Genomic DNA, 72,089 nt, shown 5'->3' on the forward strand with positions numbered 1-72,089 from the left:
TTGAATTTGGTATTCTGGCCAACTTCAAAAGATAATTATTTGGATTGGTATATATGTAAGATATCTTATCATATCAAAATGAGTGTGTATGTGTAACAAGTATGAATGCAAATTAAAGAGTAAAGGCTACACACAGTATAAGGAAAAGAAGAGTCTCATCTATCACAACAAGGTGATCATTTCTACATCAAAGGAATCTCAATTAGAAAATTGAGTTATAGAGAGAGACTAGCCATTGGTTCATCCTAACAAGTGCATTAGTCAAATCCTCTAACAAGGTGGACTTAATAGTCTTGTGCTAAATCTCCTAATTGAGTGCATACTTCAATGTATTGTATAAATCCTTTTACAAGGTGGACCTTACAATCCTTATTGTTCCTAATAGGGCAGATCACCACAAGTGATCATTTGTAGGCCTTAATCAACCATCTTTATACTATAGTACTAAAGCTTGTGGGTATCATCTCCATCCCAATTTTACTTTCTATTTGGAAGGTTTATGGGTTACCAAATATTGTGTCAACTATTATGGATGTTTTATTGTTTTCAGTCTTTCATCCATGCAACTAGATCAGAATAGTTAATTGGTGAATTAAACTTAAAGTTTTATTGGTTCCTGATTCATCCCCCCCCGCCTTAGTCACCTAGCCCACCATACATTTCCAACAATTGGTATCAAAGCATTTGGTTTCCACATCATAATTGTAGAAGCTTGAGAAAAGATAAGAGGCAATAGAAGTGTAAATACTGGAGAAAGCTATTCAAAATGAAAAGTTGGATCTACAAATGGTCATGGAACAATTCAAGAAAATGAAGGAGCAACTCTCTCAATCCTTAAAAATAAGAAAAGACCTAGAATGACAATCTCTACATAGAAGAAATAATTGAAGACATTTACCAAGACAGAAGTTCAAATGAAGCTAATACAGTAATCAAATACCTACTTGAGAAGAATCTTACTCTACATAAAGAAGTTGGAAAGTTGAAAAGAGAATAAGAAATTCAGTCAATCAGAATGTTTGAAGACATGAAACAAAAGGAAATAGAAAATGAAAAGAAAATATTGCTAACTAAAAAGATAAAAGAAAAGGACAATAAAATTCATCACTTATCTCTTTAGCAAGAAGAGTTAATAAATCAACTCAATTGTGAAAATCAAGAGCTTATCAACTTGAGGACAAAAAATGCAAGATTGCAGAATGATCTCAGCATAGAAAGGCAAACCAATGAAAGGATGATGAAATATCAAGAAAGAATGAATCAATTGAATGAGAAAACTCAATTTAGACACAAAGGCAAAGCATGATTAGGCTACATAGATGAAGGTGAATCATCTCAACAAGGAGCTCATAAGAACAAAAGACCTACTTGTAATCATTATGGAAAGGTAGGGCATACATCAAACAAGTGTTGGAGCAATGGTAAAACAAAATTCAATGGAAAATGTTATAGTTATAATAAGAAAGGTCATAGAACAAGTGAATGCATAGAGAAAACCAAGTTTGAAGGAAAATGTTTCAATTGCAACAAATAAGGGTGCAAATCTTCAAAATGCAAGACCAAGAAATGGAATCTAGCAGAATAGATTGTGAAAGCTATCTTTGGTTGGGATTATACCACATGGTGCAGATGTCACTTATGTCGTAAGCATGGACATATTGCAGAAAATTGCATAAGAAATCACATGAGGAAGAGATACCCTACAAAAAGATGTTTTGTATGCACAGAACTTGGACATCTAACTAGTAACTATATGAACAGAGCTAAAGTTGAAGATGAAAAGAAAGCAAAGGCTAACAATATCATAAGTCAAATGAGTCAGCAATGGATAAATAAATCTCTAGAGAATGCAAGTCAAAGTCCTAAAAATGTTGACACCCAAGTCAATGAGTTTGGTGATTCAACCATTTCAAACTGATTAGCCATACAGATCACTGGAACTATATCAATTCCAGTCTACAAGCAAGAAGATCCAAATCAACATTTCACATGCATTGGGATCACCAAGTTGATGACCTTACCGAGAAAAGTTGGGTTACAAAACCTTACCGAGAAAAATTGGTTTGCTAGGCTAATCAAGCTTGGAGATAGATGATGTATACCAAGTTTGAGACATATTTGAGCTTATGCTTACCGAGTTGAAGATTGAAGGTATTTGTCGAGTTGAAGACTTACCCGAGCATGTTATGTCTTTTGAGTTTAATTGGGTGTCACTGAGCTATCCTGTGTACGATGCATTAATGGCAACTTAAAATAGATTTTTGGTTAAAAAGAAGAATTGAAATGCTTATTTTTCACCATGAATTTTAGAGCGAATAAAGTAGAGCATTTGAGAACCTCGAGTGATTTAGTGCAAATTTGTTAAAGTTTATTCCTCCATCACCAAGCAATATGGCATCTTCATCCAACATTAAGGTTAAGAAGGGTTCTAAGATGCTAATAAGAAATGTTGCACCTATAGATCTGAAGTTCAAATTTTGTCTAACGATCGTAGAAGAATTGGACCTAGTTGATGTACATTCACAAATTCCACCTAAGGTACTCTTGATACATGATATTAGATCATTTTATGATTGTTCGATTCAAGAATTGGGAACTTTGGAGATAAATCAAGCATATGAAGCATTGTGTGTGGACAAAAACCTAAAACCTGAGCATAAAAAACTAGAAACAAAGGGTTTAACCCACATTTTGCATATGCTGAGGGATTTCCAAATTAAGTGGATTAGGTTTATGCTTAGTTGTATTCATGAAATGCAATTTTGGCTTAACCAACCCATCTAGATCACAAAGAAAATGATTCATAGGGTTAGTGAGTTTCCCATGCTAGATAGACCTAGAACAACAAGAAACCTAGGTTAAGTTGAGCTAGTGAAGAATACTTTTGCCGAGTGGGATGGTAGAGGAATGAAGCTTAATGGTGTTATAGACATGGAGATCAAGTTTAGAATTCATGTGATTGCTCACAATATTTATAGTTCTAGGCAACTGAACAATGTCCCATGTGAAATTGTGGACTTAGCATTCAAGGTGGTCAAGAACAATCTATCCTTTGACCTCACCGAGTTGCAGTTGAGCCAATTAAGAAAGAGCATGGAGAGCATCCAAGCATCCAAGACTAATCCGTGTAAGTTTGGATGACTTCTTGTATGTTTATTCTTTTATGTTTAGAAGTTTTTCCCTTCACAAGGTATTGTAGTATGGAAGAAAGACATACCTATTTTATCTCAGATTAATGATTTTATAGCTGAAATGGGAGAAAATTTTAAGGTCATCATTGATGCATATTTTGAGACCTTTAAGGAAAGGATGTAGAGTAGGTTCAGAATACCTAAACAATTAGTTGATGATTATGAACAAGACTTATGTTTCCTTGTGGACCATGACAAGGTATATATACAAGAAATTAGACCTAGAGTTGCATGGGTAAAACCTCTTGGTTATAAAGTAAACATTGATGATGTTAAGGATATCATAGAGGCTCTTGTCAGTGAGCCTATGGACCCTAAAGAACCATATTTTAGAACTTATGAAGAGGCAAAAAAAGATTCCTCAAGCCTTGAAGAAAGGAAGGAAGAAGGTTAAAAAGCTTCAGAAGGAAAATGTGAAATTTGGTTCCCCTCTCTTGCTCACAGAAGGGAAGGGAGATGACATTGAAGAAGAAGGGGTAGAGGAACATGAAGATGAAGAAGAGGAAGAAACATAGGAACCTCCAAAGAAAGAGGGAAAAGTAATCATAACAAAAAGAGCTATAAGGTCCTCACCTGCCTTCTTCACCAGAAGACCCACAAAGTCAAGGAAGAAGCTCAAACTTCAAGATGAAGAAGAGCAATAGATAACTTTCAAAAGGTCTACCCCAAGCTTTGAAGATGTAACGCCCCACCAAGGGATCCAAAAGAATTAACCTAAAGTTTCACTAAGTTTGCTAAACATTTTTTTTTTTTTTTTAAAGTAAGAAAGTATGACATACACATCAAACAAATAGTAGCGGAAGCAATAACATGTAATCATCGACAAACATACATTGCAAGTTACATTTCTTAAAGATCCCAAGACGTTGAGTCACGTTTAAATTTAATTAATTCTAAGTCTAACAACTATCACATACATATAAAAGAATAATCAGAAACTCCAATGTCCATAATATACATTTGTTCCGAATGCTCCTTGGCAAATTAATTCGGAATGCTCAATCATCCACTGTACATGTCACAGGGTATGAAAGGCTTAAAAGAATATACATATGTAAAGATCAAGATACAACATCCTCAAATCCATGATACAAAGTATAGTAAAAATATATGAAACTATTCACCATACATGATACATCCATACATCCATAATGATAAAACATCTATCATAAAATCTAACCATCCATCATACTAATCCAAGAACATAGTGTAGGTAAATGCCAATCACGAAATCTCCAACCACGGTGACCACGGAACGGATCTCAATGGTAAGAGTAAAAGCACTACCACCCGACCGTGTGGAACCTAAATGGTCCACTCCCACCGCGCTGAGGAGATAGTCTGAAGTCCCAAATAGGATAAAAAAAACCTATAATCAAAATTACTCTCTAAGTCTAGGAAATCCTATAAGTATGCTAACTTAAGGGTTCCTAAAAAGATCGACATCTAAATCCCAGAGGTACCACAAGACACGTAGGAAACCTAATATGCAAGCGGGAAAGTGTCATCGCAAAAGTCACATAGAAGTTACCCGAGCAATCCCTTAGGAATCCCGGGTCCCTACTGATCCTGCGGCCACTAGTATCCTCTCGTACTGACGAGGCATACTATGGAATGCAAGGTCGTAACCAAGCATCCTCTCTACCCCATCCTAGTCTATACTAGCACTCATGGCATGGGAGAGAACATACAATTATCTTGTTAGGTTTATTTTCTCTCATTTAGTGTAAATGTTTTCACTTATTAAAAATGACTTACAATGGGTTTCTCAAGGCAGCCTCTTAGGGCTCCGACCCCCATTGCAAGCCACTTCCCGACTCTACACATAGATAACCTACCCTAGCTCATGAACTCGTAAATCAAAGAATCATAATAAAACCATCTCAGTCCTATACGAGCAACTGAAAAACATCATAAAAAGATAATCCACAAATTATATCAGTTCTTCATGAGCAACAGATAACATCAAATAGTAATCATGTAATCACGACAGTTCTCTATCAGCAACTGAAGGCATCAATGATAAGTCACAAAATCCAATGGTTCTCTAATGAGCAATCCAGAAAGTAATACAAGTATAACTGATCAAGACTCAGAAATGGTTATCAAATATAACTGATCGAGACTCAAAAATGGTTAAGTTAGGTATTCTCAATTACATACACCTCAGCTTCACACAAGGAAACTGGAAAGCAATAACAAACAGTAAACACAATCATGTCATAGAGCACTTCATCACATTACCATGGTCAGGTTAAGAAAGATCGAGACCAAATCATCATGACATCACATTCACAACCCCGAGCCTCTGGTAACAACCTGAACTGGTCAACGCTAAACCAACCCCAAAAAAAATTCAAAGTACAAAGACAACATCAAAGTCTCAGAGATTGGATCTGAAAGTATATTATTTAAGTTAAGGTAAGGTTTATGTTTTAGTTTAATGTCGAATTCAAGTAACAAAGTTTTCACAACTACCCTTTTACGAATAACTCATTTCTATAATAACTTTCATTAAATCAATATCCAAATTTATAATTTAGTCAAATAAAATTCATTATTAATTAACTTAATTAAACTAATTTTAATTAAATTAATCAATATTCATTTGATCTAATTACTTATTTTAATCTAACTAATAATTGTTAATTTATTAATATTTAAGCAAAATTATTAATAAATTAAAATTTACAACTATATCTATGCATTTAATATTTATTTATTAAATGTTAAAAAAGTTTAATCTATTATAAAATTGAATATATTATAATTTTATTATTTAAAAATTTTAAATAAATAAAATTTGTTTTAGTAATTTTAAAAATTAAAAAAAATAAATATATATATATATAAAAAAATGAAAACCAAGTTTTTTATTTGCTTAACATACACGTTTATAGCCTGTCGGCTTTGGCCGCAGGCCTGCGGTCACAGGGCCTGCGGCGGCAGGTACTTTGTACCTGCCATCGCAGTACTTGCGACGCAAGTACTGTCGGCCTCCGACAGTGGGGGGCGGGTACGGGATGATTCCCTCCCCCCCCACTATAATATAATTATAATAATTTTTTTTATATATATATATTTTTTTAGAATTTCAAATATAATAAAATAAATCCAATTTTTTTTTTTTTTTTTTTTAAATAGTTTTTGTTTAATTTTCAATGAAACAATTTTTTTTTTTTAAAAGGATATATATATATATTTATTTTTATATCTAGAACTTTCAATTACATAAAAACAAAACCCTTATTAAATTAAATCTTAATTTCTAAATCAAGAAAACAATGGTTCTAATTAATTCATCCAGTCTCCATGGATACAGAAATTATTGACAAACAATTAATAAATTCACAATATTGAAAGCTTAAAACTTTCATCATAGAGAATTCAGATCTATAAACCCCAGACACGAAGAAGGCAGGAAGGGATAATTGCATATTTAATGGATAATCAAAAAACACAAGACCCTACCTGATCCTGATGCTATTATGCAATCTCCAGGAACTGTATGCGAATTCGCTCCTCTCAATAACCTTCCCCTCCAAGACTTTCTTTGTATCAGCCTTCTGAAATTTGCTTCCAAAAATTGTCTTCCAAAAATTCCCGTCCAAATTCGTCTCCCTCAAAAAAAAACCCCCCAAAGTTGTGATAAGCAATTTCTCCTCAATTCGGGGCACTAATTGTGCGGTTACCCGAGAAGACTCTTTGCACAACTCAGTTAACTCCAATTTCACTTTTATTATCTTTTCTTATTCTTTTGCATTCAACTTTCATGCACATTAAGTTGAATTATTAAATAACTTTATTTTAAAATTTCACTTGACTTCCATTCTTAATTAATTTATTACTTTAAATCTTATGTGCACTTTTAAGAAATTAAAATAACATTATTAATTTTTATGATTTAATCTTTTAATTTAATTCTTATATTTAACTCATGTTTAGATCATGCGATCTAGAATTCTTAATAAATTAATATCTTTCAACTTTTTAATTTATTTTAGAACTTAATTGATAACATATTTAATTAATTTAAATAACAATAATATTTAGCATTTATTTAAAAATGAACTCCAAATATATATTATTATTAAATTAAATAAATATTATCCTGTTCTAAATATATCTTGAACTTTAATTTCCAACTTTAATTCTTTTATTTAATTAATTAATTAATTAATTAAATATAAAGATATCATAATAATTTCTTATTAAATTAAATCATTAATTAGTCTTTTTAATTAGACTTAATTTATAGAAAATACACCAAGGACTCATAAAGCAACATACGAAAACCCAACATAGAAAAATACATACCAAATCAAACAAAAGGGTTATAATCACGAAATTACATCATTTGATGCATTCGAAGGGCACTTAACTCAGATACTTGTCCTAATTATCAATTAGGACAATTGGCTAAAGGGTTTAGGATTTGGACTTAAGAGTTTATCTCCCCTCTCTTACCATTGAGACAGTGCGATAGGGTACGCTCATCCTGACAATTCAGGGAAGTTGATACCCGGTACCTGCAACCTGCATAAAATCCACGCATGTACAAACACAATATTCTAAGCTAAACAGGCAATGGCAGGAAGTGGTGCATCGTGTAGATCCCGACTAGCAGGTGACTACGACTCCCTTCCTTAACCATATCAGAAACACCATACATAAATAAAACAACATGCACACCATACACATGCAGTATGGGGTAAGTATCCATAAGAGGCACATGAAATAATAAGCCATCTAACTAATCATCATCAATAACTAAAACCATTGAATAATCATCATACATGCACGAAATATAGAGTACCAAGTAATCTCATCATATAATAAACTGAGTGTAAACATCCTCTGATAATCTCTAAAATAATAATACTACTCATCAAACATAAATTGGCCTAAAAGAGTTTGGCAATCATATCATAAATGTAAACTAGGGGCAGGCACTACATCCACCCCCCCTAGACTTAGGCTTACTCCTGGAAGCCTATAAACAAATAGGGATATAAATCCCGAAATCTAGATGCATCCTCCCATGTAGCTGAAGAGTCATCAGTAGGGTCCCATTGGACCCTTACCTGCTCTATGGTCCGACCCCTGAGGGTCAACTCCCGCTGCTCCAGAATATGTATTGGCTCCAAAGCCAGCTGCCCGTCCTCTACCTATAATGCATTCCAATCAAGAATATGTACAACATCAGGAATATACTGTCTAAGTACTGAAACATGGAAAACATCGTGAATGCGAGCAAGGCTGGCCGGTAAAGCAAGACGATAGGCAACTGGACCAATCCTCTCAAGAATATCGAATGGTCCCACAAAGCGAGGTGCTAGCTTCGAGCCCTTTCCATAACGGATCGGACTCTTTCGCGGACACACTCTCAAGAAAACCTTCTCTCCCACAACAAACTGCTTATCTGACCTATGAGCATCAACATACTTCTTCTGCCTATCCTGTGCCATTGTCAAGTGCTCTCGGATATGCACCACCTATTGCTCCATGTCACGAAGCATCTCTGGGCCCAACAGGATGCGATCCTCAAGGCTATCCCAACTCAAAGGTGTACGACAAGGGCGTCCATATAAGGCTTGGAAAGGTGCCATGCCAATAGAACTGTGATACCCGTTGTTGTAAGCAAACTCCACTAGGTAGAGATAGTCCTCCTAATGAGTCTGCCTATCCATCACGTACATCCTCAACATATCTTCGAGAACTTGATTCACTCTCTCTGTCTGCCCATCTGTCTCTAGGTGATATGCTGAACTGAAGTTCAACTGCGCTCCAAGATCATGCTGTAGTGATGTCCAAAATGCAAAAGTGAAAACATGATCCCTATCCGAAATGATCTTTCGGGGAATACCATGTAGTCTCACAATATCACGCATGAAGACATTAGCTACTGAAGCTGCAGTGTAGGAAGACCTGATTGGTGCAAAATGTGCCACCTTGGTCAACCGATCAACGGTGACCATGATAGCATCATGACGATGAAGAGTCATAGGTAATCCTACTATGAAATCCATAGAGATGATGTCCCACTTCCATGAAGGAACGAGATTCGGTTTGCAAAAGTCCTGCCGGATGCTGGTGTTCTACCTTGACTCTCTAACACTCAAGACATCTAGCCACAAAATCAGCAATGTCGCGCTTCATCCCAGACCAATAGAATAAACGTCGCAAATCTGCATGCATCTTCTTGACACCTGGATGTGCCAAGTAAGGTGCACGATGGGCCTCTGATAGGATCAATATGCGAAGTTCATCTAGTAGCAGCACATAGATCCTTCCTGAAAGTCTCAAAAGGCCATCTGACTCTAGGACATAGCCTGAAAACTTACCCTCCAAGGGTCTCCCTGAATTGATTTCACTGCACACCTCCAGATACCATGAATCAGTGGGGAGTGCCTGAAGTATCTGACATCTCAAATCGACACTAAGAGTCATAGATGATATCACATGTTTCCTGCGACTCAAAGCATCAGCCACAACATTCTCCTTCCCCTGGATATACTTCACCTCAAAGTCATACTCGCACAAAAACTCCATCCAACGCCTTTGCCTAGCATTCAGATTAGGCTGCGTGAATATGTACTGAAGACTACGATGATCGCTATGTAGTTCAAATCTGTGTCCCAACAAGAAATGTCTCCATCTCACTAAGGTATGAACTACTGCTGCTAACTCAAGGTCATGTGTAGGATAATTCAACTCATGATCCTTGAGTTTGCGTGACTCATATGCAATCACTCGACCATTCTGCATTAGAACTGCTCCAATACCCTCAAGGGAAGCATCTGTACACACCATGAAATCACCTTCTGGATCAGGTACTGCTAAGATCGGTGCACTGGTCAGAAGCTCTTTGAGTTTCTGAAATGCTTCTACACATTTTTCTGTCCAAAGAAACTTCTTTCCTTTCCTCTGAAGGGAGGTAATAGGGTGTGCTATTCTAGAGAAGTTTTGAACAAATCTGCGATAATACCCAGCTAGACCCATGAAACTACGAATCTCCGACACAGTAGTGGGTGCAGGCCAATCTACTATTGCCTAGATCTTCACAGGGTCTACAGAGATACCTTCGCCTGAAATAACATGTCCCAAATACTGTATCTCTGATTGAAAGAAATCACACTTTGCTGCATTGGCATAAAGTTGATTATCTCTCAAGCACTGCAAAACTAAACTCAAATGTTCCTCATGTTCCTTTTGGGACCTAGAATATATCAGAATATCATCGAGGAACACAAGAACAAATCTATCAAGATAGGAACGGAACACCCCATTCATTAAGCACATGAAAACTGATGGAGCGTTCGTCAGCCCAAAGGGTACCACTGTGAACTCATAATGCTCGTAGCGAGTTCGGAAGGCGGTCTTATGAATATCAGCCTCCTTGATGCAAAGTTGATGGTATCCTGACTTAAGATCAATCTTAGAGAACACTGTAGCTCCCTTGATTTGATCAAATAAATCATCAATCCTTGGTAAAGGATACCTGTTCTTTATTGTCACCTTATTTAGCTGTCTGTAATCAATGCAAAGGCGCAAAGAACCATCCTTCTTCTTCACAAAGAGCACTGGAGCTCCCCATGGTGATACACTAGGTCGAATACTACCCTTGGCCAAAAGTTCCTCTAACTGCAAACGCAACTCACTTAGCTCTTGAGTGGTCATACGGTAAGGAGCTCTAGAGATAGGTTCCGCTCCCGGAGTGAGCTCGATGCTAAAATCAATGTCTCTCTTCGGAGGCATGCCTGGAATCTCACTCAAAAAGACATCAACATACTCCTGTAAAATAGGGTGATCTAGGGTCTTCCTCGTAGAGTCTTCCTCATCAAGCTCATTTACCGTAACGGCAAATACCTAACACCCCTTACGAAAGCTTCGCTTAAGTTGCATAGTAGAGATCATCCGTAGGGATATAGGCCTCTGTATCCCCACAATCTCAACATCCTTCCCTTGGTCATCCTGACACATAATGGTCTTCTTTCTGCAGTCTATACTAGCCCTATGAGAGCCAAGCCAATCCATACCTAAGACCACATCGTAGGAGCCAAGAGGAATAACTCGAAAATCGACTGAAGTCTCAAACCCTCCTATGCTAAGTCCACACTTATGAACTACAGAATCTGTGGAAACTTTAGCGCCTGAGGCTAGTTCCACTTGCCAACCATGATCTTGCTTAACCGACTCCAGCTTACACTTGTCAACTAGAGATGGAGAAATGAAAGAATCTGTAGCACCTGAATCAAATAATACAGAGAGAGGTGTACCTCGGATAGCTCTTGTAGTCTCAACTACTGTCCCCTGATGGTCTGCCTGACGGTGATCCACCGCTGCAAATACTCTATGAGATCCACCTGTATTTTCGACTGTAGGCTCAGATGCCACAGGCCTGGGTCCTGAATACTGAGATGCTCGCTGTGGGCAGTATGCTGCAATATGACCAATCTGTCCACATGAATAACATCCCGTGCCTCTGCCAGATCCTCTCCCTATAGGTGGTGCATTCGACCGCTGGTGGCTACCCCTGCTAGCAAAAGACTGGTTGCTCTGTGCAGGCTGAGATTGCTGATTCTGTCTATTACGTTGAGCATTGCGATTGATCCTAGAGTTGGATCCACCGCCACCACTCTGTGCCTGAGGGTAAAATCCCTTATGCTGTTGAGGCTGCTGCTGAGAATGCTGCTGAGAATACTGATTCCTCCTAGGGAAGGGAGGCTTCCTGATTCCACCAGAATTGTGGTTGCCCTTAGATCCTGCTATAGTAGGCGCTCCCACAAATCCTCCTTGCCCAAAGTTGACACTCTGCTCTACCAGGATAGCTCGATGTACCGCATCCTTGAGGGTCTTAGGCTCAAATACCTTAACACCCCCAATAAAACGGTTGTTCAAGCCTCGAATGAAATGTTGTGCCAACTATGCTGGGTTGTCACTGAATCCCGAAAAAAGGCATGAGCTCATAGAACTTGCGCTCATACTCTACAACAGTCATAGTGAACTGTCTCAGGTTATGGAACTCATCTGCTCTATGCTGCTTCCATTCCTCTGGTAGGAATCGCTCATGAAAACTCTCCAAGAAAATCTCCCAAGTGACACTACCCATGTCAATGCCCAACTTCTTCTCCTCAATAGTCCACCAGGTGGCTCCAAATAACTCTAGATTGGTAATGGCAAACCTCACTTTGACATTACTGTCAAAGTCCTGCATAGCAAAAATCCTGTCAAGGGCAATAAGCCACTGCTTAGCTACATACCCAGAACCTTGCCCATTAAAGGGCTTGATCTTGGACCTCTGAAGATCCTTCATCTGAGAAGATACTATGAATCTATGTCGATCCCTCTGAGGACTCCTAGATCCGCGTCTATGCTCATGTCCAACCTGGTGTGCTCTATCCTGCTCAAGAACAGGAGGTAAGCGATCAATAAGGGTTCACATCATTTGCCTCAGATCAACCTCCTCAGAGTCGGCATGTCCCTCTTCGTGGTTCTCTTCCTGATGCTCACTGACATGCTCTTCCCTATTCTCTTCCTGAATGGGGCTCTCATGGATAGACTCATGAGCACTAACATCTCTGCCTCGTCCACGGCCTCTGCCACGGCCAAGGCTACGGCCCCTAACGGAAGATCTCGTCCCAGATACCATCCTACAATAATATCCAAGACACAAGATGCTAAAATAACCATGAAACATACTACTGAAATACATAGATAAAAGACACATGTTTTGCAAACAAGATATTTTCAGTTTTCAGTTTACCTATAATTTTAGTTTAAGTATAATTTCAGTTTTGAAGTTTTGAGTGTTAAAGTATGAATAAAATAGGTAACTAATAGTTTATATACTGTTTCAGTTCAACTAGCTTCAAGTTTTAGTTTAAGGTTTGCATTTTTATTCAACTAGTTAACACTAGTGGCGTTCCAATATACCCAGAGCTCCCAATGTAGAAACTACGCTCTGATACCAGATGTAACGCCCCGCCAAGGGATCCAAAAGAATTAACCTAAAGTTTCACTAAGTTTGCTAAACATTTTTTTTTTTTTTTAAAGTAAGAAAGTATGACATACACATCAAACAAATAGTAGCGGAAGCAATAACATGTAATCATCGACAAACATACATTGCAAGTTACATTTCTTAAAGATCCCAAGACGTTGAGTCACGTTTAAATTTAATTAATTCTAAGTCTAACAACTATCACATACATATAAAAGAATAATCAGAAACTCCAATGTCCATAATATACATTTGTTCCGAATGCTCCTTGGCAAATTAATTCGGAATGCTCAATCATCCACTGTACATGTCACAGGGTATGAAAGGCTTAAAAGAATATACATATGTAAAGATCAAGATACAACATCCTCAAATCCATGATACAAAGTATAGTAAAAATATATGAAACTATTCACCATACATGATACATCCATACATCCATAATGATAAAACATCTATCATAAAATCTAACCATCCATCATACTAATCCAAGAACATAGTGTAGGTAAATGCCAATCACGAAATCTCCAACCACGGTGACCACGGAACGGATCTCAATGGTAAGAGTAAAAGCACTACCACCCGACCGTGTGGAACCTAAATGGTCCACTCCCACCGCGCTGAGGAGATAGTCTCAAGTCCCAAATAGGATAAAAAAAACCTATAATCAAAATTACTCTCTAAGTCCAGGAAATCCTATAAGTATGCTAACTTAAGGGTTCCTAAAAAGATCGACATCTAAATCCCAGAGGTACCACAAGACACGTAGGAAACCTAATATGCAAGCGGGAAAGTGTCATCGCAAAAGTCACGTAGAAGTTACCCAAGCAATCCCTTAGGAATCTCGGGTCCCTACTGATCCTGCGGCCACTAGTATCCTCTCGTACTGACGAGGCATACTATGGAATGCAAGGTCATAACCAAGTGTCCTCTCTACCCCATCCTAGTCTGTACTAGCACTCATGGCATGGGAGAGAACATACAATTATCTTGTTAGGTTCATTTTCTCTCATTTAGTGTAAATGTTTTCACTTATTAAAAACGACTTACAATGGGTTTCTCAAGGCAGCCTCTTAGGGCTCCGACCCCCATTGCAAGCCACTTCCCGACTCTACACATAGATAACCTACCCTAGCTCATGAACTCGTAAATCAAAGAATCATAATAAAACCATCTCAGTCCTATACGAGCAACTGAAAAACATCATAAAAAGATAATCCACAAATTATATCAGTTCTTCATGAGCAACAGATAACATCAAATAGTAATCATGTAATCACGACAGTTCTCTATCAGCAACTGAAGGCATCAATGATAAGTCACAAAATCCAATGGTTCTCTAATGAGCAATCCAGAAAGTAATACAAGTATAGCTGATCGAGACTCAGAAATGGTTATCAAATATAACTGATCGAGACTCAAAAATGGTTAAGTTAGGTATTCTCAATTACATACACCTCAGCTTCACACAAGGAAACTGGAAAGCAATAACAAACAATAAACACAATCATGTCATAGAGCACTTCATCACATTACCATGGTCAGGTTAAGAAAGATCGAGACCAAATCATCATGACATCACATTCACAACCCCGAGCCTCTGGTAACAACCTGAACTGGTCAACGCTAAACCAACCCCAAAAAAAATTCAAAGTACAAAGAAAACATCAAAGTCTCAGAAATTGGATCTGAAAGTATATTATTTAAGTTAAGGTAAGGTTTATGTTTTAGTTTAATGTCGAATTCAAGTAACAAAGTTTTCACAACTACCCTTTTACGAATAACTCATTTCTATAATAACTTTCATTAAATCAATATCCAAATTTATAATTTAGTCAAATAAAATTCATTATTAATTAACTTAATTAAACTAATTTTAATTAAATTAATCAATATTCATTTGATCTAATTACTTATTTTAATCTAACTAATAATTGTTAATTTATTAATATTTAAGCAAAATTATTAATAAATTAAAATTTACAACTATATCTATGCATTTAATATTTATTTATTAAATGTTAAAAAAGTTTAATCTATTATAAATTTGAATATATTATAATTTTATTATTTAAAAATTTTAAATAAATAAAATTTGTTTTAGTAATTTTAAAAATTAAAATAAATAAAAAAATATATAAAAAAAAATGAAAACCAAGTTTTTTATTTGCTTAACATACACGTTTATAGCCCGTCGGCTTTGGCCGCAGGCCTGTGGTCGCAGGGCCTGCGGCGGCAGGTACTCTGTACCTGCCGTCGCAGTACCTGCGATGCAGGTACTGTCGGCCTCCGACAGTGGGGGGCGAGTACGGGATGATTCCCTCCCCCCCCCCACTATAATATAATTATAATAATTTTTTTTTTATATATATATTTTTTAGAATTTCAAATATAATAAAATAAATCCAATTTTTTTTTTTTTTTTTTTTAAATAGTTTTTGTTTAATTTTCAATGAAACAATTTTTTTTTTTTTTTAAAGGATATATATATATATATATATATCTAGAACTTTCAATTACATAAAAACAAAACCCTTATTAAATTAAATCTTAATTTCTAAATCAAGAAAACAATGGTTCTAATTAATTCATCCAGTCTCCATGGATACAGAAATTATTGACGAACAATTAATAAATTCACAATATTGAAAGCTTAAAACTTTCATCATAGAGAATTCAGATCTACAAACCCCAGACACGAAGAAGGCAGGAAGGGATAATTGCATATTTAATGGATAATCAAAAAACACAAGACCCTACCTGATCCTGATGCTATTATGCAATCTCCAGGAACTGTATGCGAATTCGCTCCTCTCAATAACCTTCCCCTCCAAGACTTTCTTCGTATCAGCCTTCTGAAATTTGCTTCCAAAAATTCCCGTCCAAATTCGTCTCCCTCAAAAAAGAACCCCCCAAAGTTGTGATAAGCAATTTCTCCTCAATTCGGGGCACTAATTGTGCGTTTACCCGAGAAGACTCTTTGCACAACTCAGTTAACTCCAATTTCACTTTTATTATCTTTTCTTATTCTTTTGCATTCAACTTTCATGCACATTAAGTTAAATTATTAAATAACTTTATTTTAAAATTTCACTTGACTTCCATTCTTAATTAATTTATTACTTTAAATCTTATGTGCACTTTTAAGAAATTAAAATAACATTATTATTTTTTATGATTTAATCTTTTAATTTAATTCTTATATTTAACTCATGTTTAGATCATGCGATCTAGAATTCTTAATAAATTAATATCTTTCAACTTTTTAATTTATTTTAGAACTTAATTGATAACATATTTAATTAATTTAAATAACAATAATATTTAGCATTTATTTAAAAATGAACTCCAAATATATATTATTATTAAATTAAATAAATATTATCCTGTTCTAAATATATCTTGAACTTTAATTTCCAACTTTAATTCTTTTATTTAATTAATTAATTAATTAATTAAATATAAAGATATCATAATAATTTCTTATTAAATTAAATCATTAATTAGTCTTTTTAATTAGACTTAATTTATAGAAAATACACCAAGGACTCATAAAGCAACATACGAAAACCCAACATAGAAAAATACATACCAAATCAAACAAAAGGGTTATAATCACGAAATTACATCATTTGATGCATTCGAAGGGCACTTAACTCAGATACTTGTCCTAATTATCAATTAGGACAATTGGCTAAAGGGTTTAGGATTTGGACTTAAGAGTTTATCTCCCCTCTCTTACCATTGAGACAGTGCGATAGGGTACGCTCATCTTGACAATTCAGGGAAGTCGATACCCGGTACCTGCAACCTGCATAAAATCCACGCATGTACAAACACAATATTCTAAGCTAAACAGGCAATGGCAGGAAGTGGTGCATCGTGTAGATCCCGACTAGCAGGTGACTACGACTCCCTTCCTTAACCATATTAGAAACACCATACATAAATAAAACAACACGCACACCATACACATGCAGTATGGGGTAAGTATCCATAAGAGGCACATGAAATAATAAGCCATCTAACTAATCATCATCGATAACTAAAACCATTGAATAATCATCATACATGCACGAAATATAGAGTACCAAGTAATCTCATCATATAATAAACTGAGTGTAAACATCCTCTGATAATATCTAAAATAATAATACTACTCATCAAACATAAATTGGCCTAAAAGAGTTTGGCAATCATATCATAAATGTAGCTCGAAAAATGTAAACTAGGGGCAAGCACTACAGAAGAAATATTAAGAAGAATTATATAAGGAGGAGGTATGACATATTTCAAATCTCTTAAGTATAAAACAAGAAGCAAGGAAGAGCAAAAATAGATAGAAGAAGCCTTAGTCGCAAAATAGCTAAATGGAAATACTATTCGAGTGAATTAACTAATCAAGTTCTAGATATTATACTTAAGGAAGTTGCACCTAGTTGGGAAAATGCAATAAATGTTGCCAATGATATCAGGGAACAAACCTTAAGGAAGGTAATGCTAGAACTATTAGATAAGGAAATGAAGGAAGCATTGACAAAACATGAAAAAAAGCTTACTCCTAAGTTTAATGCATTCCTGATCTTGTCAAATGATATTAAATTTGTTGTACAATCCAATACAAATAAATGGAAAAACATTTATGGATTGCATGAGACAAAGCTCACTGAGGAAGTTATGCAAGTCGATGATGTTAATGATGATGAAGAGGAACAAGATGATAAAATAGTTAGTGAGGATCTACTTGAGATTCATGATATTCAAGATTTTGATCCTGAGAAGATTGTAGTAGAGGTAATGGCCTCCCTCCCTAACTCTCTGAGCAAAGCCTTAGTGATATCTAGCTCAGAGAAGGTTGCAATCGAGTCACAGACAATTGAACCAATAATTGCTTAACCTAGCACTCAATTGGTTGTTGGAGCTATCTTACCAAGTATAGTGATGCTCGTAATGTCACCACTACTTTATCTACTAAGAAACAGGCTCCACTCTTCATAGCTCCAAACTTGACCAAGTCACAGAAAGGTATTGTAAGTACTCCTGCTATTGTTGTTTCTCAAATCAATAATGTTGTTTTAGTTACAAGTGATTCCACAATAAGTGTAATGGCAGTTGAAGCTAAGCCTTAACTAAACATTGAGGATTCAAGAAAAGGTAAGGAAATCATTCCTCCACCTAATCTAAAGGCAAATGGTAAAGAAGTAGAAGTTTCTCATGAGGAAATCAATCTAGAAGAGGACATAGTAATTCTAGATTGGGATCTTTCTAATCTCACTCCTAATCAGATGTATACTCTTGGAGAACTTTGGAAGAAAAGACAAAAAAAGTTGAGAGAATAGAAGAAGAAAAGAAATCAAGTGCTAGAGGATATCAAAGGTATATTTATTGATGCACTTGGTATTGAAATTGATGATAAGAAGCCTACTTTGGATCAACTTCTTGACACAGTGCACAAGTTCAATGAAGATTTGAATGGACAAGGGAAGCTACTGCAGAGGGAAGAAAGAAAATTTGATAACAAGGTTTTGGAAAAGGTGGCACAAAAAATTGCCATAGATCAAGTGGAATTGTCCACTATTCTTGATTTAGAGAATACTATAAATAGTGTTGCTTCCCTATTTGTAAAGTTGAGTGATACTACTAATTTTACCAAGGAAGTAAAGGACAAGTTGTCAAAGATTGATATTAATCTAAGGGAAAGTGCAAACTAGTTGTCACTTGACCCTAGCACCAAATCAACATGTTTTGCAAAGATCACACATGTGACAAACTTGTAGACATAGTTACTAAGGGAAGAAGCAAGAATCAGGGCTACACTAGCAGAGATACAGAGTATGATAATTCAAAACATGGATATAATGCATAAACACATTGTTCATGCAAAGACATTAATCCATGACAATAACTTTTCTATTGCTGATCATATGATGGAATTGTCTATTGAAGTACATATAGCTTTGCATACTTCAAAAGTTTTGCAAGAAAATTGGGACAAAACAATGTCTCTAGTTTCGAAGGTACATAGTAATTTCCTCTTACATTTTGGTGTCACCTTGTAGTTGGGGGAATATATCTATAAGAGGGAATATAGAATATAACATGTGTATATAAGGAAGAATACAAAAAGGGGGAAATACAATTATGTACATCAGAGCTACAAAATTAATTTTGAAATATCAATAACAGAGTCAGTGTCAGCCGAGTATCAACACAACAGTCAAAACTGAGTTACAGACCCAAGTACTTGTGTTTTTGTCACTAATGCCAAAGGGGGAGATTGTTGACCTTATGGTCAAATCATCTATCAATTAGTGCCAAAACACTTGATCATTTGGTTTGTCATATTGCTACAAAGCTTCATAGTGTTAACCAAGCTATTGTAGTGTTAACCGAGTCTCACAGTGTAAACTGAGCTGTTGCAGTATCAACAAAGCAGAAAGTAAGTGTTAATTGAGTAGAACAGAAAGATTGTGTAAATCGAGCTAGCTGTGTTAACCAAGTAGAAAAAATGTATTGTTGATCAAGCTTCAGTGTCAACCAAGATCTACAGTGTCAACCGAGTTCTATAGTGCTCCTGAGTCATCAGTGTTAACTGAGTTCATGTCTACTCCTGAGTGATCGATGTGGACCGAGCATGAGTGTCAATTGAGTGCCAGAATTTGCCGAGTTCACTATGTTGCCGAGTATTAGAATATCACTTGAGTTACAACATTGAGCTGACTTAGTGAAGATTGTTGAATTCAGTATTGTAGCCGACTTCATAAGGTAATTATTTGGATCGGTATATATGTAAGATATCTTGTTATATCAAAATGAGAGTGTAATTGTAACAATTATGAATGTGAATTGAAGAGTAAAGGCTACAAGCAATATAAGGAAAGGTAGAGTTTCATCTATCACAACAAGGTGATCATTTCTACATCAAAGGAATCTCAATCAACAAACTGAGTTACAAAGAAGAGATCAACCACTGGTTCATCCTAATAGGTGCATCAGTCAAATCCTCTAACAAACTAGACTTAATAGTCTTATGCTAAATCTTCTAACTGAGTGCATACTTCATTGTATAATATAAATCCTTTTACAAGGTGGACCTAACAATCCTTATTGCTCCTAACAGGGCAGATCACTAGAAGTGATCATTTGTAAGCCTTAACTGACCAGCTTTATATTGCAGTATTAGAGGTTGTGGGTATCATCCCCACCCCAATTTTACTTTCTATTTGGAAGGTTTCTGGGTTACCAAATATTGTGTCAACTATTATGAATGTTTTATTGCTTTCAGTCTTTCATGCATGTAACTAGATCAAAATAGTTAATTGGTGAATTAAAGTTATTGCTAGTTTATGTTACTGAAAGTTAACCATAGAGACCGAGCTAATGGATGTTCAGATCTGAAGAAGTTCAAGTGTTTGTTTGTTCAATTGGTACATTTGGACCTTGGATAAATGATTCACTCCTGCCCCTACCCCCCTTTCAATTATTCTAAATATTCTAGTAGGAACATCTTTTTTCTATTGCATTTATTAGTACGATGTTGGCCTTTACAGTTGCTGCAACTTCCTTCCATGAAATTGATTATATTGACATGGTTACTTATAATTTTATTGAAATGGAAAATGATGCATTCAAGCTGTTGTGATCAAGTAAGAAAGCTTTACAGTTTGCAAAGTTCGCTTTCAGGTTTGCATTTTTCTATGTCTAACTATATCTCCATGCAAATATCTGTATGCAAATAATGTGTGAAAGACATTTGGTGAAACATGGAAGACATGATAGATACGTATATCATTTTGAATATGCTACTTGTCCAACTCATCAACAAACTTATTTTATGTGGATTTTTTCAACCAAAAATATAAAATACGACCTAGAAAAATGAAAACAACCAATAATAAAAAAGAAAGTGAAAAAAAAATCCAGTTTAATAGAAACATTTATTAAGAGCATAGGATAAAATAAAAGATGCAAAATTTTTAAGGAACAAAGTAATGTAAAAATTCTACTAAAAACTAAAGTCTCTTGCCTTACAACAGGTACTAATAATGAAACATTGTTACTAATTAAGTCAAATATCTAGTTTCATATAATTATAAAGATTGTTAACATAGTTAAAATTTTTATTAAACATTATTTTAATTAAGCTAAATTTCTAATTTAAAATTATGAATAAAAAAATATTTTCATCGCTAATTATTTATTACTACACTTAAAAAGGGCAAACAACACTTACCAAATTATTACACCAACAAATAAATTATAACCATAGCATTGTTGCTTGATTTTTTAAAATTCTATATGATGATTGACTAAATAAACAAAATAAATCTCTTCCAATAAATGCATTGGTATTTTTACCTTGAATAAGAATTAGTGAAAATATATTTAAAAAAGATATACTTCAACTTTTTTAACGTAATGAATATTTTCTTATATATCTTTCATATCTTATCTTTCTATTATAAAAATTGCATAAATCAACCACAATGATCTAATTTCCATAGTATATGATATTATATTTTTTAATTTCCATAGTCTAATTTCATTAAAAAAAAATGGGACAAGAGTTTTATCATCAGCATTTTTAGACTCTCTAATTTTACATTCTAAAGATGAGATCATATGATAATGAAAAATTTCAAATAATTAAATTTAGAAATAAAAAGTCTAATCCCATAAATGACTTCCTAATCTTAAAATTCTTATTATTTTATGTATGAAGAATATTTCAATTTTACACTCTTAAATTATAAAACTAGATGCAAATTATATCCTTCGTGACATATACGAGAACATGCAAATTATATCCTTCGTGACATATACGAGAACATTTAGTGCGACTTGGCCACTTCTATGAAAGCTATACAACATTTGAATGCGTCTTACAATACTTACGTTTTCAATCACAATCCCACATTCGTGCACGACAAAGTTTCATTCCATGCCTCACAAAATAACGTGTGTTATTTTGTGAGGATCAATCGCTTGCTAATTTAGACGGTTCTATAAATTTCCATATCAAACAAAAGAAAATAAAGGCAGAATGTGATATCAATCTACCTCCGCGGATAAGGATTTGACTCTAAGCAAACACTTGGTCAGCTTTTCTTATAAACATTAAAGCTTTATATTTATATTTAGTAAATATAATCAAAATTACAAAGGATTCGACCAAAAACATAATATATTTTTAAAAAAAATAAAAAATTGCAACTAAGAGATAAAGATCTATAATAAAATTAAGAAGAAAAGTTGTTTGTCAAATTTAAAATTTAAATTTTGGGATTTGAAAAATCAATTATAATATATTTTATTAAAATAAACAATTATAATTTAAAAATAATTTTAGATCTGGGAAAGGTTGTTTGTCAAGTTTAAATTTTGCTTTTTTAATATAATTGATAGATGTCTTAATATTTTTCTAGATCATTATATGTACTAAAATCAATTTCTATAGAATAAATAAACAAACAAACAAATAAATAAACATAAAGTTATAAATAGAAAAGTTAATTTCGCTAATAATTTTGTTTTCTGAAATTGAATTTTTTTCAAAAAAAAGTTGTTAGTTTGATTGTGTTTGAGTGGAAAATTGTAAATCCTTCCCGTTATTTATTTACGGTTAGTTTTTATGTCACTCCACTTTTAACTCTGGTTTTGATATTTATTAGTGGTTGCACTTTTAACTATTGTTTTTTCTTTTTGTATTTATTTATAAAATTTATTACTCATGATCACAAATTAGCTCATTTGCGATCTATTTATTTGACTTTTGATTTTTTAAATTGATTTTTTATGAAGGTTTCATTTTGATTTTAGTTTTTAAATTATTTTAGTTTATTATTTATATTAGTTTAGTTCTTTAAATATTATTTTTTAGTTTCTATAATTTATTTAGTCAATAGAATATTTGTTAGAGACGTTGCTATTTTTTTAAATTTTTTTTTTTTTGCAATATTTGATAAATTGATTTAAATAAATAATATTTATTAATCTATTTAAAAGATTTTAGTAAATATTATGTTATTTAAATTAAAAATTATTAAAAATTTAATTTGTTAACATAAGATTATATTTTAAATCTTCACTTTTAACTATTTTTTTTCCCTATTCATTTAAAAAATAATTACTTTGATCTTCACATTAACTCATGTTGTATCTGTATTTATTTAACTTATGATTTTTAAAATTGATTTAGGTTTTAGTTTTTAAATTATTTTAATTAATTTTTTTAATATTAGTTTAGATTTTTTAAAAATATTTTTTCTTAGTTTCTATAATTTCTTTAGTCAAATATAATTTTTGTTAGAGACGACATTATTTTTTCATATTTTCTTTTAAATTTCTCTTATTAATTTTTCATAATAGATTTTTTGCTAGATTTTTTCCATATTTGATAAATTCAATTTAAATAAATAATATTTATTAATCTATTTAAAATATTTTAGTAAATATTATTTTATTTAAATTAAAAATTATTAATAATCTAATGCACATAAGATTATATCTTAAAAAATATTATATAATCGAGTACCTATTAACTTATTGTTGCAAGCACAAAAGCATACAACTGCTAGTCCTTAGTCAATTCTTTCAATTGTTAGGTTGAAGAGGTTCCTAAATTCCCTTTAATTGTCAATTCTTACCTTGTGTTCTTATGCACTACTTGATAAAAGACTTTGGAAATAAACAATGTGCATATTGCCAAAAACACCATGATCTCCCTCTCATTCAATTAATGTGTTCCCATAAGATATTTTAATTACACAAAAGGATAATTGGAAATAAGCTCAAAAAATTATGGATATGCATCTATATGGATGGATAAGGATTGTAAACCCTATATTTTTAGGAATTTTTGTTGTTAAATATAATCAAAATAATTTTTAACAAACTATTTTATAATTAATATTTTTAAAGATAAACATTCTAAATTCATTTTCTCCTAGAAAAGAATTTAAAAAAAAAAAATTTAAATAGAAATGTACGAGTGGAAGACTGAAATTCAAGCTAGTGTAACAAGGTGGTCACCGATTCTAAGTAAAATAGGTGTCTCAAATTCATATTTTCTTACATAGATCCAATAAAGGAACAATTTTCCATATTAAAGAAGCATTTGAATTTCTCACCTAATACTCTCCAATAAAAAAACAGAAATAATGAACAATGAGGTTGCAGAGAGTCTGCCAAACTTTATGAGTGAATCACATGCAGATGGATCGGCCAGAAGCATCCCACGTGTAATCATCGTCTGACTCACATGTAATGCCCCTTTACATTATATATTTTCATGTGAGATTGGTCACTGCCCGCTGCCCGCTGCCCCATGCCCCTTCGACCAAAAACAATGTATTTAAGTCTCCTCTTTGTTTTGCTACATTACATTAATTTTCGAGGCTCACGTTTTCTCTGTAAATGTAAGCGCTCTTCGGGCAGAGTGTACAATGCAAGCGTGCGGACCGTCGCGGTGATGTGACCGTTACAGGGATGTACATACGATAATTACATGTCTTTGTAAATACGGTTATTATGCCTGTCTGGATACGGTTGCGTATGTATAGATACGGTAGACGTACGATGCTGACAGCAAGAGGCTGGCGACAGATCACCAGTGACACTTAACAGCTGTGTACAGCTGGCAGAATCGGATTGATTGGATGAAGCGCCGAAATCGCTAGCGGTCACATGAGGACGCGACTTTATAACCGCGCACAATTATGTTTTAACAACCTTATTAACGGCGTTTAGGTCAACAGACGGCGCGGGTTGTTATATTGAACGGCGGTCTCGTTTAAATCGTAGCGGTTTTGTGTGGAGTGCTTTTTCTTTTGTTGGGAGATAGGGGGGGCCCGAACGGGAGATGGAAAACCGCTCTGGTTTCGGAAATCTCTGAGAAGGTGGTGGTCCGATTTCATGGTTTGCGGGTGATGAACGCAAGGCGGTAGTTGAAGTTGCGTTGTTGTTTTTGATAATTTTTTTTTGTTTTGGTTGCGTATTGTTTTCGGATTTGGATCGGTTGAAGGTTAGTGCGATGTTTGCATCAGAGGAAAGTGGTATTTTGCGTGCGCAGAACGGCTGGTGGAGCATTTTTACGGAGGATGTAGTGTATCGGGGTGCGTGGAGGATGATCTTTGCGCAGGGGGCGCGTCGGCGGTTCGAGCCTCGGGAACAGCGGGTTTAGCTTTGCTTTGAATTGGCGTGGTCGTTCTGGAGGTGGGAATTGATGGCGAAGATTTTGGGCGGAACGCTTCGGAGGAACAAGCCTTGCGTTTTTGGTGAAGGTTTGAGTAAGCAGAGGTTTTTCAGGCATGGGAGGACTGAGAGAGGGCAGGCGCAGTGGATGTGTTACAGGTATATGGGATTGAGTGCCTGGATATTTCTGTCGCTTTATGTTTGCAGCTCTTTGTTTACCTTTGATTGGAAGCCCGGGAAAGTTCGAGGATTTGGCGATGAGATTCGGAGGTCGGTGGTTCGAAGCCGGGGGCTCGCGTCTCGTGTTGTGGCGGAAGAGAGCTTCAGCCCTGGCCGCCTCAACAAAAATGTCTTCTCTGATGCGTCTGGTAAGGATTGTCTGTTTATTTAAGGGATTTTTGATGCAATCTTTATATCATTTTCGAAAAGGTTTTGTTTCGTTTTTTAAAAATTTGTGTATTGCTTTTCCAAGCTTGTACTGTTTTTTTTTGTCTCAATTTTTTGTTCGATGTGATGGTATTTTGGTGTAGGATTGTCGAGCGATGTGAAGATTTATGTGTACAATCTTCCTGCAAAGTATAATGAGGACTGGCTTGTGAACAGCCGGTGCAGCAGCCATTTATTTGCCGCTGAGGTTGCCATACATCGTGCTTTGTTGGAAAGCTCTGTGCGGGTTTTCGATCCCGAAGAAGCTGATTTTTTCTTTGTTCCAGTCTATGTTTCCTGCAATTTTAGCACCAGTAATGGATTCCCGTCTCTAGGGCACGCCCGCCCCTTGCTTTCTTCTGCGGTGGAATATATTTCCAGTATTATGCCTTACTGGAATCGCAGTGGAGGGGCTGATCATGTCTTTGCAGCCACTCACGACTATGGAGCTTGCTTTCATGCAATGGTTAGTTTGGAGCTCCATTCAAAGTTTTTCTTTACCCCTGTTCTGAAGTTCAGAAGATTGGGGTTATTCTGCTTGAAAATTTTCAGAAAGCATGATTTATTCAGTGTTTGGTGATGATTAAAGTTCTGGTTTGTGATACGCAGGAGGATGTTGCTATCAGTGATGGAATACCCTCATTTTTGCAGAGGTCAATAATCTTGCAGACATTTGGAGTAAAAGGCAAACATCCATGCCAGGATGTAGAACACATACAGATTCCCCCCTATGTTTCTCCTAAATCCATTCAAGCTACTCTCGGCTCTGTATCTCCTCAGAATCACAAGCGCGATATTTGGGTATTCTTTAGAGGAAAAATGGAGATTCATCCTAAAAATATCAGCGGCCGCATATACAGCAAGTAAGATTTTCTTCCACTCTTTTCGATTTTTGATTTCCCAGATCTTCATATTTAGTAAGAGTTGGTTATAATCATCCTCACCCGATTTCTGATTTCCTAAATCAATCCTTCGCCCTGGAGAATGGATTACCCGGTTTAATTCGTTTATTTTTCAGCATAATTACTTTTAAATAAAGACACGGGGATGAGTTACATGAGTTGGGCTGCCACATAAAACGTACAATGGAGATGACTTCGTTTTCACTGCGACAGTGTCATTTGACATTAATTTGGGTGGTGATGGTTTTCTTCATGGGACAACTTTTCGGGGATCCATGTGAAAAAGCTATACAAATTTGTCGTCTACAGATTTGATGGGAGGCTTAATTTGGGCAACAGTATCTTGCTTAAAGAGATTATTTTTGTTATTTTTATCTCGTACAATCAAATTCCCCTGCTTCCTCTTCCATGCAATCCTCAAATCTACGTTCCAGTAAACCCTTAAAAAATGGTATAGTTACCCTAATGTTCCAATTTCTCAAACTAAAAATCTACTAAACTCATCGAGTTAGTTAGTATTCAGATAATTGTGGGACAATGATAATTAGGGCATTTTGTTGTATGTAGTATCGGATCACATGTGCAAAATTTAGGGACTGTTTATTTAGGAAGGTTTGTAATATAGAATCAATTGTGGAAATTTCATGTCATTATTTAGAAAATGATAATGATAATTAGATACTTTGTTGTAATATTAGATCAATTGTACAAATTTCTTTACACAATGGAATGTCAATTTCAAATGACTTTAGTTGAGAAGATGATGAAATACCATACAAATATAACATGGGAACATATGCTCTGCTTTGTGCATTGAATTTGAAATGACATATTCATGGCAGTCAGATTGATTTTAAGGCTGTGTATAAATATATATCGAAAGAAAGCCGTTGGCCTGTACGTGCACTAAAAGCATTGATAAAAGAGTGGCCTTTACAGGCGGAATGAATTAATAAACAATTCGGTGGTAGTATCGAAAACGATATTGATTGATATTGGATTTTCTGTTTTGCAGGGGAGTGAGAACAGCAATATGGCAGAAGTTCGGGCACAAGAGGAAGTTCCACATAAAGCGCAAGAGGTTCCAAGACTACCAATCCGAAATAGTGCGGTCCGTGTTCTGCCTGTGTCCGTTGGGGTGGGCCCCGTGGAGTCCACGTATAGTGGAATCAGTTGCCTTGGGTTGTGTCCCCGTCATCATCGCGGACAACATCTCCCTCCCTTACGCTGACGTGGTTCCGTGGCACAACATTTCTCTCACCGTTCCGGAGCGTGACGTGGCAAAGCTGAGTAGGATTCTCGACAGGGTCGCCGCCACTAATCTGACAACCATACAGGGAAACCTCTGGAAAGAGGCCAATAGCAGGGCTCTGCTCTTCACAGAACCCGTCCGGCAAGGCGACGCCACGTGGCAGATACTCGAGGCATTGACACGTAAGCTCGACAGGTCGCACAGGAACCGTACATGGGCAGATGACTGATTAGTGACCGACATGTCAGCAGGGCCGTATCATTAGTCATTTATTTAATTTTTTTGAGTGCTTCAACAGCGGGGCCAGAGCCGAATATGATGTGTACAACTAGAGAGTACAGCCATTCATATTACCTGCTGTTGTTGGTCAGACAATAATTCAGTATAGTCCGCGCCGTATTCAAATGGCAACAAACACGTGGCGGGCGGCGATAGGTTTGCCAGTCGGCTAGCCGACAGTGTGGCCGATAAATATAATTGTTTATTGATTTGCGTGGGTACCATTTTGGAATTTTTCTCGGCGGCCTGTATTGACCAACAGGCGTGTCACATGCTTACGAGCAGAAGGCCACGCTGGACACCTGCCGGTGGTCCCCACTATCAGGCCACGTTAAATATCTATATATACATTGTAAAGCTGACCGGGATTTTTATGTAAAGGCGAACGATTTTGCTGTACTGAGAATGGAGACCGTTTTCCGTTTTGTCAGCCCGTGTCATTCCCGTTTTCCGTTCTCCGTTTTACGAGTGAGCCCGTGAAAAATACGGGAAAAAAACTTGCGACTTACGAATGCCTTGATAATATAGGTTTGATTTGTCGTAACATTAAAGTGAGCGTTTTTAGACCAACGACATAAACCGTGGGACCCACGTTGATCACATCACAGCCCTTCGATTTTTTTGCGGCCCCAGAGATAAGCCCGCTGGTTAAGCTTTCATAGAATTGTGGAATTTTTCGGTTCCCCCGTAATTTTCATTGTTAGACGCAAAAGCCTTGGAATCATTGCCAAAGTCAATCAAAAGATAATTTTTATGCAATGTGGTCAATTATTTTAAAATTATATTTTGAAGAGATTTCATTTAATAACGAGGAGGAATGATTAGCTCTTGTCATCTAGGAGCGCTGCTTTTCATGGCAAAGTATAAATTCCAAGGTCCAATTATTTGGAAATCAGGGTACAATTATTTAGAAATTAGGACGCAACATTAAGGAATTGTAGCAATTATATGGATGTTTTTGGACCACTATATTATTTTGTATTTTATATTTAAATTTCTTTTTGTGAAAGAGGCGGTTCCATAGTTTATGAAGAGGTAAGCAAGGAATCTAAATCTAAATCTACTTGTTTGCCTCTTTTGAATAATCTTTTTAAATTTATAACATGGCCTTGTCTTATCAAATGACTTTAGCACTACTACTTTTCAATCTATCATAAAGCAATTCAGACATTTTTAAAATATATGATAAAAGGAAGAATACAAATCTAATTCTCGAAAATAAAGTCGGTATTCAATGCCCCACTTAGTTGTCTTTCTTTTTTTTGACTAATAAATGAGTTTTTACGAAGGAAAGAATATTCCCCAAAGGCCTTTTTGAAGTCGACCGGCCAATTGTAGCCCTAACAAGTGTGTTATGCATCTATCAAATGCTTGAGGGTGATTATGTCATTGCAATAACACATCACCTCCGCTAGTGACTTCACCACTGTAAAGTCAAATACAGATTTGAGTTGTCTCACCACAGGAGTAATCCACACAAACACTTGTCTGGCTTATATTGAATTGAATTGTCTATATGGGTTAGTATGATGGTGAAGTCTTAAATCTATACACGTATTTGAAAAGTGGTGTGTTTAATCTGATTATAAGATTGTTTACCGAACCGTTTTGTCCCTTCTCATATGTATATGACAAGTGGTATGTGTTTTATATTATAAGATTATTTTTAAAATCATTTGGTATCTTTTACTTCGTGGAAAACTAATATCAATCATACTCTATTTCATGATTCAATCCATTTCTCATTTCTAGATATTTGGATCTATTAAAACCATAAGCCTTACAACAACATACATTCGATCTAGGGGGCACAATGAGTGGGGTTAAGCAATTTGTCTTTAGTGTCCACTTCCAATTATTTTCAAACTTGTTAAATTTAGATTTTGTAATTATGAACATCTTAATTAAGCCTTACAACAACATTCGATATAAAGAGTACAATGAACCTCTTCACAAAGACTCAACTTCCAATTATGATCTAACTACACAAATTGTTGTTAAATTAAAGATTTTTGTAACTATGAACAACATAAGTCTTACAACATTCAATATAGAGCATACAATTAGTGGGGTTCAAAAATTTGCATTTTTTTAAGTGCCTATTCTATCACACTCAACTTCCAATTATGTCCTAGCTACACAAATTGTTTTTTTATTAGAATAATTTTATGAAAATGTTGAGGTGAGTACGTATTTGTTGGGGAAGGAAAAAATTGTTTGTGTTAGTTTTAAAGCCACTGCCATTAATATTCAATGTTTTTCCCACAAGCTATATTATGCTCATTTTTAATCCTCATTCTTTTGTCATTGGCATTGTTGGAGTGTTCTAGACCATCTCTAAGTTGTCTTCATTGTCAAAAAATAGTTTGTTGGCTCATAATAGTGTTCACATTTTTTCAAACAATAATAAATCTTATAATTTCTTAATAGGAAATGACATTAATTGATTTCATAGTTTTTCAGCTTAGAAATAGTGTTCACATTTTTCAAACAAATTATAAATCTTATAAACAATTTCATGATAGGAAATGGTTTTGACTTCATAATCATGTTACTCTTGTTCTTGAATCATACTTTCCCATTGCAAAGGTTTTTGATCCTTAAAATTTCAAAAACTTATAATGTGAAAAAATTCTCACGTTCTTTAGAATACTATTATTTCTTAATCATGTTACTCTTGTTCTTGAATCATACTTTCCCATTGCAAAGGTTTTTGATCCTTAAAATTTCAAAAACTTATAATTTGAAAAAATTCTCACGTTCTTTAGAATACTATTATTTCTTACTCAAAAGATGTCCCTCAAGCCTAATAAACAATGTTTCTTGACCAACTCATCCTCCTCTCTTTCATCCTAAGTATTATCAATCACTATCAATTGTTAACAAAGTTGATGCAACTTAAGTTGCACATAATTGTGCTATTCTATTAGATCATAATTCAAGGAGTTATTTTATAACTAGTGTAATGCCTTTCCAAGGAACCCTAAGAACAAAGGGTTAAATTTGTATTGAACAACTTTTTTATGTAAAGATGTAAGTCAAATATGCAAGTGTATCAAATAAACATATACATAAGTATGGTACAACATTCAAGAGTATAATGATCACACACCACCAGAAGACTTAACAATAAATTGTAAAGGTTTCCAAGACCCCTAAAACATGGACACAAATGAAATAGGCATGTTCAAGCCATTATGTGAGAGTTAAAACTTCATCCATGAGCCCCTTAGATCATGTCTAGACCATCAACAATGATCACTAATCGAGGTGACTGCTAGATCCTTGTGGCAAGTCATGCAAGAAGCCCAAAAACATGCAACGAGGGTAACATTGTGAAGTTTTACACTATTGCCCCATTGAAAATGGGGACCTTCTTTCCCAACTTGCTCTTGCACAATTGATGTTGAGATGATGAGAAAGATCAATAAAGCTCATTATGTTCAAAGCCCAAGTTTGGAGAGGCTTGATGGGGTTTAACGCCTGCTAATGAAAGAGGTGGCTATTGTCAAGGCAATCAATGAAGAATCCTCCAGGGACCTAGTGAATTCCACCCTAACTTGAGGATTTTATCTTCTCATTACCTAATCTTCACTTTAATTGACAATCCTCACTCCTCTAAACTTGCTTTGACTACAATCAAGAGTTAAGTCTACATCAAATAGAAAAACTCAAGGAGCAATAGAGAATGATCTCAGTTTGAGCCTGGAAGAATGGGCAACACTCTTGCACCTTGATGGATTCTTCTCTAAGGATAAGACAAATCTTGAGCTTTTGAATGTTTCCACCACAACAAGGGGATGATCAACAATAAAGTTAGATGGAGAGTAGTGAGTCATCAAATCTAAGTTGAAATGATTACTTTGTGGAGGGCAGGTTCCATCCCTTCACAAGGATTCATCCTCCTTCCAAAAAATATTGTCCCCTACCTAGCATCATAATCTTTGTACTTGGTTGATTTTGGCATTGATGAGATAAAGAAGCGATTATAGAGTTGGAAAAATGATCAAAAGTTGTAAATGGAGGCAATTTGAAGTGGGTTAAAGAAATCATCTTTTGAGAGGGTCAAATTATGACCCTCCTAGAGAGAAATTTGTCCTTTGGTGGGGTAAATTTTTGACCTAAAAAGAAGCAATATAATGATCAAGAATCGAGATTAACAAATACAACTACGAGGAGTTGATGTGAAGTACAATTTAAAGTTGACAGAGGTAATGAAGTATTTTTATGACAATTGAAATTATCTTTTGACAAGGCTAGATATTTTGATCTTGCCAAAAGATTTTATCCTCCCTTATGAGATTTTCTACTCCATAACAGTGGTGATTTTATTTAAATTTCCAAATAAAACTTTGCATTCGAGTGCAAGTTAGCCTTAGGGCTTGAAAACCAAATATATAAACTAATCTTTTATTGGTTATGAAGAGACCAAGTCATCCTTTATAGGCTAGCATGCCCTTCAATCATTCTAACTTGTATATAAAAAAGATTCATGTTATTTTATTTTTATATCAAACATAAAATTATTTGTTCTATATTTTTTAGTAGTAGAAAATCCCTAGGAGAAATGAGTTTTATTGAAAGGTGGCAAAAAAATTCTTCACCCAAGGCAACAAGTTCCTTCAAATCAATGTTGCAACACTTTTCATTCAATTCAACACTTTACAACTTAAACATTCACAAACCTTAATGCATAAAAATAAAACATACATCAAAGAGAACTCATACCTAGGGAGAACCTCAGTGAGGATTGAACCCACAAGATAATGCCCTAATATGAAAATATCTCTATTAGGAGTAGTTACATGGCATTTAGTACATTGGTCCATGTTAAAGGATAAGACCTTGTTAGAGGTTTGTAAGCCTATTAGGAGTTGACAACAAAAAGAGAGCATGCTTTCTCAAGAGTGTAGGTTAAATCTACCTTTTGACTCACTATCCAATTACAAAGAAAGTGTTACAACAATAATGAACTATACATGGCATCATAATGTCTAAATAGTCCCAAAGAAGCTCACATCTACTATAATTCATTATCAAGGATTGCACATCATACACCACATACATTACATATCACATAACCCATGCTCACATACCAAATAACTAGTCCTTCCTTTATACCCTTGAGAATAATTTATTTAGTGGGCTTACATAACACTTTCACCGAATGTGTCCATACAAATGTCAATATGAAAAATTAGACCATACTATCCAAGAGATAAGCCCTTTGATGTTCCTCCATTTCAAAGCAATCAAAGTGTCAAAACACTTCCATTAGCTAGGGAAAATTCCTCAATCTCATAATCTATCCTACAAGGTTGCTATACTGAACTTGCTATACCTTGCTTCACCAAAACACATGCTATTCACCATATAAACATAAGTGATCATACCAAAAGCTCTTATACACTATATATCATTATCCCAAAGTTATAGCCATAACATATAACTTTGTTGTCGTTGACCAAAACTACTCAATTGTGTCCTACATACCTTCTTTGGGCTTAAGCACTTTTCATATAAAAACTTTAGAAAAACTAATTGTTAATCTAAATGACCATGCAAATGACATATGTTTCCATCAATGACAACATCTGAATACTCATTCAACATTCACTTGCCAACAATCTTCCCCTTTGGCATTGATAACATCACTAAGTGAAAATGACTAAGTATCAATGCCAAAAGAAAAATACTCTTAGTAGCTTGATTTATCATTCCATCATTGTTATCAACCAAACTATATTCCCCCTTACAATATATTGTACATGTATAATTTTTCATGGAAACCCTTTCTGTATGCGATAAAACTAGTATACCGAGGATATAAAACTGAAATTAAACATCCAAAAACTAATAAGAAAGCAATAAATAAGATTAACCAGAAGGAAACCGAGGATATTGAATTCAAACCTGAATACCTCATGTAGCCTCCTTGATGTTTTAATATGGTCATAATTATGGATGTGTTCTTAATGGTGTGCTCGATACTTCAAATATGGATGGAAATTGATGGATGTGTGAGAACCTAAATAATAGTAATAACACTTTGAAATTAATTAGCTCTTTAAATGATATAGTAATTATACTCAAAAGGTGGATGATTTGTGAGGAGAAAAGGGTTCAATTTATAGGCTATTGGATGAGGAGGAGATATGAATTACCGATGGATAGTTGACTGAGTGAGGTGTGAGACAAGCTTTAGTTGAATGGGATACGTGTAAGAGATGAACTTCTGTATTTAGAGGTGGATGAGGGAGATGTGGCATGAGAGTGGACTTGGGTTTGAGTTAGGAAGAATAAATCATGCATTGATTCATGCAAGTGATCTGAAGAGGGATTTTAGACATGGAAGAGGAGGTGATGTGTTTCAGTTAAGGTGGGTAAGGTGGCTCAATTGACTAGATGACGTGGGAGGTGGATAGATTTGTTAGAGAAAAGGTTGGTGGGTGAGTTTAATTAGATAAATAAATTATTTAATTAAAATGAGAATTATTTGTGCACGAGTTGAGTTTGGGTGAACACTAGGTTGTAGGGATTTTATTAATTAAATATAGAGGGGTTTGTGGGATTAAATTAAATGGGTATGCATTTATTTAATTTAATAGAGGAAGGGGTTTTAATAAATATATTAGACTATTGATTGTCTATTTATTTATCAATTAGACTATAATTAATTAGGGGACAATGCTAAAATAACTAAATATGAAATATTTTATTAGAATATGCTTTAGAAGAAGACTAAACTTGATTATGAATTTATGTGATCAGATCTAGGTGTCTACATTTTACAAATAAGGTTTTTAAAGAAACTAAGTTGCCCAATCTTAAAGAAAGACTGTATTGTGTGATGCCCCCTTGAGAAGGTGACAAGGAGAGAAAATGAGACAAGATGATATCTCAAAATATGCAAAAGGTGTGGAGAGAAAATAGATGCAAAAGGGCTATGAAAGTGCCAATTTGGTGTTTTGGATGCAAATTAATGTGGAATGGGGTGAAAGAGGGGCAAGCATAGGAAAAATGGAGAAAAGTGGCTCAGGAGGGGTCCTATATGAGGGTTTCAAAGGGCTAGAAAGGGTTTTTTGTGCTCATTTTACTTGTAGAGACCTTGGCGTTTGTTGCTCTAGATTTGGTTAGAGAGATGGAAACTCAAGGATGACTAGCTCATTGATCAAAGATTGTGTGATATGTGTGGATTCAAGGAGCATCAAATAGATTGGTAGGCTCTCAACTTGCTTTTCATTCTTGGTATTTTTATGTGTTTTTGCATTCTTGGTGGGGCTAGAAGCATGTTCTCATGGACATAGTCCTGAAGGGCTCACAGGCTTGATCAACAAGATTGTGTTCCTACAAAAGAGCCAAATGGGTAGTTAAAAAATGAGGGGCTATGAATTTGTTACAAGTTTGCATTTTTGGTGGTGGGAACATGTTCTTGGCAATGGGGTCGTGAATTTGATAGCAGGAACACATTCCTATTGGGAAAGGGGGAAAGTCAAAGAAGGAATGAGGTTACGGGTTTGACCTATAGAAAAAATGGGTTGTATGTTCCTATTGAAGTATTTTTTGGAAGAATTATGAGAAGAGTTAGGGCTCCGTGAGAACATGGATTTGGATGACGAGAACACAGAGACTTTTGAAAAGACTATGGAATTAGGTATTTGTGAAAGTAGGCTATATGGGGGGGGGGGGGGGGGGGGGTATGAAAGAACATGGTAGATTAAATAGGTGGATGTATAAAATGATATGACAAGGACTGGCATTTGTGATGAGTTTTGGATGTAGTAATTGTTCGACATGCTTGTATCTTGAGAGAGGCATGCATCAATATTGTGAGTGGTAGCTCAATCCAGAGTACTTGAGTGGGCCAAGATGGATGCCATCGGACTGGGGTATTGTTGAGTGTTCATTTTGTATGAGGCTAACAAAAAAAATTCTTGCAAATCTCTCTCTTGAAAAACTAATCAATGACAAAGTCTAAGGTTTCGGATGGCTAGTTTTTAACCTACTGGGTAACTCAATTGAAGATAAATGTGAATGTTCACAAGGAGGCCTTTGCTTGTATCTAGCACAACTTTTTTGAAACATAACCATAAAACCAATATATTTTTCTAGTTTTCTATTTTTACAATGAATACAGTTTCTAATCAATGTGACTAAATGAATTCTTATCTTAACCAAGTGCTTTGAAAAGTAAATAATAGAGATAGAGTGACAATAAATTTAAAGCAAACTACTGAAATGGAAATTCCTAATGGACATAAGTCAAAAGAAACAACACATCTGCGAATTAAATTGTTGAAAGTCCCTTGTAGGAAACCAATGAAATTAGGAGTAGTGCTTCCTCAACTCCACTGATGTAATGTTAGAAACATTAATCTTCCCTTGGATGTATTTAATTGGGATATTCCAAGGATCCCTAATGTAGTTTGTCCTATTGTACACATGTGGAGGACATGTCATTATTTGTCCTTTATTCCACATGTGAGGACAACTCATTTTTTATAATTCCTTTATTAAGAAATTTAGTTTATCCTCCTTAAGAGGATTGTGACACTTTGCACACACCTATTATGAATGTAGCATTCATAGAAATGGGAGTTACACATGCGAACACATGCAACTCCTTTCTCATCTCTTTAAAAGAGATGCTCCTCCTTCTTTCTTCTTTACACATCAATTTGATGTTATTGTATTGAGCCATTTGCTCCAACACACACACTCTCTCTTCTCTAGGCATTTGCCTTCATTCATAATACTCACAAGGGGTTTTCTTTGCTTTCCCCTTATAAATCCTTGTCTCCATTGTTGAACCATCTTGGTGCATGCTCTTGGATTTTTGCTTATCTCATGGTAACATTGTTTCACACTTAACTTACTTGGATTGTTTCTCGTTCCTTGCTCTATCTTATCGTTTCTTACATGGTATCAGAGCTTGGTTACTAATCCTCGTTTTAAGTTTTGTGTTGAAGGTTACCATTCATTGGAGCACACCTTATTTGGAGACATCATTGAGAGAAGAAGTTTGTGTTGTGGTTTTTGCTCATCCTAACATCTTGTGTGTGCAGGTTTTATTTTATCATTATTTTTTACTAACCCTCTTTGGAAGGCTTGCCGCCAAATTTTTTTTTCTATCATATTTCAAATTTTTTTTGCTCTTGTTTTGGAAGGCTTGCCACCAAAAACAAGAAGCATTTATTAGATAGCACTTATTTATTATAATTGTGCAAATTTTAATTTTTAAATATTTTAAATATTTATTATAGCATATGTAGAAGAGTAGCATTAACTGTACATTTTTGCAGATTAATTATTATCATTTAATTAAAAAAAAACCTTAGTATTCAATAGATGAGGTAAACAACCTAAAATATTTATTCTTTCTAATCAATCTAGAATATTTAAATCATCCTATTCATATTAAAAAAAAGAAAAATAAGAACCTTGCAAATCTCTATTTTTAAAATATCTATTTTGAAATTTGAAATTTATATTTTATGAAATTTAATTTTTTTTTATATCTCATTAAGAAATTCAAATGGTTTCGGGCTTTCCACCTTGAAACATTCATTTTCTAAACCTTTTGTTCATTTTTTCTTTAGAAACTTGCTTTTCGACTCCATATTTCTAAATCACATTCATTTTATTTCTTTCATTTTACGCCTTCATTTCTCAATTTTTGCATGCCATCTCGAGTGCAGGGGCAAGCTAATCCTCTCTGGGTGCAATCATACCGCGCTTCTTTAAACTCCTGCGCAAGTTGATATCTCACTTCGTTCATCGGAAGGCTGAGCTCCGGAAGCGGCCAGACTCAGTAGTCGTGCTCTGGGCCTGAGCAGCCAGTTGCATCAAGTTTTTTTTTCACCTGTTATTTTAGTATTTTGCTCAATTGCAGCAGCTGCTGCGCGGCTTCCAAGTCCATTTCTGTGACTTTTTCTGTTGAAGAGTGGTGATTTCTGCAAGGATGGCTGTGGCTCCATCCGTCTTCTGACGGCACACTTCAGAACATAAAGGACGACCATTTTTTTGCAGAACGTGCTGCTAGTACATTAAAACATATAAACATTTCTTGTTTTGCAATCATTTTTCTCTTCAGACGTTTAAAATCTCAGACATTTTTAAAAGTGCAAACATTCAAAGACGTTTTTTTTGTTTTAGTTTCTTTTAGCCTCGTAGCCTTTTTAAGGAATATCATTTATCATTTCATTCCTTCTTTGGGCTATCAGAGGCATTTTTATTTCCCCTATTTTTGCTGCAGAAGCGTGGTGTGGCCATTAGCTACCAGGCTAATGTATGTTGCGAAAACATTTTTTTTACTCATTAGTTATTTTGACTGACTCTTCAATAAACCTTTTGGTTTATTAATTAAGTATTTTGATTAAACTTTTTATATATTGTTGATTTTTTTAAAGCTTTTTGCATTAACTTTAGCTCAATCAATTTTTTTTTTACTTTCTTCATTAAGGAAGTTACTTTTAAATTATTATTAAGTGGTCTCATTGTAGCATTATAAAATCAATTTATATCTTCCTCATTTAACCTATTATAATTTTTAAAAAATCATTATAGTTAATTATATTCCTTTATTTTTTACATAATTATCATTTAGTCCTTCTTACGCTTCTGCATTATTCTTTTGTTTCAGATTAATAATTGTTTCTAACATCTGCTTGCAGGATTTTATCATTCTGTTTCAGCTTATATTATTTTTCTTACGTCTTCTTTTGCAAGATTGTATCTTTTATTCAGACACTTAATCATAGTTCTCTTAGCAAGTTTTAATTTAATTAATTCCAGTTAATTTTTTTTTCAAATCATATTTCTATTAGGGGGGACATTTTTTTAAATAAAAATGTCAACCTTGATTCCAGAAATAAAACTTAATCATTCTAATTATCATTCCTAGAAAACTCACATTTCGTTCATTTTTCATTTTAAACACCTCTTCGAGATAGCCACTGATCCTTTTGTTGGACCTGGTTCAACGGCTACTCAAGATGAAAAAGATACTTGGAAACTTAAAAATGAAGAATCTTTAAGATTAATTGGTATTTCCATTATTCCAAATTTATATGTGTTAATTGCTCACTGTTCTAAAGCTCATGATGCTTGGTCAATTTTGCAAACCAAATATGACAGTGGAGATGAATATCGCAAAATACAGTTGTTGGATTAACTTGAAGATCTCAGGTATACAGATTTTAAGACTATGGATGAATTTTTGTTAAAATTTGATTCTATTAAAACCCAAATTATTGCTTTAGCTGTTCAGTTAGATGACATTCGTTTAATTCATATTATTCTTAAAAAGTGTCTTCCTAGATAATTTCAACAGTTTATAACTAATGTTCATGCACAACTTGCTATTCCTACATTAACTACTCAGTTAACTTATGTTATTTTTCAAACTTTATTAAGATAGGAAGAAGCTAAGCTAATTTAATTTGGTACCCTTAAATCAACTGAACATGCATTTATGTCTTGAAATTCAAATAATAATAATTTTCGTTCAAATAATAATAATAATAATAATAAACACTATAATAATAATTCTAATAATTTCAACAATAAATCTCATACAAAATATAACAATAATAACAATCACCATAACAATCATCATAATAACAATCGTAATAATAATAATCAAAGGAATCATTCAAATTCCAAACCTCATTGTTCTTATTGTGGCAAAGATGGTCATGTTGTCAATAACTATTTTAAAAAGAAAAATGATAAAAAACCTATGAACAACAGTAACCATAATCAAAACTCAAATCATAAAAAAGGTAACTCTACTGGTTCTAATTCTCGTCATGCTTTTACTTGTAGCTTTAATCTTTGTAGACCTTTAGAATGGATTGTTGACAGTGGTGCATCACAACATGTAACTTCTCATAAAGAAATTTTTGATTCTCTGCAACCTGATATTGCTAACATTCCTATTCAGTTAGCTAATAATCAAACTTGTAAAGTTGAAGGTTTAGGTGATGTAACTATTCCTAATGGTAAATTGCATGATGTATTGTATGTTTTTGATTTGAAAACTAATTTTCTTTCTGTTTCACAGTTATGTCAGGACTATAAAGTTGAATTCTATAAAGATACATGTTATGTCATAGATCCTCAAACTAAACAAGTGATTGCTCATGCTAAAATGGATAATGACAATTTATTTAAATTCCATGAATTTGCTAGTTCACGATATTCTTTACATACTTCCATTGATTTCAATATATGGTATGAAAGACTTGGCCATTTAAATTCGGATTATATTACTTTAATGCACAAAAGCAATATGGTTGATGGCTTGCCTCATATTATTCCTTCTAAGATTGCTTGTACTGGTTGTATGAGTGGCAAGATGCATAAGGAGCCCTTTCCAAGTGGTAAATCATGGCGGGCAACTCATAAGTTGCACCTTGTCCATAGTGACCTTTTGGGCCCCATGGAGAATAACTCCATCCAAGGTTCTCGGTATGCACTTACCTTTGTTGATGATTTTTCTAGACGAACTTGGATCTATTTTTTGCATAGCAAGGATCAAGTTCTTGATATATTCATTGAATTTCAGTTATATGTTGAAAGGCAATCTGGTTTTAAACTTAAAATTCTCAGAACTGATAATGGAAAGGAATATGTGAATAATGCTTTTCATTCTTATTTGAAATCATGTGGAATTAAACACGAGCTTACTATTCCTTATACACCACAGCAAAATGGTGTGGCGGAAAGAAAGCATCGGAGCATTGTTGAAATGGCTAGATGCATGTTGCATGCTAAGAATCTGCATTATAAATTTTGGGCTGAAGCCATGTTTTGTGCAACTTATATTCTTAATAGGACTCCTACCAAAGCTCTCAATGATATTACTCCAGAAGAGGCTTGGTCTGGTAGGAAACCTGATTTACATCATTTGCGGATTTTTGGATCTGTTGCTTATGTTCATACTCCTAAACAGAAAAGGCATAAATTAGATGCTAAGTCTTCTCCTTATATGTCTATTGGTTATGATGAAAACACTAAGGGTTATCGTGTTTATGATTCCACTACTAACAAAGTTCAAGTTGCTAGAGATGTTTGCATTGCAGAAAATGGTGCACATGACTATTCTACTACACATGATGCAGGATTCAGTGGCACTAAAATTGTGCTAGGTGGAGGACCAACCTCCTTCTCTTAACCCTACTCCTCTCAACTCTCCGGCTCAAGCACTGCCTATTATTTATGCTTCTACAAGTAATGATATTCAAGTAGCTACTAATGATGCTTTTATTGATAATGATTCTTCCTCTAGTGATGATTCTATTGCAACTAAACGTAAACCTAAATGGGCTCAAAACTTAATCAATGAAAGTGATGACTACATTTCTAGATTTGGTGGAATTAAACATAGAAGGATTAATTATTGTAATTATGCTTTGATGACTACTATTATGAATTCTAATGATCCTAAGTCTTTTGATCAAGCTAACTCTCACCCTCATTGGCAAAAGGCCATGCAAGAGGAATATGACTCTTTAATTGCTAATCAAACTTGGGACTTAGTCAAGTTACCTCATGGAAAGAATATAGTTTCATGTAAATGGTTATACAAAACAAAATTGAATGCTAATAATGAAATTAGTAAATTTAAGGCTAGATTAGTTGCTAGAGGTTTTTCACAAATAGAAGGATTAGATTAGAATGAAACTTTTGCTCATGTTGCTAAAATGCCTACTATTAAATTAGTTCTTGCTTTAGCATCTAAAATGAATTGGCCTATTCACCAAATGGATGTTAAAAGTGCCTTCTTAAATGGTGATTTACATGAAGAAATCTATATGGCTCAACCTCCTAGATTTGTTAACAAAGGTAGTGAAGATCTTGTTTGCAAATTGAAAAAATCTATTTATGGTCTTAAACAATCACCTAGAGAACATTTGGTATTCTAAAATTAATTCTTTCTTTATTTCTCAAGGCTTTTCTAGAAGTAAGAATGATCCTAATTTGTATATTAAACATACTGAAGATGATATTATCATTGTTATTATTTATATGGATGATCTAATTCTCACTTCTAATTTAGATGCTTTGATTTCTGATATTAAGTTTCAACTTAAATAGAAATTTCAGATGACTGATTTAGGTATTTTACATTACTTCTTAGGTATGCAAATTTTCCAAACTCCTAAGGGTATCTTTCTTTCTCAAAGCAAGTATGCTCATGATCTTTTAGAAAAATTTAAGATGAATGATTCTAACCATGTTTCAATTCCATGTGAATTACGAACTAAATTAATGGCTGATATGAATACTCCTTTTGTTGATGAAACTTTGTATAGGCAATTGGTAGGAAGTTTAATTTATTTAACTCTTACTAGACCTGATATTGCTTATAGTGTTGGTTTAGTTTCTAGATTTATGTCTAAACCTCAACAAACTCATTTTAAAGTTGCTAAAAGAATCTTAAGGTACATTAAAGGCACTATTAATATGGGATTATTTTATGATGCCAATTCTGAATTTATTTTACATGGCTTACCTGATTCCGATCTAGGTGGAGATCCCAATGATGGGAAATCCACTTGTGGCTATTGTTTCTTTGTTGGTTCAGGTGCAATTTCTTGGAAAAGTAAAAAAGAACACTCTATTTCCCTTTGCTCATCTGAAGTTGAATACAAAGGTTGTACCAATGTAGCTAAAGAAGCTTTATGGCTTATAAGACTTCTTGAAGATTTGGGTCTACCTCAACAAGCACCTACCCCACTACATTGTGACAATCAAAGTGCTATTGCCTTGGCAAAGAATATTATTTTTCATGCAAGGACCAAACATATTTCACTTCAACATCACTTCATTCAAGAACAAGTTGAAGACAAGCAAGTTACTCTTCTTTATTGTAAAGGTGAACATCAAGTGGCTGATATTTTAACAAAATCACTTTCTAAAGAGAGATTTCAATTTCATTGTAAAAATTTGGGTTTACAACCCTTTGATGTAAACTCCCCAAGTAAAGATTAAGGGGGGGTGTTAGAAACATTAATCTTCCCTTGGATGTATTTAATTGGGATATTTCAAGGATCCCTAATGTAGTTTGTCCTATTGTACACATGTGGAGGACATGTCATTATTTGTCCTTTATTCCACATGTGAGGACAACTCATTTTTTATAATTCCTTTATTAAGGAATTTAGTTTATCCTGCTTAAGAGGATTGTGACACTTTGCACACACCTATTATGAATGTGGCATTCATAGAAATGGGAGTTACACATGCGAACACATGCAACTCCTTTCTCATCTCTTTAAAAGAGATGCTCCTCCTTCTTTCTTCTTTACACATCAATTTGATGTTATTGTATTGAGCCATTTTGCTCCAACACACACACACACACTCTCTCTCTCTTCTCTAGGCATTTTCCTTCTTTCATAATACTCACAAGGGGTTTTCTTTGCTTTCCCCTTATAAATCCTTGTCTCCATTGTTGAACCATCTTGGTGTATGCTCTTGGATTTTGCTTATCTCATGGTAACATTGTTTCACACTTAGCTTACTTGGATTGTTTCTCGTTCCTTGCTCTATCTTATCGTTTCTTACATGCAATCATTGACAGGAACTTAAATGAAAATTGAAAGATGTTTCATGATTCATCAAATCATGTAGCCATGGTAAGTGTACTCACACGAGATGAAAATCTATGTAAGAACAATGGTGATCCTCTATCGAATTCATCATAATAGCACAATTTGTTAACATAAGGAAAACTCCAGAACTAAAATATCACACAACTATCACAATGCAATAAAACAAATAGTTCCATTACCATTCATGTCTTGACCCTGTAGCAAGACATATTATCAATTAGTGACAAAACTCTTAAGTCATACATGAAGGTTAGTTAATACTGCAACCAAGCTTTCCATAAGAAAACATGTTTCAGTATAGCCCAAGCAGACTAGGGATATCCAGTATAAGCTAAGTTCTACCATATGAACCGAGTTCATAGTATAAACCAAGTTATCAATGTTACTAGTGTGAATTAAGTTCACAGTTTTCATCGGGTTCTTAATATGAATCGAGCTACTAGTTCAAGTTAGTATGCTCCAATGTCACCTGAGTGCCTGGTGTTACCCGATCATCCAATGTTACCCAAGTGCTAGAGTATCACCCGAACTCACTTTATTGCTCGAGCATCAACTTAACACCAAAATGCATAGTGTGGCCTGAGCATCAACATTTGGTCAACCTAAAGGTATAATTTGGTTATTGTGAAGTTATCTCTAGTGTGAGCCGACTTGGAATGAAGATATTGTTTGATGGATATATAAAGAAGGCAAATTAGTTTGTCTAAGAGGTAATGTGTGGAATATATGCAATATGAAAATGAGATAAACAAGAAAATTGGAGCATATTGAGTAAGCAGGCTACCTAGCAATATAAAGGGAAAAGGAGAGACTCATCCATCACAACTAGGTGATCATATTATTCAAAGGATCTATATCAACAAATAGAGCTATAAAGTAAAGATCAACCTACTAATTCATCCTAATAGGTACGTTAGTCAAATCCTCTAACCAAGTGGACCTAATAGTCCTTTGCTGAATCTCCTAATAGAGTACACACTTCATTGTATTGTACAATTTTTTCACAAGGTGGACCTAATAGTCCTTCATACTCCTAAAAGAGTAGATCACCAGAAGTGATCAATTGTAAGCCCTAACATGCCAACTTTATTACTGCAATAGTGAAGGATTGTGGGTGTCATCCCCACCCCAGTTTTACCTTCTCCTTGGAGGGTTTCTAGGTTACCAAATATTGTGTCAAATGGTGTTGATTTATTTATTGCTTTAGTTTATGCATGACAGTAAATTAGATAATCTAATGAAGTAAAACAAAAGTATTCTAAGTGAAAATTTTTAAGTGGTTCCTGATTCACTCCCCTCTCAGTCACCTGTATATCATTACATTTCCAACAATTGGTATCATAGAAAGGTTCTCCTATCAAAGGCTTAACAACTTGAGAGTAAAGATATGAAGAAACAAAAGTGTAAAAGTTAGAGAAAGCTATTGAGAATGAAAAAATTGATCTACATATAGCTATGGAGCAAGTCAAGAAACTCAAGAAGCAACTCACTCTCTAAAAAGAAGAAAATAATTGGCTATACAAATGAATGACAATCTATACACAAAAGATCAATCCAAACCTACATATTCAGATGCACAAGGTTAAGAAAGGGAGCTATGTTCTAATTGAGTTATAACTTAGTTGTAACCGAGTTCTCAATCATCTCTAAGTAAAGTCAAGTTAGAAATCAATTCTAACCGATTTTTTCAATGATTAGTTCCTGTCGAGGTAATGATTTGAAGACCTTGCTAGTCATCTCCCCTACCATTGTACTATGCATTTATGAGGCCCTAAAATTGAAATATCTCATAAGAAGAAAAGTTGAGGGTTTATTCTTTCACTTGGCATTCAAAATTCAAATTGTGTAGAGCGATTTTGAGCCCTTGAGTGATTAAGAGCAAATTATTGTTGGAAGTGAAGTTTGAGGAAAGGTTCTTGAAGAAATCAAGGACATATTTTTGGATGTAATGCAAATTGAGGTAAATAATAAGGCCCCTATTATTGATAAATTAATTGATATTATACATAAATTCAATAAGGATATAGATGGATAGGATAAACTTCTGCAAAGGGCATAAAGAAAATTTGAAAATAAAGTTTTGGAAAATGTAACAAAGAAAATTGCCAATGATCAAGTGGAATTTTCCACTCTCATTAGTAAACTAAAGGGAGTTGTAAATAATGTTGTCTCTTTATTTATAAAATTATGTGATACTTCAATTTTCAAAAAGGAAATAAAGGATATATTGACTAGGATTGATGAAGACTTGAAGAATAGTGCTAGTCAATTAGCACTTGACTTGAGTGCCAACTCCAATCATTTTGTGAAGGTTAGATCTTTTATAGATTTTTAGGCAAAGTTTCCAAGGGAGGAAGACAAAACTAAGGCAATTCTATCAGATATTCAAAGTATGATACTTCCTCACATGGATGTAATGCAGAAACGTCTTGCACATTGAAAGATACTAGTTCATGGCATGAAATTTTCAGTTACAGATCTCATGATGGAGTTATCATTGAAACTTTAGATTGAACTGCACATTTTAAAGGTATTGCAAGAAAATTGGGATAAAACTACGTCTTTAATTTTGAAGGTGCATAATGACTTCCTCAATCATTTTGGTATAACCTTGTAAAGATATGTTTATGGCATTTGTAAGAAAAACAAGGGGGAAAGTATAATAATATACAAGGGGGGAAATATAGAGGAAAATGTACAAGGAAAATGTGTATGTATATATAAAGTAGATGATCAAATGTACAAATTAAAAAAATCAATTTTGAAAAATTCGATTCAATTTAGTTGTGACTGAGCCACAGAGCTTTTTTAGTTGAAACCAAGTTGCAGAACCAAGCACATGGAAAAGAGGAGTTTGATAGATAATGTTGATTAAGAGATTTTGGATTTCTGATAGAACTACATAAGATATATGTTTTTGTCACTAATGCCAAAGGGGGAGATTGTTGACCCTATGACAAGACATATTGTCAATTAGTGAAAAAACACTTAAGTCATCCAAGAAGGTTGGTTAATACTACAACCAAGCTTTCCATAAGACATCATGTTTTAGTATAGCCTGAGTACATCAAGGATATCCAGTGTAAACCAAGTTCTATCATATGAATCGAGTTCATAGTATAAACCAAGTTATCAGTGTGAATCGAGTTTATAATACTCGTCAAGTGCTTAGTATGAATCGAGCTACCAATTCAAGTCAGTATGCTCTAGTGTCACCTAAGTGCCTAGTGCTACCCGAGCATCTAGTGTTACTTGAGTGCCAAAGTATCACCCAAGCTCACTTTATTGCTCGAGCATCAACTTAACAACAAAATGCATAGTGTGGCCCAAGCATCAACATTTCACCGACTTAAAGGTATAATTTGATTATTCATGTGAAGTTATCTCTAGTGTGAGCCAACTTAGAATGAAGATATTGTTTGATGGTTATATAAGGAAGGAAAATTAGTTTGCTAAGAGGTAATGTGTGGAATATATGCAATATGAAAAGGAGATAAGCAAGAAAATATGGAGTGGGTTGAGTAAGCAGGTATAAAGGGAAAAAAAGTGATTCATTCATTACAACTAGGTGATCATATTATTCAAAGGATCTATATTAGCAAATAGAGTTGCAATGCAAAGATCAACCTACTAATTCATCCCAACAGGTGCATCAACCAAATCCTCTAACCACGTGGACCTAACAGTCTTTGTTGAATCTCCTAACAAAGTATATACTTCATTGTATTATAAAATCCTTTCACAAGGTGGACCTAATAGAGTAGATCACCATAAGTGATCAATTGTAAGCCCTAATAGACCATCTTTATTACTATATTAGTGAAGAATTGTGGGCATCATCCCCACCCCAGTTTTACCTTCTCCTTGGAGGGTTTCTAGGTTACCAATTATTGTGTCAAACAATATTGATTTCTTTATTGCTTTATGTTTATGTATGACAGTAGATTAGATTATCTAATGAAGTAAAGAAAAAGTATTCTAACACTAGTATATTTGGGTCCCATTTTTGACCTAAATTTTTTGACGATAGGCCAATTTGGCTTGTCAAATTCACTTTTTAAAATATGATCTCAAAAATGTCAAAATTTTGATGATACTTGAAATTTTTGTCTAAATTTCAATGCGAGTTAAGTTTTTTGTCAAAATTTCAATGAAACTTAAGTACTTTCGTTGAAATTTTGATGTTATTGGGATATAAAGAAAAAAAGAGAAGTGAAACTTCATTTCATTTTGACATGACAAATTACAGGCACGCAGATGGTTTGAAGGGGAACCACTGCTGATCAGAGCTATTGAAGGTAAGTTTGGTTTGATCATGTTAAAAAAATTTGTTTGATAGAACCCATGCATAAAATAAGTAATCTTGTGTTTCAAGAAAATGTTTCAATGGTATTTCATCCATTGTGCTTTGAATACAATTCTTGCAATCACTCCATAAGGAAACCATGCATACATATAAACTAACTATACTGTTTGTACTTAATATAAACTTTTTTAATCTTTAAAAAATGATAATACAAAGAGATGTACAATCCTAACCTAGAGATTAGGTTACAATATAATGCATATTTATGATTATGGAAGAAACATACTTACTCCTTGGCTCCATGCTTCATGGGGTCGGCATACCTACCAAAACCTTTATGGTTTACACTATTCCCCTCCATCATTTTACTTAACTCATCTCTGTTGGAAATATAATAGGGAAAGTAAACTCTAAGAGTGGGGGGGTGTGAATCAACCCTTCAAAACTTTATCCATAAAAAAATTCACCACACATCCATCTCACAATTTGCATGTAAACTAAAATACCATACTAAGCATGTTCATCCATAGCATAAAAACAATAAACATTCAACACATATATGACACGAGATATTTGGTTACCTAGAAACCCTCCAATACGAAGGTAAAATTGGGGTGGGGATGACACCCACAAATCTTCACTATTGTAGTTGTAAAGTGTATCCAATGAAGGTTACAATGTTTGGTCATAAACTATGATCTACCTTGTGAAAGGTTTTCCCTTTTAAAGGCTTACAAAGATTGTTAGATCTTACCCTGTTAAAGGATTTCAACACCTTGCTAGAAGTGTGCCTGGTTAAAGGACTTCAACTTAGAATGAAGTAAGCACCTTGTTAAAGTATTTACAAAAGCCTGCTAGGACTACTTGGTTAAGAGATTTTCTTATTCACTTGTTAGAATGTCTCAATCTTGATCCTTTGGTTAGCATTGGTCTGCTAGATATTATATCTTCTCTTTACTAGTGTATACTTGATCCTTTTCTAATAAGATGTATCACTTATGTCCTATCTCTTCTTTCCTTTGTTTCCTCTATCTTATTCTGCGATTCATATCTCAATTCACAACTCCTTAGTCACCATGAATGCTCTATCTGCACATGCAAAATTCTCTCTTCACTCCTCTTGTCTTCAGGGTTTGTCTTCCTTAAGAAGACCTAGGTGACTTAGGGTTAGGTAAGAATCAACAATTGTGATACACCCATTTTTTTTCTTAGAACATCCCTCAATTTGATTGGTTGCGTGTATTGCATAGGGATTCTCAATATAGATTCATTCTTATCATCTAGAATTGCAAAACAATCCTTAAGTCAGCTCGAAAACCATTTACATAGGAGTTTGTGCCATTACAAATAATTGTGTCCAAAACTATGTCCCTAACCCTAAGCCCTTTCATACAAGTGTTTTTACCGCTTTAGGGTTACAATTAATAATTACATGTCGGCCCAAAATCTTGATAAAATAGGGCCTAAAAAAATCATAACTATTGGTCAAGATTTGGGTCAGTCAATGTTGGTCAATGCTCAGGTTTGACCAAATTCATGCATTTTAATGTTTATTAAGAGTCTTCTATGTTTTGACATGCATTTGTAGGCATTTGAAGGCATTTAGAGTGATAATCACTAAAAGTTGCAAAATTAATGAGAAAAAATTGTCATGCAACAATTTTTGTTGCTGAGCAACTTTTGCCTTCCCAAAAAATTGCAAAAGTTGCTTAGCAACAAAAATTGTTGCGTAGTAATTTTTTTTGTCAATTTTGCAACTTTTATTGATTCTCACTCTAAATGCATTCAAATGCTTATAAATGCATGTCAAAACATAGAAGACTCCTAATAAACATAAAAATGCATGATTTTGGTCAAACCCTAGTGTTGACCAACGTTGACTAACCCAAATCTTGACCAACAGTTATGATTGAGAAATCATAACTATTCAATGCTATGTATTAGTTAGGAAAATTGATGCAGAGTGCACACAACATAAACTTCTATGACCTTGGTCAATCTTTCAACATACACAAATGTACTATTGAGTGAAACAATGATCACTAAATATGCAACTCCAATATTAATTCAAACTTTCACTTTTCCTTTCCTAGGTTTCCCTTTTACTCTTAGGATTTGCCTTCCATGATAGTCACAACAACACTCAAAGTGATGGCTCAAGCCCTAGGATACTCTAGACTTGTTCAAATGATGAATTTATCACAAATACCAACAATAAAAACTCCTTGCAAAGTTTGGACACACAAACTGCAATTTTGTGGCTTTTAGCCTTCTTTTCAACTAGGTCTCTCCTAGCAACTTTTCCCCTAAAACAAGGGTAAGGTTGTGGCGGACTTTGATAAGAATGTCCTCATAAAGTGGCACCAGGAGAGGTCTTGCTTTGAAAGTTTGTCATTTAGTACTTATTTCATCTAATTGATGGCCAAGGGGTGAAGGATGTCACTTAAACAAAGACTACTATAGTGGAATATTCATTCTTATCAAGTATGAGCTTATGTGGTTCATTTGAACTTCTATTTATGAAATTGGGTCAACGAATTTGACTTATAATTTGAACAGTTGAATCCTGATATGCTTGTGAGTGCTCATTTTTGGTATAAGAAGAGAAGTTAAAAAGTATTGTATTGTTCAATATTGCAATAATGTAGAGATAATTCCTTTTGGTTCCTCTTTTGGGCATCCCTGGAGAATTATAATTCATTCATCTAGATGTTACATTGAAATCCTGATTAAACTCATAAATGTAGCATTGTGGTAAAAAATAATTATGCATTGCTTAATGATAAAATAATTGGATGTGAATGATGAAAGAGAGCATATCGATAAGGAGAGAGGTTGATCCAAAAGGCTAAACAAAAGAGATCAAGTTGTGTTGATGACGATAGAAGAGAGATTAAATAGGATGAACACAATTGAAGGAGTGGAAATGGACTCACAGATAGATGGAAGCCAGACCCTATGATTGAAGGGTTTGTGGAGTATTGACAATGAAGGTACAATATACATATGTCAATTGCCTTAACCAAATAGTACTATTGATGACTATGATATGCCAATACCATATGTAAGAGTAATATGATTTCCGACTCAATAGGAACTAAGGGTCGACACTCATATGACTGTTATTAGCCTAATACAGTTAGCCGATCTGATCACAAACTATTTGATTTTTTTAAAATCTATGACTGTCATTAAAAAATTGATGCCTAATAGTCTCTATTTCAATGACACCTGCCATTGATGTCATGACAAACTTGTCGATAAAAATCTCAACGTTGTCAATATTTTGATGTGGCCTACTATCGAGGGCATGGCAAGCTCATTGGTAATGATTTTCTAAACATCGATCTTTCAACAAGAATGCTCATCGATAACAATTTTGTAATTGTCAAACTTTTGACATTTCATACTAGTGGTTTGACACTGACCTGTGACAGAGAATGAGATGATTTCGTTGATCTTTCAACGAGAACGATTGTTAATAACAAATTCATTATTGTTAAACTTTTGACATTTTGTACTAGTGGTTTGATGCCACCCTATCATAAAGATTGGGATGATTTTTGATGGAGTAGTCCATAAATATATCTACAACCCTAGATTACGTCAAGATTTTGACAAAATTATAGTGACAATATTTTTTGACCTTTAAGAGTCGAAATCTTGACCAACACTCGTCGAAAAATAGGTCCAAATTTACTAGTGTAAGTCAAAAAGTTTAACTAGTTCCTAATTCACCCCCCTCTCAGTCACCTATTTGTCATTACATTACCAACATCATGAATATGAATTCACAAAAAATAACACACTTTGGCAAGATATACTAGACTCAGAATGAGAGCACCAATAGCATTTATTATTGCATCAAAATATTGGCCTAGAGCACATATTACATCCATGTATTTATAAGTGATCCTCTCCTCCTTTTTTATTAAGAGTGTGAGATCTTCTTATACAAACTCATGCTAAAAATTAATAAAATAAAGTTAACTAAATACAAATTGACTCTCTAAAGTAGTGCTAAGTAGGTTGCCACCCTTGTTTACATTAATTAATAGGTGCATGAGCCTTTACATGACTTTAAAACAATAAAAGATCAAGAAGATAAGAAGAGAGAAGTCATGAGATAGTCTAGGAGTCATTGGTGTTGGAAACTACAATTGGAACAATTGTTGTATTAACATTGATGCCAAATTTTATGATAAGACAATTTGTTATTGGATCTAAATGTCATATCTATTAGATTGATCAAGAGAATTTGAGAAATTTCTCATAACAAAAGCACCTAGAGGAAAGGTTGAGTTATGAAAAGGAAACTACAATGAACATTTAATTAATTAGACTTTGACAATACAAAGTGATTGTTTAAATCATGTTGATAAAGATGTTCAAGTCTTGACAATGTAAGCCAAGATAGATCACTTATGTAAGGCTTGATCAAGCAACAAAGTAAAGGGTCAAGGAATTTTGAAGTCTATGCTGAGTGATGCTAGTTTCAACTAAGCCACAGTAAGTGCCAAGAAAAATTGGTGTTGACCAAGCATCAATATTGACCGAGTGACACTGTTGATGTCGAGCTAGAACCTCAATAACGATCAAACAATCTAGAGATGACCGAGTATTAGAAATTAGTGTTGGCTGAGGAAGATCATTTTAATCTTTTGTGACAAATCATAATTTCCAGCTGACTCAATTGATTTCTTGGGATATGGAAAATGTGTCGAAGATAAGGATTGATGGGTTGGATCATTTAATTCAAGGAGAGGATTAGGTAAATGATCTAAGAGATAAATTTAAGGAGAAGTTTCTAGAAAAGAAGTAAACAAAATGGTGATTAGAGACATTTTATTTGATGAATTAAATAGCGAACCTTAAGTTCTACGGTGATTGTGTGTAACAACAAAGGACCAAAATTATTAATTTAAGAAGGCATATAGATGAACTTTTAAGAGTGAGACATGAAGAAGAGGAGAGAGAAGAGAAGTTGTGTGTGTTTGAAAGATTTCCAGTGAGATGAAACAAAGTTGCTAAGGTTGATAAGAAAATCTAAGGAGAAGGCTTAGTTTTGTTGTGAAGAGAAGGATGATTTCTTGAAGGGTTGCCAAGAAAATCAAGGATAGAAGTGACAAGGAAGGCTTATCAGGGAATCAACACATGAACTGGACATAGATCTGTAACTACAAAAGTGAGTTGTAATCATACATATCACACCCTACTATTTTCTTTCTAATCATTGTAAATAGTTTGTATTGAAATCCTTTTAATCAAAGGTTGACCTAACAGTCATTAAGGACTTAACAGTCTATGTAATTCTTTAACCGGGTGACATTATAATGGAATGTTCTAAAGTCCTTTGATAAAGCCACTCCTACCAAGGTGATTAAATCCTTTAACAAGCTCACATTTAACAATGTGTATTGTAACCCTTAATAGGGTTGGCTCCTAACAGGGCTCACTTCAGAAGCATGAAAAGGTGGTGACATGTTGCTGATGGTTTTTTCCAAATTAGGTTTCCACATTAAATCCCAGTGTCAAACTTGTGTTGAATTTTTTTATGGTGTTTTATATTTCAAATGTTTGCATTCTGCAAGTCTATTATATTAGAATAGTGAACTACTAGTTAATATTGTTATTGCGATTATAGTAGAGACTGAGCAATAGGATAAGTAAGATAGAAAAATGTTTAAGTGTTTTGATTGTTCAATTGGTACATATGGACCTTGAGTAACTGATTCACCCCCCTCCCCTCTTAGTTATTCTAAACATTCTAACAATTGGTATCGGAGCCAAGGTGCATATAAAGAGAAGTTTGAAGGTACTCAAAGGTAAAGATCACGACTCACAAAAGGGAGGTACCAAAGCTAAACAAGAAGAAATTTCTTGCATGGAAAATGATAATGAGGTTACATATAGCCAATATTGGTGATGCTGCAATAAACTTTGTGGACAATGAATATGTGAAGATAACAACCGTTCCTCTATCTACTCAACAACTAAAAGAAAGGCAAGAACATAATCAAGCAATGTTGGAGATTGCTTCAACCCTAATCTATGATAACTTTGATGACATAAAATAATGTGATAGTGCCAAAAAAATGTGGGACAAACTAAAGACCATATATGGAGGAGATGACAATGTTTTGAGAGCCAAATTAGAGAGCCTGAGAGGAAAATTTGATGAAATGAGAATGATAGAAGGTGAGAACATAGTACAATATTGCACAAGAATCAAGGAAGTTTTTAATGCTATTCAAGGTACAAATGGAATGATTGAGGATGAAACAATAATAAGAAAGGTATTGAGGACTCTGCTTCGTGTATATTGCATTAGGGTTTCTGCAATACCAGAGCTGAGATGTACTCCAATTAACAATTTGACTTTGGAAGGTGTAATTGGTAGAGTTACTACTTTTGAGATGTCTAATTTTGAGAACTACACACCTACTACCATTGAATATTCTTTTAAGTCACAAGTGGTCCTTAGAAAAAGAAAAGGAAAACATGTGAAGAGTGACAGTGACACTTCCGATGATGAGTTTGATGAACTTGAAGCACTTATTGCAAAAATATTTGGAAGAGGTAGAGGTAAATACAAAGAAAGTACCTATTATTTGTTTTTCATGCAACAAGGTTGGTCATATTGTTGCAAGGTGTCCTAATAGAGAAGAAAAGGATGAGAGAAAAAGAAATAAAGTACAAAGGAAGGAGAGATGACCAAGACTCCAAGAAGAACAAGGATGAAAGAGGTAATAAATCTTGCTACATTTCTAAAGAAGAAACTAACACTAAATCTAAAAGTAATGATGATGAAGTTGTTTATGTTGCTATGAAAGAAGATTTTGATGAAGATGAGAAAATTGCTTTAATTTCATATGTGAACAAAAGTGATAGATGGATAATTGATAGTGGTTTCTCTAATCATAAGACCGATGATAGAAGTAAATTTAAGGACATTGGACCATACAAGGGTGGCTATGTTAAATTTGGTAATGATATTCCATGTACTGTAAAAGGTAAATGTACAATTCAATTGATTGACAAAATCAAGTGTGACAATGTTTACTAGGTGGAAGGACTTAACTATAATCTGTTGAGTGTTTCATAGTTAAACAAATCAGGGTACAAAGTTGAATTCCATCACAAAAAGGCCAAAATATATGATGTTGATGGCAAGTTGATTGAAAGTGGTGTTCAAATGGGAGGTAACTTGTTCTATCTAGATTTATCTAATGCAACATGTTTGTTTGCACAACAAGAAGATGTTTGGTTATGACACATAAGGTTATGTCATGTAAACTTTGAAAATTTGGTGAATATTAGTAAAATGAAGAAAGTAAGAGGGTTACCAAAACTAAAGAAGCCTGATAGTGCTATTTGTTGACAATATCAATTGGGATAAATGATAAAGTCTAGTTTTAAGAGAAAACATACACACCTAGTGATACTTTGGAATTGGTTCATACTGATCTTTGTGGACCTATTGATATTCAAACCTATTATGGAGATAAATATTTCATTCTATGTGTTGATGATTACTGTAGGATGATGACTGTGATGTTTCTCAAAGATAAATAAGATGCTTTTCAGTCATTTAAGTGGTATTTGGATAGAGTTGAAAAAGAAACAGGGAAGAGTCTGAAGTGTTTGAGATTTGACAGAGGTAGTGAGTTTATTTCCAATGAGTTGAACACATTATGAAATGATAGAGGAATTAAAAGATTGATTCCAACACCAATGACCCCTCTTCAGAATGGGATAGCTAAAAGGAGAAACAAATCAATAATGGATAGTTCTAGAACATTGATAATGGAGAAGAATGTATCATGGAAATCTTGGAGAGAAGCTATCACTACTACTGTCTATACCTTGAACATAGTGCAAGTCAAGAAAGGTACAAATGTTACACCTTTTGAACTATGGTATGAATATGCTCCTAATGTGAAATATTTTAAAATATTTGGAAGAAAATGCTACATATTTAAGATAATAGGAATGGAAAACTTGATGCTAAGAGTGATGAAGGTATATTCCTAGGATATTCCACCAAGAGTAAAGCTTACAAGTGTTTAAACTCTAACACTAACAAAGTTGTGGAAAGTGCATATGTGAAAGTTGATGAATTTGTAGAAAGAAATGATGTTGAATGTAAGAAAGAACCTAAAGATTACAATAAAATCATATATGTGGACAATGGTTTTCCCAACACTCCTAGCAAACAAAAAACCAAAGTTGCAGTTTCCCAATAAATAGAGAATGTCAAGGCGCAACAACCAATTACTGAGAAATAGGCAGAAGATGTTGAGTCATAGACAGATAATGTTGACCATTAGGCAGATAATGCCAAGCATGCAAAACCAAAACCAAAACTTGAACAAGAAAGAGATAATGAGCCTTAGATTATTTTTCAAGATAAACCCATTGAAGAATAGAGAATAAGACCACCTATGCTAGCTAAGTATGTAAGAAGACATCATAAACCTGAACAAATTATTGGAGATGCAAAATCTAGTGTTATGACAAGGAAGATACTTAGAAATGATACATGATCACTTTGTGAATTTGAGCCCAAATCAGTGAAAGATGCTCTAGATAATGAAGATTCTATTCAGGTAATGAATGACGAAATTGAAAAAATGAAAAAGAACAACACATGGAATCTAGTACCTAGACCAAAGGACAAAAATATAATTGGAAAAAATGGGTTTTCAAGAATAAGCTAAATGAAAAAGGTGAAGTGACAAAGAATAAAGCTAGATTGGTATGCAAAGGATATGCTCAAGAAGAAGGCATTGACTATGGAGAAAATTTTGCTCCTGTAGCAAGACTAGAAGGAGAGAATTCTTCTTGCATATTCAACCTACAAAAACTTTAAGGTATATCAAATGGATTTCAAATCCATAGTTCTGAATGGTATATTGGAGGAATAAGTGTACATAGAATAGCCTAAAGGATTTGTGGACCCAAAAAAGAAGAATATGGTATTTAAACTGCACAAATATCTATATGGATTGAAACAAGCTTGAAGAGTATGGTATGGAAGAATCACAATTACTTGGTGAAAATTGGTTTTGAAAGGAAAAATGATAACAATAATCTATACTTGAAGACTGGTAAGAACAATGAGTTATTGCTATTTGAAATTTTTTTGATGACATTATATTTGGAGGAAAAGAAACATTATGCAAATCATTTGCTAATGAAATGAAGAAGGAATTTGAAATGTTAATATTTGGTTAAATCATATTATTTGTAATATCAAATGAAGCTTGGTATTTTCATTACTCAGTCCAAATATATCAAGGAGATACTAATTTTTTTGGAATGGAAGAGTCAAGACCAGTTGTTGAGTAAAACTGAGGTTCAACTTGATGGTATATGATCGAATCAACAATACCCTAAAAATGTCAATCTAGGATTTGTAAACTTGTGAGAGATATAACAATTGTTTGCACAAGGGGTGAAGATAATAAATCAAGAGGTTTATGAATGCAATTACTACTTGTTAATTGAACTGTCTAAATGACCACACATCTAAGATTACTTTTGCAAATGGATTCTAATCTAAAGTTCGCACCTCTGAACAATTAAACACAATGAATGCTATGAATGCTATTAACACACTTCTAAACAAGTACTATTAACACTCCTCTAATCAATTAATCATAATGTCTTTATGAATATTATTAATACTCCTCTAAAAAATTAATCACAACATCTTTATGAATTCTATTGCAAAGTTTTGTCTAACCAAAAATTGGTTTAATTAAGAGTTGTAATATGCTTAGATTGCGACAGAAGATTTGGTGGCGGTAGGAGGTTGTTTACAACAAACTGGTTCTAAGTACATTGTGCAGCAGGAAGTATGATAAGTGGCGAGAAAGAGTATTATGAGGAGCGACGTGAAGTTGTGATTATTATGAGTATTATGGTTTGATAACTGAATGGATGCAGTAGGAAGAATGTAGCAAATAGTATTATGAGTACTAAGGTTCAATACATAGATGGATGCAATAGAAAGAATGCAATAGATAGTAATCTGTAATAGATTTATACAATAACATAATAATGATATATATCAAATAATTTCTTCATAAGATTGTCACAACCAATTACTCCATTAGGCAATTGAATCCTTGATCAATCAACAAGCTTTTTATGGATTTGATTAGCAAACATATATATGGCAAACTTCTTATAAATGCACATAGTCAAATCTGAAAAGAACACACGAAATTGATAATACTGAAATACGTACAAAGAAAACTACAATAATCTCACCAAGTTTCCCAAGAGGGAGCCCTCCTCTAGTTCATGAGGTGAGAGTTATTAAAAACCAGCTGCTACTGAAACATCGTGCTCTTAATATTAAAACTTCAAAGATAATATAAACAAAGTATTTTCATATATTATGTCTGTCGTGTCTTTTGATTCATATTTTCTTATATTAAATGCATTATATTATTTAGTAATTAATGGCATAATAGGGGTTAGGACAGGCTTAAGACAAGGCAAAAATGTATAAAGAATGTACAAAAACAAAGCAGTTTGCACACCCATCATTCCCCCCAGCTTAAAGGTTTTGCATGTCCTAATGCAAATGAAGTGATTGAATAGATCTAATAGGTTTGATATTTAGTATCTCTATATTCTCTTCAACTATAGCTGTATCAGTAGCTCCCTTTTCTTGGGAAACAATTGCTTGCAATTGCAACATAGCTGTTGATTGGATTGTTGGAGTTGAGTGACAATTTTCCATAATTGTGCATTAGAGAAAAGTGGTATACCCTATTCTGTGGCAGGAACTTCATGAAGTCCACCCATTCCTGTAGCAATTGGATTGTAGTCACTCTGAACTATAAGAGTGATAGGAGGTGTTTCACTACTAGCATTAACCATTGCAAGGGCAAATTCATGAAGAAGATGCTCACTTTGTGTATCTTGGTAAAGAACCATATTAGTGCTAGTGGTTGGTTGTTCCTTCATTACATCCTTATTTTTTTGAATACTTCCTTCATGAGAAACAAGACATACCTCTTCAGTTATTGGATGAACAACTTTAAGGTATACCTCTTCAGTTATTGGATGAACATCTTCATGGCATACCTCTTCAAGATTCTCTTGCTAATTTCCCATAACGTCCTCTTCTTCATTAATTTGAATATTCATGTTACATGGTAGAGTCTCTTCCCCAATTTCTTTGCTAGTTTCCTCACCAATTTCTACACCAATTTCCACACCCAATTGAGTATTTTCACGGTCTTCCATTTCCTCCTCATCTCTTTGTTTAGGGGTTTCTTCTTCTTCTAGAATTAAATGATCAGTAAGGTCTTCTTTTTGTTGTTTTTTCTTTTTATTTCTATGCCATTGGCTTCTCAACCTCCTTAAGAGCTAGGCATTTTTTATTTGTGGTTATTTTATACCCAAAATTTCCATGTCACACACATATTCTACTATTTCTGCTAATCCCTGCAACCTATCAGGGGTATGCCGCTTCTATCAAGTGACCATAGGATGTGGGCTAGGTTTTTGTGTTTCACTAACCATTTTCTTTTTGGGTTTTAGGGCTTTTTCTTTTAGTAGGCTAAGAGGTTTCAAATACTGCTTCTTCGAAGGGCCAGCTTTGAGGGTATTATCAGCGGTAGGAAGTTGAGGGTCTTCAATATGGGTTTGGTTAACAAATTCATCCCATTCTAGAATAGGTTGATCCAAACAAATATTATGGTCAATAATAAGCTTAATTAACACATGGTGAGCCAAGGAATCAACATGACCTCGATTATACTGGTCATAGGACCACTTCAGGGAGAAAAAGAGGTAATATGGAAGATTAACAAGAACATCATATTGTAAATGTAACATGAGGCAGAAATGGTGGGAAAATACATACTTGTAACATCCTTCACAGGTGATATAATGAATTAAAAAATTTGCAACAACATCCCATGGTTCCTGAAGTGATTTTCACACTACCCCTTGCCCTTGGATGTTATCAAATGATTCTCCTCACTAAAGAAACTACTTTTTGTGGGGCTTTAAATTTGTAACCCTTGATGATGAATTAGGAAAGAAATGGTCACCAATTTGGGGTAGACCAGTTACCTTTGCAATAGTCCACAAATTCATAGGAAACTATAGTCCCTAAACTGCAGCATGGGTTCCTTGAAATCCCATAGCAAAGTTTGCGGCTATGGTCACATCAAATCCACACAACTGTTCAAAGAAATTCATCCACCTAGCATGAGTGAAAATCTTCAAGGATTCCTCATTAGATTTTAACTTATCCAAGGATTTTGGTTCAAAGCGAAGATGTTTTCCCCCCACGATGACAAGTGACAGAATTTTGAACAAGTTTAGCATAGTAGGAAACAAGAAAAAAACAATAGCAAAAATGATAGGAAGTATGAAATGGTTTTAGCAACAGAGAAATGAGGGTGATATCATCAAAAGTAGTAATAATGGTGAGGTAAGCATAATTAATTCTTAAGGAGAAGAGGGCTCATATAGAAGTGACCTAGTGTAGGACCCTCAAATGCTTAATAATGGAGGAGCATGTGATTAATGGTGTGGAAATGATGACCTAGTACAGAACCCCCCCAACTTAAGTGGCTAATCTATCCTAGTCATGCCAAGTAATTATCAAAGAAATTAAATACATAAAATAAAGAATAAGGTAAGAGAATACTTCCTGACATGGCAACAATGAGGAAGGAAGATCTGAAGTTGTCAGCAAATCCAAGGAGATTGTCTCATTAAGGAAAGTGCTGCCAACCCTAAGGAAAGAGATAGTAGGCACATGAGGAGTAAATAAAATCTGTTGAAAAATATTTACAAATGGCCACCAAAGTAAAGAGACACATGGTAGAATAGGTCATCTAAAGGCTCGAAGTGACAGGAGGGTCATAAGGAAAGGATGCCAAGAAAATGGCAACAGGAACAAAGATACCTCCTATCACAACCAACAGAGTGAATTGTTGGAATTTTTTTTGATCTCTCTCTCTCTCTCTCTCTCTCTCTCTCTCTCTCTCTCTCTCTCTCTCTCTCTCTCTCTCTCTCTTTGTTTTTTAAAATTTATGTACAACACTAGACTATGGAGAAATCAATTTTCAATCAAGTGTCACCTGGAAGTGCTGGCAGACCAGTTTTCACTACTAGGTAGTCTGACAACTACAAGTTGCTAGTTTACCTAGTTTTCAACAAGTAGTTGGCCAACAACACCAGAGAACTGGTTTTCATTGTTGGATCTTTTTTTTTTTTTTCAATTATATATGTGTGTATATATATATATATAATGATATAGATATATTCTATCAATGTTGAAGGAGACCAAAGGGAACCATGGCGAGTTCCTTGGCAATCTCTAGAAAGAAAGCATCCTTTGAGAGAGGCTTCTTATATAGCTTCAATCAATGACCATTAACAAGGAGCTTGTAATGTTCAGAGTCCACAATGTATAGTTAAACTGCACCATTGTCGTATACATGCTCAATTTTGTAAGGTTCGTGCCATCTTGTATGAAACCTACCTTTAAAATCTTGGAATTAGGAATCATATAGAAGTGCCCAATCACTAGGCTGGAAATAATGCTGACGAATGTGTTTATCATGCCACAATACTCATTGATTTTGAACAAGTTCAGTATGAATGAGTGCTTCTTGATGTAACTCATCAAGGGAGTGGAGTTGTGTTAGGCGTTCCTTTTGAGCATCAAAGAGATTCAATCCGAGTTGAAGTGTAGTTCGAAGATTCCTAATCTTGAACTCAATAGGAAGTACAACCTTCTTACCATAAACCAATTCATAAGGGGTCAAACCAGTGGTGGTCTTCCATGTAGTACGATAGGCCCACACAGCTTTAGGAAGTCATGTGGCCTAATCATACTTATTAAGTACAATAGTTTTGGTAAGAATATTCTCCAGTTCCTGATTAGTTACCTCAACTTGTCCATTTTCTTGAGGATGATAAGATGATGATTCCCTATGGCGAATCTCATATTCTTTAATTAATGCAAAAATGAGCTCTAAAGTGAATTGAGGTCCTTGGTCAGTAGTAATCTCATGTGGAACACCAAAGCGAGTGAAGATTTTAGAATATTGGAATTCAACAACTTTGGTATCTCTAGCATGCTTAAGTATGATCACCTCAACCCACTTTGTGACATAATCTATACAAACAAGAATATATTCCTTATTTTTGGAAGGTGGGTTGATAGGTCCAATGAAATTGAGACCCCATTTTTCAAAGGGTTCGATAGAGAGCTAAGGGTGAAGTGGCATTTCATCTGATCATGTAGGATGACCCATGCACTGGCACTGGTTACAATGTTGAACATAACACTTGCGGTCCTTGTGGAGCATAGGCCAATAGTATCCTATGGTCAGAATCTTTTGAGCAGTTCGTTGAGTAGCAAAGGGTCCACCACAGGGTTTAGTATGATAGGCATATAGAATATCAAAGATGTCTTCCTTAGGAATACATCGGTGCATGATGTTATCAATGCTAGTATGAAATAGGAGACCATTGATCCAAGTATATTGTCCACTGAGGCCCACCAACTTATGACAGTCTTGAGGAGAGAAGTGTGGTTGAAACTTGCATGTAACCAAATAGTTGGTAATGTTAGCATACCATGGACTTTTGCTAGAAATTGCAAAGAGGTGTTCCTTCAGGAATGAGTCATCAACAGGAACAACTTCATTATTAGACTGCTGTAACCTGGACAAGAAATCTGCAACCACATTTTCTTGACTAGGCTTATCAAGTATAGTGACATCAAATTCTTGTAATAAAAGCATCCACCTAATAAACCTACTAGTTACTACAAGTTTATTCATCAAAAATTGAATCACTAAGTGATCAGTATGAATAAACATCTTATAACTAGTAATATAGTGCCAAAATTTATTAATAGCATAAACAATAGCTAAAAATTCTTTTTCAATTGCTATGTAGTTTACCTCGACACCAATGAAATTCTTACTGACATGGTAGATTGAATAAAAGAGGTTGTCCTCCTTTTGTCCAAGTACTGCCCCCATTGAGAAGTTAGAAGAATCAATGTGAATATGGAATGGTAATTCTCAATTAGGACCTCTAATAATAGGAGTAGTTACTAGCTTGGTCTTAATGGTTTTAAAGGCTTCTTGACATTCAGGGGTCCAAGTGAAAACAACATCTTTAGCTAACAAAGCAAACAAAGGAGAAGCAATCTTATTGAATTTTTGAATAAATCTCCTTTAATATCCAACATGACCAAGGAAACTCCAGACATCTTTTTGTGTTGAAGGTGTGGGAAGGTCTTGAATTATTTGGGTCTTTTTAGGATCAACTTGTATACCTTTGGATGAGATTAAATGACCTAAAACAATTCCCTCTATCATCAACATATGACATTTCTCATGGCTTAAAGACAAATTAGTGTTGATACATTGCTTAAGCACTTTTTCTAAGTTATCTTTAGCTTCATCAAAGGTATTTCCATGAACATTAAAATCATCCATATAAACTTCTACACAATCATTAACTAGATCAGCAAAGATGCTTAATACTGCACATTGGAATGTCATAGGGGCATTACATAACCCAAAAGGAAGAACATTGTATGCAAAGGTGCCCCATGGACAAGTAAAGGTTATTTTGTCTTGATCTTCTGGGGCAATGTGGATCTGATTGTACCTGCTGAATCCATCCAAGAAGGAGAAAAATCACTTCCCTACAAGAGTATCCAAGACTTGATCAATAAAGGGTAATGGAAAATGATCCTTCTTAGTAGCCTTATTTAAAGCTCGATAATCAACACAAATATGTCACGTACCATTTTTCTTTGGAACAACAACCAAAGGAGATACCCACCTATTGTCCAAAATTGGATAAATGAAACCAACAGTCAAGAGTTTTTGGAGTTCTTCTTTGACAATATCACACAGGGTAGGATTGAGTCTATGTTGCGGTTGTCGAATTGGGCGACTTCCTTCTTCAATGTAAATGTGATGGGTACAAGTGTTAGGATGAATACCTCACATGTCTTCATACTCCCATGCAAATGCATCTTTATGTTCTTTAAGCATACTTATGAGATCTTTAACCTGAGTTGCTGTTAACTATGGATTAATATTAAGGGTATGCCTAGGTAGGATCTACATAGGTTTTGATGAAATAGGAGCACTAGGGAGGGGTCTTGATGATGTTTCTAGTTTTTCCAAGGACAATAATGGACTATACAAACATTGATGTGGTAGAAGCTGATACAACATGAGGAAGTGTTGAATGGATTGAGGATTGCCAACTAAAGGAAAATTCCCAAAAGGACAGTCAACAGTCACATGAGAGGGGAAAACCATGGTTTCTAAGATATCATTAGACTCATACCTATTTTGAAGAAAGTTTACTAAAATGGCCTCATCAATTGGGTCTTCAAAATACTATATTTGCCAACAGTAAGGACTAGAACATAATCGTCTGAATCATTGCCAACCCATGTTGGGTCCTCGGTATCCAATAATGGTTGAGCAGGAGGATATAAGGTCAACTCTTTTGTTTTCTCACCATTAGAAATAATCATGTTGCCTAACTGACAATTAATGTGGGCATTAGCTGCTGCTAACCAAGGTCTTCCAAGAATGAGAGGTAATTCTCCCAACTTAGCTTTAGCCTTAAGGATCATAAAATTGGTTGGATAATCCCAACTATCAATGGAAAGAATGACATCTTCTATAACCCCTTCTAGTTTGACTAAGGATCAATTAGACATTTGAAGCACTGTAGGAGTAGGTCTAAGTCCTTCTAAGGATAATTTTATTTTTGTTTCATTTTTCATTACATTTATAATAGCACCTAAATTCACAAGTGCATTAGGAATAACAATTGTATCGATACTTACCTAGATGACAAGGCTGCTAGGATCTACATATTTTGGAATGCTGATATTTCCCAACATTAATTTTGCTAGTTGTCCAATAACTTGAACAATTTTTAGATCCTTCTTTTTTTGGCATCGGGTACATAATTTCTATATCATCTTGTTGTATACTAGCACATCCTTGAGAGCTTGCAAAAGAGGAATTTTGATGTTAACATTGCGTAATTCATTTAAAATGTCAAACTCATAATGTGCTGGTTCTTTAAGCTCTGGCTTATGAATGAATCAATTGGGAAAGGGGGGTTCTTTTTCAGACTCCTCTTTAGGTTCATATATGACCTTTGTAATAGTAGGTCCTTTAAGAGCTTACCTAGATCTAAGGTGTACACCATCCAGCTCAATTGTGTTAACAGAATAGGTGGGAAAATTAGTCACCTCACTATGATACACTGGTTGAGGAGGTTTATTACTAGGATTTGGATTTGGTTGAGTTGGCATGGATGTGGGTTTAGGCGGTTGTGGTGGATTTGAAGGTGGATTTGAAGAAGATGGAGGTATGGGAGGAAGAAATTGTTGAGGTTTTTGATAGGGGCTTATTAATGGTGGTTGAGGAAAGGACTGTTGTGGAAGATAGGGTTGCATATAAGGTTGTGAAGGTAGATATGATGATTGTAGAGGTGGATACAAAGATTACGACCTCTATGTTTAATGCCATGGTTGTGTACTAGGTTGAAAAATTTGGGGCCATTGTGGATAAGGTTGAGGTTGTTGATAACCTCCATACCATGGACCTTGGTTAGGGAAGTGCTAAGGTGGTATGAAAAAGTATTCATTAAAGAACCCTCTAGGTAAAAATTGGTGTCGTGGAGCCATATAATAAATTAGTTCTTTGGTATATTCCATAGGAATCATCCCTTTAGGAAGAGGTCATAGCAATGAAGTCTTACTAGCTTCCTTGAGTGATGCTACATGAGCTCGATTATAAGGGCAATCTTCTGGTCCATGCTTCTTATGAAAAGTTGGACAATATACTGCCAAGGCCTTTTTAGCTTCCTCATGTTTCCTGGGAGAATACAATGTGTCAATTTGTTTGCCCATATGATTTAATAAGTTAGTTTTAAGATTTTCAAGTAAATTACCAATTTCACACTTAGAGATATGTGATGTATTACCCATAGTGGAAAACTTACTTGAATTCCTGCAAATAGATTGATTAGATCGTGGATAATTCCTACATATATCGCAAATATCTTCAAATGAAATTTTAGAAATATTGCCTTTTCCAATCAAATTTAAGGCTTCCATGGTTTCATCGTGAATCCCTCTTAAGAAAAGCATCTTGATAGTTTTTAAAGTGAAATCAGGACATCTTGAACATTGTAAGCTAAAGGCAAAATGTTCCAAGAAATCTTCAATTGACTCTTCTTCTCGTTGAGTCATGTGAAAGATTTCATCCCATACTTCCTTGGTCTTATAGTACTCTTGATATTTTGATAGAAAAGAATCTTTCATTTGGTTCCATGTTCTAATGCCCCTAAGACTTATAAACCATCAAATACATTATCTTTCAAGGTACCTGGAAAGAGCTTTAGTTTTTGTTCATCATGATGATAATCATAGCTATTACAAAGGACATCACATTCAAATAGGAACATATCAAGATATTCAAAGGTTGACCCTCTAAATATGGGAAGTGCGGAGTGAGGGATGTTTTTCATAGGGGCATCATCCATAGGAGGTTGAATAGGGAAATCAAGGGTCATATTATGTTGAACAATTTCATTCTTATTGTTTCTAGCATTATTTCCTCCTACATTATTGTTTTTGACATTTTCAGCCATGACTTCTTCCAAAACTTTGGTTGCCCAAGGTGTAAAATATGTTTTAAAGGGTTGTTCCTATGGTTTTGGAGGCTTACTAAACATAATTTTGTATGACTTTGCGAACTGTTTAGCAATTTCAGAAGGTGTAGTAGAATAGGTGAATTGAGAAGATGGCTGGATTTTAACTTCACTACTTGGTTTGATTTCAATAATTGATGGATTTTTCTCCTTTTTTGGTTTTTGATTCTTTGAACTACCTACAGATTCCTTCTTAACAAATCTACCTTGACTATCTCTAAGCCTATTCATGCCTAAATGATTTACTGCAGTGGAAACCAAAGGTACTATCCTAAGCAAGGTCGACAATTGCTCAAGACTTCTAAAGGGATCACTATTCCTACCTTGACTTATTATAGTTTCATGCCTTTAATATATCTCCCCGACAACGATGCCAAAAATGTTGGGTAAAATTGAGCTTCAACTTGATGGTATATGATCAAATCAACAATACCCTAAAAATGTCAATTTGGGATTCATAAACTTGTGAGAGATATAATGACTATTTGCACAAGGGGTGAAGATAATAAATTAAGAGGTTTATGAATGCAATTGTTACTTGCTAATTGAACTATCTAAATTACCACACATCTAAGATTACTTTTGCAAATGGATTCTAATATAAAGTTCACACCTCTGAACAATTAAACACAATGAATGCTATGAATGCTATTAACACACTTCTAAACAAGTACTAGTAACACTCCTCTAATCAATTAATCACAATGTCTTTATGAATATTATTAATACTCCTCTAAAAAATTAATCACAATGTCTTTATGAATACTATTGCAAAGTTTTGTCTGATCAAAAGTTGGTTTAATCAAAAGTTGTAATATGCTTAGATTGCGATGGAAGATTTGGTGGTGGTAGGAGGTTGTTTACAACAAACTGGTTCTAAGTACAGAGTGTGGTAGGAAGTATGATAAGTGGTGATAGAGAGTATTACGAGTGGCAATAGGAAGTTGTGAGTATTATGAGTATTATGGTTTGATAACTAAATGAATGCGGTAGGAAGAATGCAACAAACAGTATTATGAGTACTAAGGTTCAATACATAGATGGATGTAGTAGGGAGAATGCAATAGATAGTAATCTATAATAGATTTATATAGTAACATAATAATGATATATATCAGATAATTTCTTCATAAGACTATCGCAACCAATAACTCCATCAAACAATTGAGTCCTTGATCAATCAACAAGCTTTTTATAGATTTGATCAGAAAACATATATATGGAAAATTTCTTATAAATGCACACAGTCAAATCTAAAAAGAACACAAGATAATATAAATAGAGTATTTTCATATGTTATGTCTGTCATGTCTTTTGATTCACATTTTCTTATATAGTCTAAAATGTTTAACCATATTGATAATTGAACTAGAATGGCCGATGTCCTGCTCTATAAACATAGATAATGATTTGTTTTGGCCACTGGCCACACATAATAGTTTATAAAACAACTTGGCTAAGATAACATATGGTCAAAACTGATCTGTTTAGCCATCCAGAAATACTTGCCTAAAATAATATAGCAAAACTACAACTTCAAAACTGTTCCTCCAACAAAATGGTTGACTCCATATTCTTGGATCCTTGGTTCCTGTAGCAGAATGAATCAAAATGTATCAATATTTATGCATTAAACATCCACTCTTCAAGAAATATTTCAAAACTTAAGACTTTATTAAATGCATTATATTCTTTAGTAATTAATGGCATAAAAGGGATTAGGACAGGCTTAAGACAAGGCAAAAATATATAAAGAATGTAAAAAAACAAAGCAGTTTGCACACCCATCACCAGTGAGCACACCTATGTATATAGGACATAAGTTATCTAAAAATGATGAATCTGCTGATGTGAACCAAACACTATATAGATCAATGATTGGAAAATTGCAATATGTTGTTCATTGTAGACCCAATATTATATTAGCTATTGGGATAATTGCTATATTTTTAGAAAATCCTAAGAAGAACCATATGATGGTAGTGAAAATGATATTGAGATATCTAAAAGGTACAAAAGATTGTGGGCTTTATTACAAGAGGAGTGATAGATTTGAACTGAAGGTATTCACTGACTCTAATTGGGCAGGAAATATTGACGTTAGAAAAAACACTAGTGGAGGTGCATTATTTCTAGGAAAGAGATTGGTTTCATGGACACACAAGAAACAAAATTGCATTTCCTAGTCAACAACCAAGGCTGAGTATGTGGTAGCTACAGTAAACTGTTCAACTATTATGTGGATCAAGAAATTAGTGAAAGGAATGAAGGAAGATATTACAAATACAATGGTTATCTATTGTGATAATACAAGTGCTATCAACATATCAAATAATCATGTGATACACAAAAACAAAGCACATTTCTATCAAGTATCACTACTTGAGAGAACTAGTTCAAGACAAAGAAATGGAGTTAGAATATGTGCACAGAAAAGAAAAAAATTATTGACATATTCATTAAAGCCTCATCTAAAGATGCTCCTGAATATCTTAGAGGTAAATTGGGGGTGATTCCCCTAAACAAATCTACTTAAGCTACAAAGAGGCATTGCATCAAATGTGTCGAGCAAATTATCTTACACATTGATGGAAAAAGTTCTACTTTAGGAGTTGCCTAAGGTAGTAGTGAAGAAGAAGAATAGATCAATCATAAATTGATGACAGATGAGGAATTCAAACCCGACATGTCCCTAATCAAGATGTATGAAGTATATAGATAGCATCTTTGGCATTGTTGTCAAAGAGGGAGAGTTATCATAAAGAATATTAGAAAGACAAAGAGAGAGATTGATTGCACAAAATACTAGAGGGAGAGATTGCAATATGGAAATATTATCTTCAAAGAGGGAGATCACTCAATAAAGAGAAATTAATTACTTAGAGGGGGTTTAGAACACAATAAGGATATTGATAAAAGGATATGATATACTAAGAGTGTTACTCGAATCCTATACACTTTTGGATTGTATGGTAACCTGAAGTATTTCTACACATATTCTTGTTGAAATATTAAGATGTTACCATCAATACCAAAGAGGGAGATTGTTGGAAACTAAAATTATATTGTCATTGATGTCAAATTTACTGATAAGATAGTTTTCTATCTAATATAAATGTCATATCTATTTGATTGATGAAGAGGATTTAAGAAGTTCCTCATAACAAAAGCACCTAGAGGAAAGATCAAGTTATGAAAAGGAAGCTACAATGGACATTTGATTAGTTAGACTTTGACAAGACAAAGAGATTGTTAAAATCATGTTGATAAAGATGTTCAAGTCTTGATAGTGCAAGCCAAGATAGATCACTTATGTAAGGCTTGACCGTGTAATAGAGTAAAAGATCAAGGAATTTTGAAGTCTATGTTGAGTGATGCTAGTGTCAATCGAGCCACAGTAAGTGCCGAGAAAAATTAGTGTTGAATGAGCATCAATATTGACTGAGTGACAGTGTTGATGCCAAGCTAGATGCTCAATAATGACTGAGCAATCCAGTGATGACTAAGTGTCAGAACTTAGTGTTGGTTGAGGAACATCATTTTAATTATTTGCAAGAGATCATAATTTCCATCCAACTTAGTTGATTTCTTGGGATATGAAAAATGTGTTGAAGATAAGGATTGATGAGTTGGATCATTTAATTCCATGAGATGAAATTAAGTAAATGATATAAGAAATAAATTAAAGAAGAAGTTTCTAGAAAAGAAGAGGTAAACATAGTGGTGATTAGATACATTATATCTAATGAATCAAATCATGAACCCTAAGATCTACGTTGATTGTGAGAAACTAAAAAGGACCAAAATTATCTATTTAAGGAGGCACAAAGAATTTTTTTAAAGAGTGAGACATGAAGAAGAGAAGAGAGCAAAGAAGTTGTGCATGTTTGAAATGTTTCTAGTGAGATTGAACAAAGTTGCTGTGGTTGATAAGAAAATTTAAGCATAAGGCTTAAGTTTGTTGTGAAAAGAAGGATGATTGCTTAAAGGGTTGCCAAGAAAATCAAGGACAAAGGTGAAAAAGAAAGCTTATCAGGGAATCAACACATGAACTAAACATAGATTTGAAATTGAAAAAGTGAGTTATAATCATACATATCAAACCCTATTGTTTTCTTTCTAATCATTGAAATGAATTTGTATTAAAATCCTTTTAATCAAAGGTTGACCTAACAGTCTATGTAAATCCTTTAATTGGGTGACATTCTAATGGAATGTTCTCAAGTCCTCTGGCAAGGCCACTCCTAATAGGGTAATTAAATCCTTTAACAAGGTTACATTTAATTGTGTGTATTATAACCCTTAAGAGGGTTGGCTCCTAACAAGGCTCACTTCAAAAGAGTCAAAAGGCAAGGACACGTTGTTGGTGGTTTTTCCCAAATTGGATTTCCACATTAAATCTTAGTGTCAAACTTGTATTGAATTTTTTTTAATGGTGTTTTACATTTCAAATGTTTACATTCTGCAAGTTTGTTATATTAGGATAGTGAACTACTAGTTAATATTGATATTACGATTATAGTAGAGACCGAGCAACATGATAAGTAAGATAGAAATTTTTTAAAGTGTTTTGATGTTCAATTGATACATATGGACCTTGAGTAACTGATTCACCCCCCCTCTCAATTATTCTAAACATTCTAATAATTGGGACTTCTTAAAATGTAAGCTTGGACTTCTCTAGTTGTTTCTAGGAGTTAAACTGTTGTCCAAATGCGTTTCTGATGAATGGAATGCTCAAAAATAAAATTGGTATTTAATTATTGGAACATTGCTTTATCTTCAAAAAATGTTGGTGCACCTCTTCATTTGACCCATCTTGTGAAAAGAACATTGAAAAATCTTACCTTCTAATAGGATAAAAGAGCTACCAAAATTCTGCTAAGTGTCAAAGCTCAACTTCCAACATTTGTGTTTTCTTTCCTCTATACCAAAATGATGTTTGGATGTTTATTCTTTAACTTTTCAATAATTTTCATGATTTCCTTGGCCTTTGGAAAATTCAAGGACTCATATTTATTATGCATTACTTGGTGATAATTATTAATCTCTAACCTATTATCCACAAAATCTTCCACTTAGGAGTCTAACTTTAGTAATGCTTCTTCTATCTTAAAGATTTGTCTAACACAATCTTTAGATGGATCTTCCTCAAATAAGGC

The 72,089-nt window shown here is 34.3% G+C and overlaps 1 protein-coding gene across 1 annotated transcript; it reads left to right on the forward strand.

The window, feature by feature from the left end:
- The first annotated feature begins 25,309 nt into the window (after window positions 1-25,309).
- On the forward strand, window positions 25,310-29,004 carry LOC149577995 (putative glucuronoxylan glucuronosyltransferase F8H). Its single transcript, XM_089827153.1, has 4 exons — window positions 25,310-25,754; window positions 25,917-26,278; window positions 26,422-26,675; window positions 27,730-29,004. Exons 1-4 carry the CDS (start codon window positions 25,418-25,420, stop codon window positions 28,193-28,195), a joined length of 1,419 nt encoding a protein of 472 aa, XP_089683279.1. The 5' UTR covers window positions 25,310-25,417; the 3' UTR covers window positions 28,196-29,004.
- The last annotated feature ends 43,085 nt before the right edge of the window (window positions 29,005-72,089 follow it).

Source organism: Cupressus sempervirens, chromosome 1 (assembly GCF_028749045.1).
Source record: "Cupressus sempervirens isolate cs-2001-9-10 chromosome 1, ASM2874904v1, whole genome shotgun sequence".
Taxonomy (NCBI): domain Eukaryota; kingdom Viridiplantae; phylum Streptophyta; class Pinopsida; order Cupressales; family Cupressaceae; genus Cupressus; species Cupressus sempervirens.

Coding starts and splice junctions, on each gene's coding strand:
- LOC149577995 (XM_089827153.1), top strand. CDS start 25,418: ATGGCGAAGATTTTGGGCGGAACGCTTCGGAGGAACAAGCCTTGCGTT. Junction 25,755..25,916: donor TGTCTTCTCTGATGCGTCTG/GTAAGGATTGTC, acceptor ATTTTGGTGTAG/GATTGTCGAGCGATGTGAAG. Junction 26,676..27,729: donor AGCGGCCGCATATACAGCAA/GTAAGATTTTCT, acceptor TCTGTTTTGCAG/GGGAGTGAGAACAGCAATAT.